The following is a 72,089-nucleotide window of genomic DNA, read 5'->3' on the forward strand; positions in this document are numbered from 1 at the left end:
AGTCTACATCAAAACCATCTACGTTTTTATCCACATCTATCTTCTTAATCTTTCCATGTGATTGGTTGACTCCGGTTATGATGTACATAAACTATCTGAGTAGAGCTCTGTCACTTATATGAATTTAGTATGCTTGAGTGCAAACTCGTGTACAACAATTGGAATTTCAAATCAGGGTACTTCCTCTTGTAGTCAATGAGAGTATGCCAACCAAGGAGATTCTTAGTGCCTTCCAAGGTTCTGCGTAGATAGCTAGGGTTTGGAGTAAAGGTTTTGTGGGTACACCTCTGGTAAACCCTCCGGAGACAACACTTCGCCGGTAGGGCCACCTAGCAGTTTAACGGCTTACTGCACGTGCTAAGTGTAGTCATTTTATTTTTCTATATTAGATTTTCTCGAGGACTAGCAAATAATAAGTTTGAGGGTATTTGATAGACACATTTTTGTGTCTAAATTGATCTCAATACTATATATTGTTGGCACTCGATTTCGTATTTATTTACAATTTTTTTTGTGTTTGTAGGTATTTTTGGGGAATAAACATTTTTGGAAGAATTGGCTTAAAAGTGTTAAAGGCATCCTCATTTCAGATAAGAGCACCAATCTTGTTAAAGACACCCAGAAAATGGATAGAGGCACCCTCTCCTTCTTCATTTTGAAACAAATTCACGGAATTTATGGGAATATTTTAAAGATTCGAGGCAAAGATATCTTCTTGCCTATTATACATAAAGTTTCCATATCTTGAAGGTAAAAGAGATAATATATTTATGAGTTGGTTTTTATTGAAAAGGAGAAAGAAAATCTGGGGTTTTATTTAAAAAATAAAAAAAGATAATATCCCTAGGATTTTATTCTAGCAAATAAAGAAGATTTGTGATAACGGAGAAAGAAATTATTCATGAGATATCTTTCATTAAAGAGAAGATCTGATGGAGTTATGGAAGAAGATTTTGAAAAGATGTTTGAGTAATAGGTTATTGTGTATAAATAGGGTGCTGGTAGGACCAAACATATGGATGGAGAGAGGGGAGTTTTGGGAGAGCAAAATCATTGTTTTATTCTTCTCATTACATTTCATCATCTTGTAAACACTTTTTGAGCCATGAATAAATATTTTAAGTGTGTTTTCGACGTGATGAGCTAAACCCCAACACTGGACGACGGAGGAAGACGAATTTCATACATGGGTAAAATTATTTAATTCTTTTTAAGACTTTTGCATTATTTTTAATTGAAATATTATTTGAATTAATTGGTTGTCATTTAATTTGATGAGGTATGCTTAGCTTAAATGTTTTGATACATCATGCTTAAGATTTACAACTAATCTTTTGAGAATCTACCTTGGCAAAACCAGAGTCCATGTTAATTTTATTCATTGAGCTTTAATTGTTGAGAATAAATAAATTGAACCCTATCTTATGAATTCGACGAAATCCTAGTCCCAGTAACACTCTTCATCCTATGACAATATTTTGTGTATATTTTTTCTTTTCTTTTAGTTTATTAATTCTTAAAATCAATTCATCAAGTCCGAGTGAACGAAAACTCTATTTACCACTATATAAAATTTGATCATGAGCCAAATCATCAGAAACAACATTCATGGTACAATCAGTTTGAGCAAGTGTATGGTCCAGATATTGATGCAGATGGCAATGGAGAGTTGTTTCCTGATGCTGATGGGAATACATTACTCATGGTTGATGTTGACACAATGTTTGTGGGAATGCAGTTTATGGACAAAGATGACTTCAAGAAGCACCTAAGGGGTTATGCCATTAAGAAGTGATTCCAATACAAACTTAAGCCCAGTGACAATCCAAGGATAAAGGGAGTTATATGCAGGTTTTACAATTCTCAAGACTGCAAGTTCTTTATCTGGGCAAGTGTTACCAGTGGTGAACCAACTTTTACTGTGAGGAGATTCAACTAAAAGCATACATGTTTAAACTCAACTGAAGACCAGGAATATAACATCTAATGCATAATTTGTTGCTGAGTATTTGTATGACAAGATAAAGAAAGGAGATGCAGTACCACTGCCACATGCACTCAAAGATCAATTCTTTGCTACTCACAATACCAATGTTCCATATCATGTTGCTTGGAGAGCAAGAAAAATGACTTTAGAAAGACTCAATGGAAGTTATGATGAATTTTATAGGCTGGTTCCAGCCTTTTGTGATATGGTAGAAGAAACTAATCCTAGTTCTGTTACAAATTACACTTTTGGAAGGTGAGTTTCCATCTACTGCTTTAGACGGGCAGAATGGGATAACGACTCTAGCCATAAAGGTGGTCAGAAATGAATGTGGGGAAAATATGCACTTATTCATGAAAGAACTGAATCCACTAATTGAAGATCATCATGCTGGGAAGCTAACCTTTATCTCAGACAGACAAAAATATCTCCAAGAGTCATTGGATGAGGTTTTCCCAGAACATTTCAAAAGATACTGCCTTCGGTAAGTCTTGTAATATCCTATTATTTAAAGGAAATCTTGGTATTCTTTAAACATTTATTCTTTAAGATGTTCACGAACTAGTTTTTGAAAGGCTCTGTTTTACAACCATTCATATGTTCAAGAACTTGAAGACACACTTCAAGGGATCAAAGCTGCACTACCTTGTATACAATGCTGCAAAATGCTACAAGAAGAGACACTGAAAGGTATCTCTCTTCTGAATTCACTGTTTAGTCATGTTAATTATGGATTTGCATTTAATTAGTCTTGTTAATGGTATGTGTAGGAAAATATGGATCATCTGATCAAGTTGTCCCCAGCTGCTGCAACTTACATGATGAAGGGAAAACCAGAACAATGGCCTAGGGGTTTCTTTGACCCATCTGCATGTTGTGAGCACTTAAACAACAATTTCTCATGGTCATTCAATAACATGGTTAGACATATGAGAGACAAGCCTATTTTTCCTTTGGAATGATGTACGGCCAGCTAGTTTTGGGTACTATGTTCAAAAGAATAAATGTGAGTGCAAATTGGGAAAATGGTCAGTTGGTGCCAATTGCTGAGGACTTGATTGATGAGATGCAGAAATGTTGTGGAGCATTAATGGTTAATGGAGATATTATTGATAAGTTATATGAAGTGACTTCAAAGACCAATGTTGTATTTCAAGTTGATGTGGTTGAGAAGACTTGTTCCCGTGTTCAATGGCAACTTAGAGGCTTTGTATGTCAACATGCAGTGTATGTGCTCATGAACATGAGAATCAATCAGGAAGAGTGAGCTTTCTCAACTATTTTCACTTATTATTTCACTAAATACAACATTAATGTATCTGTTTCAGTGGTTGTGCAGTTATTGTTAGTTTTATTTGTGTTGTGCAGTTATTATTAGTTGTTGTAATGGTAATTTTAATGCATCTATGAGATATTTATGCAGTTATTGCAGCAAGTACTATCATGCATGTAGAAGCTTACAATGCTATTTATGCACCTGAGATGGGGTTACTTCTTGGTAGAGAAGAGTGGCCTAAGGTGAGATGTTTTTTTAACTTTTCCTATTTTGTCCTTTTTCTCTTTGTCCTTTAATGTCTTTTTATTGTTGGGAATCATTTGCTTTTTTTGGAAAGTTATATTACAAAATTATGGTTTTACTTTTTCCTTTTGTTACTTATATACTTATCTTCATCTTCTCATTTCATTTTGTAGCCATTGATAGAAATCAACCTACCCATAGATATGAGGAAACCAGTGAGGCCTTGCAAGAAAAGTGAAAAGGCGATGGTACCCAAATATACCTCAAGCTAAAACTTGTCCTACCTATAAGTCCTTTCTCCGAAAGTGATTGTCTATGGACTGAGTCGAGACATTACAACTAATCGGTTCACACTTCGTGTGATCGTCTATGGATACGAGATCGAGACAATACAACAACGAAGTATGTTTACTTGATACAAAGGTTCGGACTTAACCAAACACAATAAGATTGCTTATCGAGTAAATAGGAATTAACGTTTGTGTAATTTACTTTAATTATAATAAAACAATTATAATGCGGAAATATAAAGTAAATGACACATCAATATTTTGTTAACGAGGAAACCGCAAATGCAGAAAAACCCCGGGACCTTGTCCAGAATTGAATACTCTCAGGATTAAGCCGCTACACAAAATTACACCAACTTCGTATAGGAGAGACCAAGCAACTAAACCTATAGTTCACCTAGTTCCGTCTGTATTCCCACGCCTCCAACTTATAAATAAGTCACGTACTTGGAACAATTCATTTGGTTCGTATTCCAAACAGTAAAGGAACGACAAATCTGTTTGGTATCAACTCTATTCAACCAAGTGATATGAGTCGGACAAAGGCTCTTATGTTTATCTTAACATAAACTCCTTCTCCAGGTTCTTAGATCTATCTTATGTTCAATTACCAAAGGTAATCGTTAAGATTTTGCAATCAATACTTTTAATCACAAAGAATTGTATTGATGCCTATCTACACAACTAATCAGTCCAATCTACCACAAGGATAAACCGATTATAGTTGGATCCTCTTATACCGAAACAAGTATTGTGCACACCAAAGATTATAAACCCAAGTCAGAAATCTTCAATCTCTTCTTTGTCTTCAAATCTTCTTAGATATTCAATAAACACCTGCACACAACAACTTGAATCTCTTGTGTTAGAGCATAGCTCGGTCGACCTCGCATGCGTTGCCATATCAAGCATGTTTGTCAATGTTAGTGATCAAAACTATGAGTCTTCATTTCTAGTCTATTGTAGATAAGTCTTGGACTAGGATAGAAAAGTGTAGTTGAGCTCAAGGACTTCACGGCGATTCATCATACAACGACGAAGATCTACTCAAGGAACCGTGGAACTTCATCAAAAAAAGGTATGTGGAGACTTGAACTTATCTATCACTCAAAAGTCTATCTATTTTATTTCCTACTTCTTATGAGACAAAAAGTCGTATGCTATATAGACTGGATCATACACATTTGACATTTCGAGCTGAGTATTCACTACTTATATTTTTCTCGAAATCGTGTGTTGGTAAAGCGTTTCGCTTTGATCAAATTTATCTTCACCTAGTGACGAAAGTCATGAAAAGTTTCAATTACTTTGAGAATTGCTCTGACGTGAAACGGTCTGTGAATAACGGATATATAACGTCCTCTGAGAATGTCTCAATGATTGGAATGAGAGTTTAGATTACATAACCATGTATTCCTTAATCCAAAGTTTTCGGACTTTGTTGATTGAGAGAAACCGGAGGAATTGTCTTTGCCAAGTCCGCGAAATGACGGAAGTTCTCTCGCCAAAAATTTCTGCTGGGGTTTTCCAAAAACTCGTTTGCGTGTTTAGTCCGCAAACTGGCGGAAATCTCTTTGCCGAGATTTTCTGTTGAGTTTGGAAAACTCTGCCGGTTTCCTTAAGTCCGCGAACTTGTTTGTGAGCTTAAGTGGTTATGATCTAAAGATGTGCTCTGAACATGAAACTTAAATTACTAAGGAATGCTTTGTGTAAACCGTGGCTATAAAGTTCATGAGCCGATTCATCGAATCGAATCATCTTTGTTTCAATTGTGTCTTGTGTAGTTACATAATATCTCATAGCAATTGAACAACTCTCTAACTAGTTTATTTGATTCAATTGAACTAGTAATGGTGAAGAAGAACTAGGTTAATACGAAATGCTCATACGGTTAACCTTTTGGGTTACTATGTTGAACCAACATACACGTACACGTTTGGGCATGGTTTTCACAAACCTAGTAAACGTCTACCCAAGTGTGTGTGACAAGCTAAGTTTTCGATCTAATGGTTGAGAAACATTAGCTTGAATCTAAATCAGGTTTTCATCTAACGGTGAATATGGATTGCTTTATAACTAAGGCAAAACCCTGATTTGAAGGCTATATAAAGGATACATCTAGCATTGGGAAAACTAATCCCCACACGTCTGTGTGATACTAGTGTGCTCGCTAGAGTCGATTCTCCTTTAACCTTTGGTATTCTTCTCTAAAACCAGGTTAACGACTTAAAGACTTCATTGGGATTGTGAAGCCATACCGATACTACTTTTATCGTAGTTGTGTGATCTGTTCTTGCATCTTCTATCGTACGAGTACAATCTTTGATTGGCTTGAGATCGTGAGAGTTCTCCGATAGGCAAGATAAATAAGTCACAAACATATTCGTCTCACTGTTTGTGATTCCTCGACAAACCGCTTGTGTAGTCAAGAAGGATTGTTGAGAGGTGATTGATTATCTAGGTTGTTCTTCGGGAATATAAGACCGGATTATCAATTGGTTCCTGTTCACCTTGATTTCATATCTTAAGACGGAACAAAAACCTAGGGTTTTTCTGTGGGAGACATATTTATCCTTTGATAGACTTTTCTGTGTGAGACAGATTTGTTTATTATCAAGTCTGCGATTTTGGGTTGCAGCAACTCTTAATTGTGGGTGAGATCAGCTAAGGGAATCAAGTGCGCAGTGTCCTGCTGGGATCAGAGGCGTGGGAGTGCAACTGTACCTTGAATTAGTGGGAGACTGATTGGGGTTCAACTACAGTCCAGTCCGAAGTTAGCTTGTAGTAGGCTAGTATCTGTAGCGGCTTAATACAGTGTGTATTCAATCTGGACTAGGTCCCGAGGTTTTTATACATTTGCGGTTTCCTCGTTAACAAAATTTCAGGTGTCTGTGTTATTTCAGTTTCCGCATTATATTGTTTATCTTTAAAATTGAAATAATACAGGTTGTGCGTATAGATCATCAATTGGTATAATCTAACCTTCGGTTGTTTGATTGTCATTGATTGATCCTTGGACATTGGTCTTTGGTGCCGTCCAAGTTATTCCTTGTGTTTGATTAGGACTCGCTGATTTCTATTAGCTTGAGTAAATCAAAACAAGAGAGAGATATTAACTCCTTGAGATACTTTTACCTAGATTGAGTCTGACTGTCTAGTTGATTCTTTAGAAAGTATTTCGGAGTTAGTCCGTACAGATTGCTAAGCGAAATATTAGGTGGTGTTTTTAGACCCCCGCTTTTTCATCTTGTGATCAATCACGCACAGAACGGAGTCTGTTAACAATGGATTATCACAAGATCGTCTTTAGCACTATCAACAGTCTAAATATCCATGTCGAAACTTCGATCTAGTTTGAGTGAATCTTATATCAGAAGAGAAGATTCTCAAGCATAAACAAACTAGGTGCAATCAAAGTTCAACCACCGTTAGTCAATCAAATCAATCGAAAACACAAGATAAACCACAATTATCTAGTTTTCCACCAACAGTACTCGTAGAGCTTCTCAATCCCAAACAAGACTTTAAACTGAGCGGCCGTAAGAGATTTCGCCTAATTAGGTTACTCTCCTCTCCAAATAGGCGGCTACACCAGTAACAACACAACCGAGGAAGTTTGCTGTCACGAAGGATTAGTTTGCTAGAAATGCAAACTTCAAGTATTTATAGACAAGGAAGTTTGGACACCAAGGAATTTCCAAAACCGAAAATATTCTCAAAAATATTCCATACATTCCAAATTCGGTTTTCATAATTCCTGGAAATGCTCTGTCCAAAATAATGACCGAAATTCTCCTTGTGAAATCTTTAACTAGTAAATGCACATTACTAATTCTTATTTTCCATATATAAAATTAACAACCTTAATTAAAAGATTTTTAACTTATTTAATTTCGATCCTGCGATTTTCTTCCTGTAGCTATTAAGGAATAACTTTGAACAATAAAAGATAAACAATACTGCTCGTGTTCAATGTGTGTTGACATCCTTACTTTGTAAGTCCTCATTCATACTTACACCCTTGAAACCGATTTTCCACACTTCCAAACAAGTTTAGAATTGGTTCATCTGACTTTCAAGAACTATGCGATTGATTAAGAAACACTCAATCACAAATTATGGGTTTAATGAATCTACCAAAAAAAGTTTCGGTTCTACCTCCATGTGATTATTGTGCATAGTCACACTAGCTTTCCAAAATTCGGTTGACTAGGTACTAGGATCGGTTCCCCACATACATATGGTATCTAACTTATATGTGTTGCACATGTCCATAGGATCGGTTCCCCTTTTCCTAAAAACGTGTTGCACATGTTCATAGGATCAGTTACCCTTTCAGCTATAAACCTTGCTTCACCTCATACAAGGATCAATTCCCCTTTGTGATGTACTGCACCTCTTCATAGGATCGGTTCCCGTTTACCCAGATTCGGTCCAGTCAATCACAAACTCGATCATACCTCACAGGTGATTACTTAAGATCGGTTTCACTAATAAAACTCATACCAATACATAAGTCAGGCCTTTGTGAATAGTTCTACCAAGAACACAAACAAGTCGTGAGTGGTTATACTAAATCACACATATTGGATGTTTACAAGATACGCAATGAATAACAATCCCAATAACGCCTGGCGATTTCCTTTTCGATTCATAAACAAGTTTATGAACTTAGTTCCTTAAAACACATGTAAAAACATTGTTTCCTAGGATGAAATCCTCACCTCATACCCATACATAATCACAATAGCATTTAAACGATTATGTCGATGTCTTATCTACAAAGTTTAATGGTTAAGCAATAAACTTCATATTGTATTCCTTAATCCTATGTTTATCTAGAGTGTTCATGCTTCGCAGTTTTGTTTTCAATATGCATGACTTGAAAGATACGTTAGGGAATGAAACAGTTCAAGTCAAATATCACTAACCTCAAGTGGAAGGATGATGTTGTCGTTGTAGCTTCTTACTTCTTCACTTCTTCAAGTCTTCGCAATACTTGTAATGTCCCATATCCTAATACTTTCAAGCTAACCTATACGAAGTTGACTCTAGTACATAATCAAGCGACTCTTAAATAGTTTTGATTCACTAAAATATGACAACCAAACTTGACATACCAACGCTTGGTGGGTTCAACCGAGCTATGCTATAATAAAAAGGAAGAGAGGACATGATGAACTTCACAATGAGAAGGTGGTTAGAACTTGTAAGACATGCAAGATTCCCTTTCACAACAGGAGGACATGTGCTAGTGCACCAGTTGGATTTAATCCAAAAAAAAAAAGATAGAGAACTATGGTGGAAGGAGGAAGTCACAAGACTACTTACCCAGATCCTGCAGAGTTGAGTACCAGTAGAAGGGAAAGTAGGAGTGGAAGAGCAAAAGGATCTGGCATCATCTTCTTAGCTTATCACTGCATCATATTCTCAGCCTACCACTGGATCATCTTCTCAGCCTACATCTGCATCATATGGATCTAGGGATGGTAGGGTTTCAAGAGGTGGAAGAGGTTCTATGGGAGGTAGGTCTGGTGGTAGATCTGTGCAACATACATTGAGCCCGACCATCAATGGTGCTGTTGGGTTGTCTCAAACTCTTTCTTAGACATTCACAGTCCCTAAACCAAAGACAAAGAAGGCGACCTTCTCTGCTACTTAATGAAAACTAGTTGCTGGTAGTTAAATGATGTTGTGTTGGGTTTAGTTCAATTTCAGTCCCTTGTTGTTTTTTGCTTGTTTGAATGGATGTTTATGGTTCTTGTTAGAATGAATTTCACCGCATGTATTTACAATTAACTTAAACAGACTTATATTAGTTATTAATGGGTATTAATATATATGTAATTAACTTAATGTTCTTTCTTTATTGAGTGTTCATTGTCACTGATTACATTTTACATAGTTAGATTGCCTATTTGCTTGCATAGTTCTGCCATATTCAGGGTTGCAGTTTTGGTTTCATGGAAAACAACATCAGAAAGCCATTGAAACTCAAACAGTTGGTACATTTGAGGTAAGCTATTGCACCATTATGTTCATTATTGCATATATATATATAATGTTACTGTGCCCTTGAATTTCTTCTTCTTGCAGGGTTGATTTGCCCATGTACCATTTTTTTTGCATGGCTTTTTTCACCACAAGCAAAGCAGGAAAGTGGAGATGGAAGCTGAATTTGCATTGCTTTCCAGGTGTTGTAGCATCTGCAAACCACTCAAAGTATGAGCATATGGAACAGCTGAAGAACTTCTCACCAGCATGATCATCAGTTTGTGCTTTCAACAACTTCCTCAAACCACTGCAAGGTACCATTTTGCATATGGAATAGATCCATGGACAGTCAATTGCCTCATGCATACCTTTCTCACACATACCACAATAGTTGTTGTTGCTGTTGATCTTGTTCTTGCTACTTGATGTCTCCCAGAACTGTTACTGCACCATTCTTCCATCTTGCCACCACTCATTCTAAACATATTATATGAGGATTGAGAATGTATGACTGCGTGGTTCTTTCTGCAGGTGTGTGTGTTTTTATAGTGAAAATCAGATCAAGCCGTTGGGGAACAGTCACATTTCCAACCACATATAATTTGTCACGTGTCACACTTCCAGGTGAAGTGCCACGTCTTCAAGCTGTCAGGTGGCGTATCAGTGCCATGGATGCATAGAGGTGCCACATAGACATCAGTTAACCATGGTTCAACTACCATGATTACAACAGAAGAAGGGGTAAATTAGCCACAAAATTTTCCGTTTTTTTTTTCCTGTGTGTTGGATGGAGAAAGACCATTTTGTCATCACTAAATTAAAGTATGATCATTTTGTAAGCCAAATTAACAAAGGGTGACCATTTTGTAAAACACCTTTTTTTTTAATTTCCGGTTTTGCTTGAAACTTTTTTATTCCTGGCTAAATTGGGGTATACCAAGATTATTTGGGGTATCCAAATTTTGTTCACAACCATAATAGTGGATTAAGGGGTGTCTATTGTGTATCAAGTTACTTAATTACCCTTCTCCTAATAATAAATAAAACTACTTTTCTTCTATCTCCAATTACTTTCGACATCCCCAATTGAATAAAAAATCGTCGATTAGAATTTTTTATTGTTGATTAATTCTTTAAAACTCTAATACTCTGTTTTATTTTTTGAATGACATATTAGATCGGAAAAATTGAAATTGTTGGATTGCAGCTACACGGTCGTCATGGCATCTTCGTCGAGCATGACGACTTTTCATATTTATTTTTAGTCGTCAAGGTTCTAAGATGAACAACGTGACGACTTATCAAAGAGTTTTTTTTTTTGTGAGAGTACCATTTACAGGGTCGTCATGACCTTCATCTCAAAACCTTGACGACTATTGATGTAGTATCAATAATCGGCGGGTTTTGAAAATCTAAACCTTGACGATTAATAACTCCCAGAAAACAAGTTTTCCTGTATCTAATTTTGTTGTTGGTCGTCATGGTTTTGTAAAAATAACATGCCATGACGACTAGTAAATGCGAAAAACTAATGTTTGGCCGGCATGCTTTGTTTCTTGTCGAGCGTGCCGATTAAGTTTGGTCGGTATGCTTTGTTTCAGTCGAGCATGCCGACTTTTCGTACTTTGATTTCTGAAAGTGTTGATTTCTTTTATAATTTGGAGAATGAAACCACTAAACAGCTATGCAATCCCCTTATTAGAAGTGTTTGGCCAGTCTGGTGTCATTTATGTTATTAAAGTTCGCAATTTTCTTTTTATTAGATTAGGTTTAGCTATCCAAAAAGGGGTTGGAGCGCAACTTGTTGCAAGGCTACCAACAAGTTTCTTGTAAAATTTTAGTTCTTCTTTTTATTAATGAAAGCTCTCTTTTATTATATATATATTAAAAAAGAAAAAAAAGAAAAAGAAAACTCAAAAATCTTCGAACAACATCTATAATTTCAATCTAACCAAAAAAAAGATTTCATAGCTTTTGATTCAACTAATTAATCTAGTCAAGTAAACATGTTGATTAGTGCTAATTAATCAAGGGCAATTTAGCAATTTTCAAACATATATGACTAAGGGGTTTTGTGTTTTACTTCAAAATGACCATATTTTGTCTCACTAGATGTACCCCAATTAACCTGTTATATCCCAATCTGGCCAAGTTATTATAAGGGCACACGTATATTACAAAAATGAAAATCGAAGTTATACTTATGCATCTGGGGTACAATATCAAAAAAAAAATTAATAAAATATCTGTGGTACAATATCAAAAAAAAATTAATAAAATATTCAAAGCAATATTGTTAGTGTATATGAATAACTGATAACAACCCTAAAAAATCGGATGCAGCCCCAAGTCGCATTTCCCTTTGTCTTTGCCCAATCGAGCGGGTTTAGGGTGTATGTTTTCCATTTTCGTTTGGAAAAGATAATAGTGTTCCTGACATAACATGGTTGAGAACTATGGAAATGTCTTTGCGTTGCTCCTTTGGGAAGTAGAGAATCCCACGTATGCCTGAAATAACCTTCATCCCAAGTGCAGTTCTCTTGAATCTATGTTTTCTCTAAATATTCGCTTCAAATCGTTGCAGCCTTTTTTGAAGTGATTAACAAATCTCTAATAGTTCCATCACATTTCCATGGGAAATGAGAAGTCTGGAAAGACCGGAGCTTCCCTTTGTTTTTGACATTGAGACGGTGCTGGAGCTACTGTTATTGTTGCTTGCATTTTGTTGATTTCGAGATGGTTGATAGAAATATTTTTGTGTCTGATATGATCTTATTTCTTTATTTTGTTAGTACTCATTTTGTACTTATTATGGTGTTTTTATGTGTATATAGGTGTTTTTGGAGAAATAAACACATGAGGAAAAATTGGATCTAAAAGTGACATTTGAACTCCGGAGAAAATTACTAAAGACACCCCAAAAAAGTGTTAAAGGCACCCCCAGAATTGTGTTAAAGGCACTCGAAATAATTAAAAAGGGCACCCTGGAAATTTACTATTTACACACCCATGAATGTGCTAAAGGGACCACAGAGGAGGATAAAGGGCACCCTTCTTCGTCTGTTCAAATCAAAAATTGGCGGGAAAATATTTCAGGAGATTGCAGATTTATGGATTAAGATTTGGAGGTGTTTTAGCGAGATTAAATCGTTGGAATTCATTGGGCAGGCTTGGTTGGGCTTAACGTGCGTGGTAGGGTTATTGGAATCGATCAAGTTTGGATGGATAATCGACACTAGAGAAAACAGAGAACACGAGAAAAACCCGAGATTTCTTTACTATTTTCGGTGTATGGCACGAGTCTATAACGTTTCCAGAACGTGTTTTGATCTGTTTGGAGAGTGTTGGATGCAAGAAGATGCGTGAAGGAGTTAATTTTGGAAATTATTTCGCGTGCCTGCATGGGATGATTTTTGAGAATATTCGGAGTTATGAGGGAGTTATTGTGCATGTGATGTTATATAAGGTGCTAGGGAATTGAAGAGAAGATTACAGAGAGTTGGGTGAGAGTGAAAGACGAAGAATCGAGAGTTGTAGAATTTTTTTTGATGATGTTGTGAAGAACACCAAGAACAAAGTGCTTCCAAAGACAGTCGTAAAAAAGTTGTCATATATTCTATAACGATTTCTCAACGACAGACAGATAATGACAGCGATATATATCGTTTATCGTTCTTTGTAACAGTACAGTTTGCAACGAATATAAGCGTCGCAAATTTCTAATTTTCATCATTTTTTCTCATTTTCATCATTTTTAAACATTTTGAGCAATGAATCAATATTTTGAGAGATATTACAAAATGATGAGCTAATTCTCGCGTAACCAAGGCAATGGAGGAAGTAATTTACACATGAATGATGGGTAACTATTTTATTTCTCGTATTGGGCGTATTGCTACACCTCCTATGCCGTAGACCGCCAAACCAATACTTTAGTAAATATACTTCTGAAAATACGAGGATACCCAAATACACCACAATCTTTTTGTTTAATCACAACCTATTCAATCTCTACCGTGTATAAACCTCTTGGAGCAACAATCACTCGAGGAATATTTCAACACGGTGTCCACTTGAAATAGGGTTAGTACGAACTGGTCTAACAATGTGAGAATATCAAAGTCAAGTGGAGAAAACCAATACAATTTTTGTGATCGTCGATAAATATGAAATCGAGACAATACTACAACAAAGTATTCACTTGATAATAGGTACGATGTAACCGGAACCTTATATGATCAATATCAAGTGCCTAGTTAACATACAACTGCATTTACTTAAATTATATAAACAAATATAATTCCGGAAATAAAGTAAATGACACAACAAGAATTTGTTAACGAGGAAACCGCAAATGCATAAAACCCTCGGGACCTAGTCCAGTTTTGAATACTCTCAGAATTAAGCCGCTATACAAAATCTAAACCAACTTCGTATAGTTGAGACCAAGCAAACTACCCCTAGCTACTTAGTTCCCTCAGTATCCCTGCGCTTTCGACTTCTAGAGTCACGCACGTGAATAACAAGTCCTTTGGATCGTATTCCAAACAACAAAAGAAAAATCTATTTGGTAACCACTCTAATCAATCTTTGTTACAAGATATATATGAGTCGTTGACAAAGGCTCTTCCGTTTAATCTAACAAACTCCTTTGTATGGTTAGATCAATCCAACTTTAACTACCGAAATAGTCAAGTATAGATTCACACTCAACAAAATAAATCTCAAAGAGATATATTGGGAATGCCAATCTCACGCAACTAATGAATCGAATAAATTTGATTCTAGTTGGATCCCAGACGATCAAGGTTTGTGCACACAATTCACAAGATACGAAAATCAATAAGAAATCTTTTTCGTCTTCAAATATTCTTTAATCTTCAAACTGCACAACACCACTTGAATATCTTGTGATCAATCACGCACAGAATGGAGTCTGTTAACAACGGATTATCACCAGATGTCTTTAGATCTAACAAAAGTTCTAAATATTACGTCGATACTTCGATCTAGTTTGAGTGAGTCTTATATCAGAAGAGAAGATTCTCAAGAATAAACAAACTAGGTGAAATCAAAGTTTCAACAACCGTTAGTCAATCAAATCAATCGAAAACTAATAACACTGCAATTATCTAGTTTCCCACCAATGGTACTCGTAGAGCTTCTTGATCCCACAAAAGTCTTTAAATGAGCGGTCGTAAGAGATTTCACCTAATTAGGATACTTTCCTCTCTGAATAGACGGTTCCACCAGAAAAAACAAATAATGAAGTTTGCCTGGCTCTTAGGATAGTTTGCTAGAAATGCGAACTTAAGTATTTATAGACCAAGGATGTTTGGACACCAAGGAATTTCCAAAAACCGAAAATTTTCTCAAGATATGCAATGAATGGCAAAATTCGGTTTTCATAATTCCAATAAATGCAAACTGAGTTTTTTTTGCTTTGATTTTGTGTTGTAGGTTTGTTTTCTTTTCTTTTCTTTTTTCTTCTTGTTGTTGTTTGGTTCTGGTTGGGGTCTCTTAACCCCCTATTTTCTCATAAAAAAAAACAGCAGCAAGACTATATCACTAGTGGATTCTATTGTTGTTGGTTCTTTTCAGTTCCCTAGTTACTTGACCAGAAACGGTTCGCATATAAGATTGAAGCCAAGTTAGTGCGTTTTCATATCGGCAAAATTCTGAGATATGGATGGATCATTCATTGATCCTAACTCTCCACGCTTGTTCAGGATTGTTAATTGGTTTGAATAAATTACTCTTTCCAAATAATACCATCTAAACCTTACAAAAAGAGAAGAAAAATTGTTGAATTGACTGGTGTGAATCTTTGTTGTAGTTATGGAGTTGTTATTTTGATTAGTCTTACAAATCGTTCGAGTTTCTTTTTTATCCATATGCTCCAGTTAATTACTCACAAATCACAAAAACTTGTCATTCTTGTTGAAATTGAAACTAATCTCAGCAACTAGGCTGCCCTTGTAAAAGTGTTGATCTTTTTTATCCGTATGTTCTAGTTACTCACAAAAACTTACTATTTTTGTTGAAATTGAAACTAATCTCGGCAACTAGGATTCCCTTGTAAAAGTGTTGTTTGAGTGAATGATTTTCCCTATATAAAAAAAAACTAGAAATGTCATGTTGTTTTTGGCAAAAGTCCATTTACAAAAAAATTGAGGATCACAAACCAACAGAAACCAATTACTCCGTGAAAACATAAAGATATGACTTATGAGGCTGGTTCCTATGGGGGTGGGGGTGGGGTGGGGTGGCTAACCCACCCATATGCCATGCCAGCTAGCCTGACAAACTGCCCGTGCCACTATGGGAAAAGAATTAAGTGATCGAGTCTTTATCGGGCGATCAAGATTACACCTCTAGCTGTCGAGACTCGGTAGCTAGCGATTTACTCGATCGCCCGGTCGAGTTTGCACCGGCAACGATCTAGACTCAACCTCATGTGGTTGGTGCTCTACTATGTATAAATATCACCATTCTCTTCAGTTTTCATTCAAACAAATTTCTTATTCCCTTCTCTAGAGAACAAAACAGAGCGATTTTTTTCTTAATTTCTTTAAAAATGAGTTCTAAAACAAATAGACAAAGAAAAAAAACAAAAAAGACAAAGGAACATCTACCGCAGATAGTAATGTCGTCTGTGTCCAGGATAAAGAAAAAAGTTTGCAAATGTTAGGAAACTAGTTGGACTTGGTGTATTACTTACGCATATATCTAACCATCCCGAGCCAGTTAATTTACGTAAATTAAGAGGTGGGTGGTCTGAGATTATTAAAGTGTTTAGGCTCCTCCCAGAAGATGTTTAATAGTCCTTGCGAAAATATTTTTGGCGGCGTTTATATTTCATGAAAGGCAAAAACCATATGACTCAATTTGTGCGAGTTATAATAGAACGTTGGTGGAACACTACAAATACGTTCTTTTTCAAGGATTTCGAGTGTCGCAATAATTTAATTTTTAGAGATTCATATTTTTAGTTTGATTCAAATTTTAGTTTTGTATACATACTTTAATTTTATGAGTTATTTTTAGGGTTTACACCGTTAGATTTGTATATATTGATGGGAATAAAGTATGAGGGTGATTTAGTATAATTTAACCAATTAAAGTGGACATCAGAAGGAAGATGGAAACAACCACTTCCCTTGTACTCAAATGATACTGAAGGAAAGCCAGAATCCAAACAACTACACTCATATGGATTAAAAGTGTCTGGGTTGAAGGAGTTTTTGAAGCGTTATTCTTCTAAGAACATAGTCAGAGTTGAAGATTATCCCGAGCTTGAACGTATTTTTGTGTTATGGGTGTTATGCCAAGTTATGTTCCCCAATACTAGCTCAGTGGCATTAATTGGTTTTCTCGACTTTTTAGAAGATTTAACTAAAACGCCAAATTATGATTGGGGGTCTACAATTTTAGCTGAGCTATATTTAATGTAGGATCAGAATCTCGCAACAGTTATGTCTCAGCGAAGTTAACAATGGTATTGCACAAAAGCGTCGCAGAACAATTTTAGAAACGACATCATCAAGGATCGTGAGAAAGGTGTGATAGTCTCGTGAAAATTAGAAAGCTTGCGAAGTCAACATTTGTAAGGTTGCGAGAATGTCGCAAACCATATCCGAAAATAAAGGACATATTAGCTGTCATCCACTATGTATTTCCCTTATAAATAGTCATTCGAGTTGTAAAGGAAAGGGAGATCTTTTTTGAGTGAGAGATAAGTAAATAGGAGAGAGAAAGTTGAGAGCAGAGATCATTCTTGATTTCTTTATTTCCCTTGTAGGAATATTCAGAAATTAATCAATAAAATTAAGAGTGTAAACCTAAAAATAGGCTGATCAACGATAAAATCATACGAGGGGTGTATTGTAGGATTTCCTGTAACTACATAATGGCGCTAGAAACAGGGACGATTGAAGATTGAAGACTATTCTAGAAAAAATCGAAGATTAACATTGAGATTTGTGAAAATTTAAAGTAGTTGATTAAGAATTTTTCATAATTTCTTGAAACACTGTTAGCATTAAAGAAATGGCTAGAAGAAGAAATACATCCGAACAACCAACTACTATTTGAAGAAGCAAAAGAATTGCTGGAAGAGAAAGAAGTTAAATGGGAGAATCTACTAGAAGGAGAAATAATAGAGAAAATATGATTCAATCACCAATTCAACAAACACTAATTCAAGAGAGGAATATAGATTATGACAGAGTGAGCGTACACACTTGGCGATCAAATTCAGCAGAAGAAATAGAAGAAGAGCAACAAAATAGAAATTACAGACAGGAAGAGAGAAATCAAGAAGCAGATGAAGGAATAATTCATGGAGATGAAGAAATTAGAGCGTTAGAAACATTGAGACGAAGAATACATGAGGAAAGAAGAGCTGAGGCGGAAGAGCGTGCAAATTTAACAAGACAAAATCACGAATTAAGGATGGAGAATATCAGATTGCAGAATAGAAGATCGAGAAGTATTACAAAATCATATTCCAGATCAACTAGAAGAGAAATGAGGAAAAATTCACCTACAATCAATGTTGGAAACAATATTTAGGAATAAATGTCAAATCCTAATGAAGAATATCGCGAAAATAGAGAAAGAATTGATGATCGTTACATTCCACAAAATGAAAATTTTGATGATAGGCAAATTATAGGAAATCAAGAGAACGGGCAAATTCAGAGACAAAGTAACCAAGATGGCCAAGGAAATCAAGAGGAGGGAAGAAGAATTTTACATGTGAGAGAAAATCAGAGAAATCAACAGACAATTGAAGAACAAATTGAAAGACATAATGCTGAACAAGCACGTTTAATCTACGGAAGAGCGTGCAAATTTAACAAGACAAAACAAGCACGTTTAATCTACGAACGTGAAAAGTTGAGAGCGGAAATGGAAGAGCAAGAGCTTCAGGAGACAATTCGCCAGAACAATCATGACAACCGAGAAAGAAGGCGTATACAAAACTGGAATAATGATAATCTTAATGAGGAGTATGATAGAGTGAAGAGAATGGCTGAAAGACCGCGAATTGAGTTGATAAGAAATGAACAAAATTATGGAGGGGAAAATGAACGACATCATCACTTGCGAATTCAAGATAGGGATGAGGAAGAGAATCGCAGAAGAAGACGAGATGAGTATAATGAAGAAGAGATACAAAATTTCGCAAGAGAAGATAAACGTGAACGCAAAAGAAGAGAAGCAAAACTAAAGAGACCAATGGGTCAAGATTCATGAGTAAATCAACAAATCTTGAAAGAATTAGAAGAAATGAGAGGAATGCTAAATAACAGAGGAGAAGTAGGTAGAAGACAATTGGATGAAGTAATAGAAGAAGCTGCGAAAACTCCATTTACCAGAGAAGTACAATTAGGAGGAATACCACCGAAATGCAATTTGCCCGCATTAACCAGCAATTTCGATGGAACAACTTGTGCAATTCAACACATTAAAGCTTATGTGAGGTGCATGTTACAATGGGAAAATCATGATGCGGTATTGTGCAAATATTTCGCATCCAGCTTAACAGGAGAGGCGTTAAAATGGTTTGAAGGTATACCAAAGAACACAATAACCTCCTTCAATCATTTGAAGACCACATTCTTGGGAGCATATATAAGTAATAACTCCTCATGACCTGGTATAAAAGATGTGTTTGGATAAAAACAAAGGATTGGTGAAAGTTTGAAACACTTGACTAAAAGATGGATAACCATGTCTAGCGAAATGGCTGGCCGTGTAGATGAGAGATATCTCATATTATCATTTATCAATGCTATGTTTGCAACAAACCTGTTGTATGTCCAAATTTTCAGAGTCAAGAATACAATTACAATGACTGAATTGCGAGAACTTCAAGAAGAATACATTGCTTTGGAGGAAAGACAAAATGAAATGGAATCATATCCATTTGCGAATACCATCTCACAAGCAGCGAATGCAAGCTTATTACCCAAGCTAATAAATACAGTGGGGAATACTTCGCAAGTACAACAAGAAAAGGTGACAGGTAACAATCAGCAGAAGTTGGTAGCTATGGGAATTCGAGATCAAGAAGAGTATGAAAGAGAAAGAAATTTCTACAGTCGTGGAGGAAATAAAAAGATTCAAAGACTCGATCAACCGCAAGAAACTTATGGAGGTCAAAGACCAAACTTTAATAGAGGACAAGGAGGTCATAATGTAGTATGGAAATAAATCAAGATGCCACCTCTAAATGCAAGTGTGGAGAAGATATGGGAATCTATAATCTTGATGGAAAATATACCAACACCGTGGAACATGGTAACGGAACCACCTCCAAATCACAGAAGTCATGAATTTTGTTCTTATCATCATTTTCATGGGCATACCACAAACGATTGCAGAAATATAAAGGGGATTATTTTGAGAATGATTGATCAAGGAAATAAACGACTTTCTGGTAGGGCATCCACAACTCAACCATTACCACCACCACCAGAACATCACAAAGTGAATACATGAAAAAGAAAGAAACATTCTTCATAGAAGTGGTGCAAAAGCAAAAAATCTATTCTGTCACTCTATCGTACATTCATATAAGACAATTGAAGATTTCATGATAATGTTTTAAGTCGAGTGTTCGCAAGAGATAATAATGGAAAGAAATTATGAATATTGCGAAAATTTCGCAACTAGAGGAATGGCAGAAACAGATAATTTCTTTACCGCAGAAGAAGTTCCCGAAGGAGAAGAGATGCATGACAATCCATTGGTAATAAAATTAGAATTAATCCAAAACCAAAGAAGATGAGGATGATGAAGCTGAAGATTCATGGGCAATCAATAGAATCCTAGTCGATACTGGAAGCTCTGTGAACATCTTATTTTATCATACTTATAAAACCATGGGTGGAAGAGATGATGATCTTATACCATCAACATATAAGATATATGGTTTTAATGGTACTGCAACAAGCCTAAAGGGGAGGTTACTATGCAAATTCCATTGAAGGGAATATCTTCAGAAATCTCATTCTGTGTTGTTGATGTAGAATCACCCTACAATGCATTAATTGGTCGACCTTGGCTACATGGGATTCTGGTGTAGCTTCAACTTTCCATCAATGCATCAAATTCCCTCACCCCAATGGTGTAGGAATCATAAAGGGAGATTGGGTTGAAGGAAAGAAATGTTACGAAACTGAGATAGAATCTTGCGAAGGAAGAGCAAACAAGAAGGAAAACTGGCGACACAAAATCAAGGATGTACAAAGAAGTGAGAAGTTGATGGTGGATACAATCGAAAAGAAAGGAGAAGAGATGTTACAAAATCAATGCTAGCTCAGGTAAAAAGGATGAACATACCATTACCAAGGAAGCAGTAGCAGAAAATCATAAAGAAGCAGAGGAGGGCAAAAGTAATAAAAGCAAGAAATGTATGAATGATTAAGTTGTTGCGATAATCTCGCAATAAGTAAAATTCTCAAAAATACATTTGATTGAACAACAAAATTGAGATTGCGAAATTCAGATACAATATTATGAATTGCGAGACTCTCGCAGAGATAATGAATTTTACAGAAAATAATCAGAAAAGAATGACAAAAGAGAAAGAGGCGAACCTTTATGGCGTACACCCTAGTTCGCGAATAAAATTTCGCAAGAGGCAAATGTAAGACCTAAAGTACGTCATATTAGGGGGTACCTGTTACATGACTCAGGGAAAGGCTACACCGCCACCGGAACCTGAGTCATGGAGATTTGGGGTCAATAAAGCCCATCCGGGAGGGCACCTTGGATTCTCAACTTAAGCATATGACTTAGGTTGGGCGACTAAGGTAATAAGGACTCTCCCAAGGAGTGCAGATCTGATCAAGGCGCCGAGGTACACGGTTGAGTCAAGAGTGCAGGGCGTTTGAAGCGTCCTTGCCATTCTTGACAAGTCTTGGCTTATACTGCACTCGGCCCGAAGAAAACCCCACTTAGGGTGCAGTCTCGTAACCATAAGCCCTATAGGTAAAAGGGATAAGAGGCTGCGAAAACAATGGTTGTTGTTAAGACTGGATGGGAGGAGCTAACCTTGTATGGTAGAAGTACGCCTCCTTGAAGGGGCAACCAGGGGGAAGATAAGGGCGGCACCCTCCATTAGGGAGCTGATAAGTGTCTTAAGACGCAAATGTCATGAGGCTTATTATTCGCAAGGATATTAAGGCTTGTCATATTTGTGCAACATCCTGAAGAGGCAATAATACAAAAGAAAAAGATAAGATGAGATCAATGGGTTTTCGCATGAAAGTGCGAAGACGTCCTGCGATTTCATCGCAAGACGGCAATGTCATGGGGCTTTATTTTCGCAAGAATATTTAGGCCTGTCATATTGTCGCAATTCCTGAAGAGGCCATAATACAGAAGAAAAAGTTAAGGCAAGATCAATGGGTTATTGCATGAAAGTGCAAGGACGTCCTGCGATTTTGTCGCAATGACAAGAGGTGGCATAATAAGACCTTTAATTAGGAAGGCAAAATAAGACCACACAGGAATGAGATTTTGAAAAGAAACAAAATCACTTCGCAAGCTTGCGAAATTATACAATAAGAAAAGTTTATGAAATCTCTCATTTGGATTCAAATAACAGAGGCAAGTATGGGAATGTATGAAATTAGAAAATGTTATTTGTCTCCATATGAGAGATTTACTCAAAAATTCAAGAATTAATGATTATATTGATTAACTGTATTGCAAAGAAGAATTGTTTTAATTTACGCAGGCAAAATGAAAGAAACACAAATATACAGAAAGAAGAAATAATATACAAGTGTACAAAGAATCAAAGAAGAAATAAAGACTATTTCTTGGTTAATCCTTCATTATCTTCATCAGACTTATTTCCTTCTTCATCTGCGTCAGAATCTCATCACCATCAGAACTTCCATCACTATCAGATTCTTCATCGTCAGCTTCACTATCAGAGATAATCAAATGGGAGTATTCTGTGGGATTTCTTCTAAAAGACAAGGGTAATCAGAATGTGGGATATTATGATCATCACAAACCATCTGGATGGTTTGATTGCGAAAATGTAGCATCATTCTTAAAATTTCAATGGTGATTTTGATTTGATTCTTCAATCTAGAATACTTGTCGTTGCGAGAAGAAAGATTCTTTGCGAGTTCCTCCTTTTCAGCTTCAAGTTCTTCAATCTTTTCACGATATTATTTTCAGAATCTGCGAACAAAAGACAACCAATTATTAACTTGATGAAAATCTATAAGAAGCAAAAGATTAGTAAAGAAGAGCAATTAGCAACCTTCTCTGTCAGAAATCATGTCTCTAATCAAGGTGTATGTTCAACTTGGAGACTAACATTTACGCCTAAATCTTTTCTAGCATCATCTAAAATTTTCGCAGCCCAGACAAATTCTCCTCACTACTTATGAGAAGACGAGAACGAATTTGATTTTCCCTTTCGCAGAGTTCAATATTCTTGCGGTTAGCTTCATCTCGCTCAAGTTGAACTTCAAGGAGAGCCTCTTGGAATTTCGCCAGCCTTGGCACCTTGATCAGAGATACGATCTTATCATCTATGAGACCGCTAATTTGGTTCTCAACTCATTGGTTTTCTCTTTGGAATCAATAAGGAGACGTTAAATCTGTTGCTAAGCCTAAACTGGATCTATGATCAATTTCTAAGAGGCGAAATTGTGATCTAAGTTCATTTAGAGAAAGAGATGAAATTCTATCATTAGAAAAGCTATTTAAGGAATTGTTAAGACGTTCAAGAAGGGTATCATTATCCAAGGCATTAGGAAATGAACGAAGAAGGGTAGCTTCATCAGAAAGACCATAAATGTCTGCAAAAAGGATCATTTAAATAAGATAAAACAACAGGATGAATAAAGAGAAAAGAGAAAAGTAATACCGTAAAGCTGATTATTAGCTTGTTGAAGACTAGAAATTTTGTTCTTATAAGAGGAAGAATCAATTTCTAATTGTCTATTTTCTCGCGAAGACCTTTAACTTCAACTTCCAATTCTTCATTCTTTTGCGAAATTGAAGATTCTTCTTTTCAAGATTTCGCGTCTTCTCTCTAGATCTGAGGCAACCGCAAAAGAAGCTTTTCCATCCTGCGAAAAGAAATAAAAAATATTAATATAGAAAGAGATTTGAGTTATAACAATGAAGAAGTAAAAAGATAAAGTATACCAAACTATTGAGAGAATGCAAGAAGTCGGGAGTCACTGATCTAGAAACTCCGCGAAGAGAGCTATCACCATCTAGTAAAGGGACATCACAAAGGGTAGCGAGAGATTGCAGGTATTTGCGAATGGCTATCTCCCATTCCTTGTAGAGAATCAGAAAAGAGGCCAGAAAGCTTAGCCATAGAAGATTCGGTGGAGAATTTCAGTTCAGCAGATCATCATTATCCTCATCACCTTGTCACTTTCAGAATTTCGTTAGGAAGAACATTTGAAGGAGAAGAGAACGACTTTTCTTTTCTTTGGAGGAGGACCAGTTGATTTTTCTCTGCGAAGAGCACCTTTACCTTTATCACCAATCTTCGCAGCATCAGCAGATTCTTCTACTTCAGCAATAATCTTCGCACACAGATAGAAGTAAGAAATGGAGCATGGAATACAGTACTATTTAAAGTCATAAGAGAAAATTTCTTACCTCATCTGTATAGCGAAGAGCTAACAGAGTACTAGATTTCCCAGTCCTGTTATAACTATCTTTTAGTTTTTGGATCTGCGGAATATCGCAAGAGTTAGCGAACATAATAGTAAAAATCAATAAAGAAGTATAAAATGAGTTAAAGGGAGAAGTATACCTCTTCTCCTTTTCGGGCCAGGAGAAAACCCAAGGTTGATATGCAGCGAGATTCGCAGGAAGAACGTTTGATCCAGCAATGTAAGGACCCTTTAGCATTAAAGGAAACACGCACCATTTGTCATCTTTGGATTGGCGAGGAGTTGTTTTTTACCAGAATGCCAGTCAATATCTTGCATAAGAATTTTGGTTCATCAATGTTATCTTTTCTTCTTAATCGAATACCCCAGCGAGTATTCTCTTTCTTCATGGAGATAAGTTCGTAGTTTTCAAAGAAATTCGCCACTGTATACTTCTCAGCAACTATTTAGGTTGCGAATTTTGGATCCCTAAGTTCTGGAGTAAAGAGATCCTCTACCAGCACGATTAGCGAACTCTAGCATTAGACGGATGCAATCCCCACTTAGTTGGAAAATGGCTCGCGAAAATCCCGGATGAGCGAGAATTTCATAAAATAAAGGAATGTCTGGGTTATAAAGAGGAAGAGGGAGACCTGCGAGAATTTGACCTAGCGAAATTATGATTGATTGATCATCACAATTTTGATTGGAGAAAAGCTTGACAGAAAGAATTGATTTGGCATTCACATCAGGAATGGGGGAGAGTGTAAGACCTTTATTAATAAGATCTTTTTGGACATCTTGAAGATTCTTCTCATATCTATGACCACTTGGAGCCATGATTGAATAAAGGGTATGGGAATGTATGTAAAGTAAAAGAACTGAAGGAAGAAAAAATTACAGCAGCAGAATTTGCAGAAGAATGACAGAGTTGCAGAGATGTGAGAATAAAAATAGAAGAGAAAGTAAAAAGAAAAGTGGAAAGAGAGAGGGAGAAGAGTATATAAAGAAAATTTACTTCTCGAAGAAATAAATACCATTAAGGCGAAGAGATGTGAGCGGTTGAAAAGTAGCGGTTACAAAAGACGTGTCGAGAAATAAATGGAAGAAAGAATACGTGTGATAAATGCAGAATATGAGAAAATAAGCGGTTGCGGCATTTCTCACATCATTCTCTACTTTGCAGAGAAGATATGAGAAGAGGCAAGATGTAGGATCAGAATCTCGCAACAGTTATGTCTCAGCGAAGTTAACAATGGTATTGCACAAAAGCGTCGCAGAACAATTTTAGAAACGACATCAGCAAGGATCATGAGAAAGTTGTGATAATCTCGCGAAGTCAACATTTGTAAGGTTGCGAGAATGTCGCAAACCATATCCGAAAATAAAGGACAGATTAGCTGTCATCCACTATGTATTTCCCTTATAAATAGTCATTCGAGTTGTAAAGGAAAGGGAGATCTTTTTTGAGTGAGAGATAAGTAAATAGGAGAGAGAAAGTTGAGAGCAGAGATCATTCTTGATTTCTTTATTTTCCTTGTAAGAATATTCAGAAATTAATCAATAAAATTAAGAGTGTAAACCTAAAAATAGGCTGATCAACGATAAAATCATACGAGGGGTGTATTGTAGGATTTCCTGCAACTACACTTAAGTCTCGGTGAATGCTCATGTAGGGATAAAGATAGCTTGAATGGATTTTGGGTCATATTTTATTATTTGATTCATTATCGAGTTAATTGTTAAACTGGTGGTCAATGTACTAAGAGAACAATGTTGGTCAATGTTATTTTTCAGTATTGGTGGTATTCTTACTTCAGGGTCTGCGAACCTGATCTTCACAAAACCCGAATAATTTTTCCAGCCGTGTACAAGTACAAAGTTGATAATTGGGTTGGTCAAATAAATAATGCTCAAAATGTAACTGTTGTTTAGAGGATGCAACAAATGTGCAGAACTAGTATCAACATTAAGTTAATGTTGTATACTTCTATTGACGAGTACCATGAACAAATAGCACAAAGCATGCTACAGTTAAGCCTCAAGCGAGTTGTGTTTTATGGTCCTATTACTAGTCATGGTATTTGGTACTAGGAGAAAGACATATGTTTCAGCTACAAGGCAGAACGGTAAAAGCAATCAACCCGTTTCCAACTTCAATAATTTCACATAATGATTGGATCACGTTGATAAATAATAGACAAGCTCCGGAAGAAGCTGAAGATTTGATCCAAACCCCAGATGGTGACTTTGATTACTATAATTGGTACCAAAAGGTATGCAAGCTAAATATTTTTGTTCGTCCACAAAATTTAGGTAATGTTAATTTTCCAGCAATTTGTCAATTTTCCACCTACAGATTTTCCATCCCAACCTCCGCTACCAACAGACGAAGCATATACATATCCTAGCAGTGAAATGGGTTCTTCAAATATGCCTCAAATATCTTGGGAAGTCCAGACTTTATCACCCGTTGAAGATATTGTTACTGTTCCACTTAGTACTGAATGTATGCAACAGAGGTATCCATCTTAAGGTGTGATGGCATCACCAGAAGAGTAACAGGACCAATTGAACACTTTAACGTTTTTTATCGATGAATTCCCGAATTTTCAATTGAGAGAGGTGCAGATGCAGAAGGAGAATTTGACTTATGAAATGCCCGAGACTCCGGTAGGAACAAGTTATCAAATGGTTCAGGTCGTGATGACATTTTCCCGTGTAGTAGTCGTATAAGAAGTCGTGGAAGTCGTCGAGGTCGTACAAGTCGTCAATCTACTCTGAATTTAGTGCAGGAGGAGGAGACATGGGGATGACGGATATTTGATTCTCGTCTCCTGCTGGTTTCATGCCCCAAGGTCTTGTACTTGTTCTTGGTGGTGGCGTAAATATGAATACATTTAGGCAATATGCAATTTATACCCCAACAACCAATTTAGCATTTCACCCATTTCAAGTACCTGCTATTCCAATTCAGCCATCTCCCGTACCATATCAAGGTTATGAATCGCTTGATGCTACTCAACCACCATCTCAGACTCAAGCTGGTGAGTTTTCGGAGGATCAAACAGGCATAGGGAAGTATATGTTTGGAGATCGTTAGTTTGATAGATGTTAATTCCTTTTAATATACTCGCACTTTTATTAAATCGTGGTTTAATATGATTGCATTTTTGTTTGATAAATAAATATCTTCTTTTAAAGTTTTCTACTTAAGTTAACAATTAAAATTAAAACATATAAATTAGATCAAATTTGGGAAACACTTTTAAGATTTCATAACAACTTCCATATTGTAACTTCTTTCTATTGTCACGGAGCCACTCTGCACGACACCTTTGTTCAATTTCCAGCAGGGTTTCACCGCTCCTCATGTTTCGAGCCGCTTTCCTTATCATAGCAATATTATTTTTAACATTCTTAGAAATTATGGAGAACCAAGCACTCAACAACATCACATCACGACTGTTGATGTTCACTGTTTCTTCTTCAAATTTCAGAAATAAGCGTCTCCAAGAGACATGGATTGGAGTGCGCCAGCAACAATGAGATGATTAGTAAACAAAACATAATGCATTCATCTTCTGCAGTACTAAAATTGCACTGATGTGCTCTATAATGATTTTGCACCTTAACTCTTGGTCTTCTTATTTCATTTTGCACATTGACTCGGTTTACCGCTCTTAGCTTTTCGACAGCATGTTGCTCTTCTATGAACTGAGCCATGTTCATATTTTGAGAAATTGGAAAACCTAGGAAAATAGGAAGAAGGTGTAAGTTGAAATGAAACTTGATGAATTTATGGTTGTGAGATTAAATCTAGTAGACGGTCTAGTTTTTACGGAGCGACCGAATCTCGACCGCTCGGTAGAAAGTAGACCTGGCCTGATTAAGTTTCGACCGCTCAGTAGAAACTAGACCAATTTTCCACTTAGTCGGGCTTATTTGTCACTTTACCGTGCCCATAACTGGTGCAAAAGTGGCAAACATGGGACTTTGCCATGCCCTAGGAACCAGCCTGACTGCGATTAGTAAGAAGAGTATGAATTTGTTTTAGCACACAGTATTTAAAGGTGGTTTTAGAATTGTTGTCCCTAGGTTAGTCAATGAATCAATCACATGCCTCAAGTTCAGGAACACAAACTTATTAAGAGATTCCATTAAGAAAAATGTACTGCTACTTAATATTCAATTAATGCCTTCAAATTACAGCATTTTACATTGATTAATAGATTCTTCTATCTCTGATCATGCAAATAAAAAAAATAACTTGCAGACCAGAGTGTGACAGAAAATTAAACATTATACTAATTAACCTGAAATCTAACTCACTGAACCCTGCAAATGCTTTAAAAAATTACATCTGCAGTAGTTAAATTAGAGAAAGATACTACTAAACTGAACTTAAAACCCTTAAAGAAATGAAAGAAAGATGAAGCTTCACATAGGAAGGATGGCATCCACAGCATCCCAATCAATCTCATAAGAAGGATATTTCCTCAACATGAAATTTGCTGATGAAGACAAATCATCATTCCATGCTTGTTCTGCGAAATCAGGGACTTCAACACCAGATTCAGGTGAAGAACAATTACCATCACTACTACTTTCAGACACCATTAATGGTGGTGGTGATAGTGTTTCATTTTTCACCTTGTAAACATCTGTAAATAAAGAACCCATTTCACAATTTGATGATGAATCCATCTCAGTAACCACTGATTGACTTGAATCAACAGCAGCAGCTTCAGTGACCATGATCTTCTTAGTCTTCTTACTAGAAACTCTAGCAGGCTTGGAAATTTTCCCTTGTTTCTGAGAGGCAGAGTTATTAATAGCCAAACTCTGACAAATAGCTTCAAGCTTTGCATCAACAGTTGAAGTAGGTTTATTTTGTTGATCCCCAAATTTCCCAGCACCAGCACTAGATAATTGATGCTTGAGATGTGGGAAATTGAGTCTTGCAAAATCACCTCTAAGCTTGTAAGCAGCTTTATCATAAGCCATAGCAGCTTCCTCAGCAGTATCAAAAGTACCTAACCAAAGCCTTGTTCTGTTCCTGGGTAGTCTAATCTCTGCAACCCATTTTCCCCAATGTCTCTGTCTAACTCCCCTGTACAGCTTTGTGGGTTTTGCTGTTGTTGGCAAACCCATTGCCTTCATTGGAATTGATTTTGGACATATGTATGAATTCTGGGCTGTTGTCCTGAAATGTTGTTGTTGTTGTTGTGAAATCATATTCATGTATGAATTCTGTTGTTGTTGAAGATACATTTGGTTCTGAATTTGTTGAATCTGAGCCAAATTAAGATGATTAAAGGGAGAAGAAGAAGAAACACCAGCACCAGATAATTGATCAGAATAATTACCAGAATACCCTTGAGAAAACATTTGGGTATCTGTAGATGGTGAACAAAAATCAGGCTGTGATTGTGAAGAAGATAGAGTGAAAGGAGATGAAGAAAATGAAGAAGAAAGTGAAGAAGAAGAAAATGAAAATGAAGAAGAAGGAAGATCAGGATGTGTTAATGAAGCACTGGGAATAAAAGGTTCAAGTGCTTGCATTAATTCTCCTCTAAATGGATCTGTACCACTATATACACCTCCATTACTACTATTATCATCACTGCTACCATAAAAATTTGTAGCTTCTGCCATTACTAATCAAAAGAAAAAAAATTAAGGAAAAAATTCAAAATAAAAGACTCAAAAAATGGAAGGAAAAAAAAAACAGTTTCAATGGATAGAAAATAATGAATCCACTGACTGAGAAATTAAGACTTGAAAACACAGAAAATCAAAGACAGAAAGGGGGAGACAGAGAAGAGGGGATCTTAAGGGAGGGGGGGAGATTAAGAAAATCAATTGCTAATTCAAAAGAGTGAAGATTATCACAATCTAAGTGTGAGATTATCACAATCTAAGATTTTTCAATTTTTCAATTTTTGAGTTGAATCAGCAAATGTTTGGGGCTTTATATATGAGCTGAATCTTAATTACAAAAACTTGCTTTCCCGGTTTACTTTCATTTTCGCAAATAACATGTAAACGCGTGTCCCGTAACGGACAGGTGTCCATGGGCCCCAACGACAGATGTAGGTAAGGAGATACGTGGCGGCATCATATTCGTTGACAGTATTGTGGGCGATTCACACGGTTTGAATCCGGTTTGTATTTTTCTTAGAGCACGCTCGGGGAAATTGGGGGCCCATGTTGTTGTTAGAAGCCGTTGTTTCACAAGTAGGGCTGCACATGGGCGGGTATGGGCGGGTATAAGCTAAAACCAACCTCGCACCCACAGACTGCGGGTTTTTTTTTTCATAACCAACCCCGCACCCACAAACAGCGGGCGGGTTTTGTTACCCGCCCGCTACGGGTTGGGCGGGTATGGGTTTAAACGGGTTTAAACCCGCTTTATATTCAAGTATTTAGAGTAACTTCTATTCTCCTTGATTAAGTGAGAAAAAAAAAACAAAACCCCCAAAATATTCATATCTAGGAAGTTCACAGATGAATATTAAGTGTTGAATCTGTTGATTTTTCGATTGTTGTCGATTTCTGGTGAAGATTCGAAGTTGTTGTTGTCGATTTCTGGTAATTGTCGTTTGTAGGTGAAGAAGGAGAACTGAGGAGGAAGAAGAGGAGAGGCCGAACAGAGATAAGAGTGTAGAAAGTGAATGAGGGTTATCAGTTATCCTATCTACTAGTATTAGGGTTTCATAATGGACGATTAGGATTAGTTTTATCTAATGGTATATAATCTGCGGGTTTTTTGGGCGGGTATGGGCGGGTATTAGCTTAAACCAACCTCGCACCCACAGACAGCGGTTTTTTTTTTTTCATAACCAGCCCCGCACCCACAACGGGCGGGTATGAATTAAAAACCCACGGATTTAGCGGGTACGGGTGGGTTTGGGTATCGTGGGCGGGTCTTGTGCAGCCCTATTCACAAGAATCAAATTTCACACAACTTGACAGTTAAAAGTGGTTGAATAAGGAATTTAAATTGATTAACTAATTTTCGTGATATTATAATTTAACCGAGAAATGAAATATCTTAGATATTTTCATTAGTTTAGTGTGATGCGTCTAGATATATTTTAGATATCATATATGCTTAAGATATAGAAATAGTAATCGGTGTCACTGCAACAAAGTCATTATCTGATGATATCAGTGATCTAAGTTTAAAATGCGCCAACACCAAATTCTTTACCGATCACAATATTCTTGATACGGCTTTGTGAAGGATTTTAATCGGTAAATTCTTTGTATCGTATTTGTAAGTACGGAGTCTATGGACCAGTAAAGCACGTGCAATATTGGAGCTACAAGTTAGGTATTATCCGTGCATATACATATGTATTAGTCAAACTGAGAAGCCAACATTACAAGTTTCCACACAATTTTTTTACTTCATCCAAGAGCCAATTTCCCATAGTTCAATCCTAATTAGGACTATTCTAACACCAAATTTCATTCTGCAATAAGTAATCCCATTCTTCAAAATGTAGTTTCCCTTTAGAGTAAAGTTCACACCAGACATGCACATTGATAAAACGACTGCTTCTTGTAGCAATAAACACTCTTGCCAGCGTTCTTGTTTCCTAGGCACTCTAGAGTTTTGAACATATCTATAGGGTCACATGAACAACTTCCAATGTGCAAATGCTAAGCAGATGATCTTCAGGAAATAACAAATGGTATATTCAACTATTTGGATCATCCATAATCTAGCAACTTCTTCAAGTTGAAGGATTATTGTTGAATAATTCTCCCAACTTTCTTTTTCCCCTGTCAAGCTCATTTGAAGATTTTTGATCTACACTATGAATTTCAGAATTCAGATTCTTAAATTTCTTAAATCTGGATTTCTTACCTTGCTTGCGCACCGGAAGCAGAAATCAGAAACAAAATGTTTTTAACTTCATAAAAAATTAACTTTTCTGTCTCTCGAAATCATTCTGAGATAGCGTATCCAAACTAACTTTTCATATTTTTTGCTTCCAAAAGATGGTTGTCCCGTAAAACAGAGTGAGCAAGAAGTTACTCTTTGATGTTAGCATTGGTCACTGGACAGTGCATAATGGAAGTTGGGAACAGAAAAATCTAGGTTACCTAACTAAACCCGGAGACTAAGTGGGGATCAAGATAGTCAATTTCGGATTTCGGATTGTCTCTGTCGACACCGAGATACTGGTACAACTTTGTCTCGGAGAAATTCCGTTTTAAAATCTCGGTAAAATCTCGGTTTCATATTTTATATCCTCGTATCGATAATCACTTAAAAGAAATATAGTATTAGTAAATCTGGTTGCTCACCTTCCTCATCATCAACACCAAATAATAATTTTAGCTCAAGAAATTCAAACACCGCAACAAGCAATAATACTAGTGAGTGAATTAATCTTTTTAATTTTTGTACGTGATATTAGTCCACTCAATTTAAAAAGAAAAAAAAAATCCGACCAAGACAAATCAATTCCGACCGAAAAACGCGTTTCCGGCCGAAATTTTCGCAAAGATTTCGTCCGACCGAAATTAACAAAATCGTGTCTTCTTGGACCGAAATCCGGAATTTCGCCGAAATTTCGGCCGAAATGACCGAAATCGACTACATAGGTGGGGATCTCGTTTTAGTAAGACCCACACTTCGTCAATGACGCGTATTTGATGACCTTTATGACGTGGAATGTAAGACAAAAACAAACAACTCTGCGTCAGAAACATGTCAGCGCCACATCAACCTTATCGATTCTCTCTTTACATCAATCAATAGTGCTGCTTGGAAGATCAACGACCCACATAACTGATAAGTTACACACAAAAATCCGTATAACCTTTGAACTGACATAAGTTGTGAACATAACTGATCTCTAACTTAGTATAAGACCTCGTTAATGGTATGAGCTGGGCTAGAAAACCGAAAAACAGAAGGGGGCGTGACAACTACTGACAAAATGTACCAATTTCGCGAACAATTAACATTTAGCTGTGAGCAACTGCTGCCTGGTAAGCTATCATGAGAATTTGCGGTCTTTCAAGTTGGTTTACCAAATGGTCCACACCTCAACATGAACCGGAATTCATCGACTCGAAAATTGAGTAAAGGAGCAATGACAATGTTGTGCTGCTTGGACATACTAACTAAACTTTCCTATTTCCATTTTCTTTCTTATCACTTTCTGACCATGATATATGAACGAATCTAATATACCAGAAACTGTGAACATACCTGAAGATGAAACAATGGGAGAAAAGAGAAAAAAGATTTCACTCGGATCAAAAAGCAACAGGTAAATAGAAGAAAGTTCAAAGACAAGAACTGAAACAAGAAATACAAATCAGAAACTCAGATTACCTCCAACTATTGCACAAATATTTGTTAGAAAATGTAAGAATGACACATGTTGCTCCGTGAAAGTAACCTGCAATGCCCAACTGTGCACATCAAAAGATATGCATATAGAAAAAAAATGAAAATCACTAGCAACATAGATATTCAACCTGCTATATAGTTTCCAACAAGCATGCATTGTGGGCTCAAAGCCCTTTTCTGCTAAAGAATCTCAACAGTATAATCATGTTTTCTCGATAAGAAGAATAATAGACTGCTTTTCTCAACCTTGAACCACTGCAAACTAGGTTTGAGGTAGCATTCTTGTCCAAAGTGAGACACTTTACATGCCCCTGATTAACAGCTTAATAATGCATCTACAGATCCACCACGGAAAAAATAGACAAGTATGACATCATTTGGTCAGTCTGATGGACTGATTGCTCATGAGTATCACAACATCAGGACTTTTTTGAGAAGCACTATGCAGTGTGGGATCAAACCTTTGAAGTAAAGAATTTCTTATTATCATCCTATTTTCTCTATAAACAGATAAATACACTTTTTAGAATTCTGGAAGACCAATAGGTTCTGGAACGAGTGTCCTATATTTTTTATTTATTATTGTGATTTGTTTCTTTCTTTCAAAATAATCTATGTAGTTGCCCATGTATTGCTTACCTTGATTGGAGATAAGTCGTAAAAGAAGAATACACCCGGTACTGAATGAGGTTGACCAACTATTGCGTGTCTGAAATGCTCTGTTACAGAAAACTGCAGAATTCCATGTTTGACAGAATAAGCTATTGATGAAATAATAAAACCAAGAACAGAACAATTTGATACAAAACTTAAACAAGATCCCACACCTGATTTGATTGGATAGTGTGATTGTTTATGTCTGTGTAAACCGTAGGAACAACCTGCAAAGTAGACAGTATAAACAAGTAAAAACCAGGCCAGGCCAGCGGTGTATACCTATATCTCTTCCCCTACAGACAGTATCACTAATTTAGGGATTTGATGATAGTAAAGGGCCAAGACTTTATGTTAAACACCCACCACCTGAAGCGCGTCAGGATCAGCAATTTCATTAACCACATACATACCAATCAAATTTACTGAAAGAACATTCAGATTCCTTTCTAAACAAACTCAAGGCACAACATAAATAAAAGCAATGGTTGGGACCTGTCCTAGAGAGATTAGATAGAAGACTCACTACATGGAAGCAAAGGCTGTTATCTGAAGGGGGTAAACTGACCCCTAGTGAAGTCAGTTCTCTCGGGCTTACCAATCTAATATCTTTCCTTGTTACAAGCACCAAAAAGCACATCACAAGAGCTGGAGATGAAGATGAGAAACTTTTTATGAAACAAGGCTCATGGTTCTAATGGGATGCATTGTCACAATTGCTCAAACCCTTTAATCATGGAGGATTGGATATAAAGAACTTATACTTGTTGACTCTTGCTCTCTCATCAAAGCGGCTGTGACGTTTTACAAAAGAGAGAAAGATAATCTGTTGGCGCAAGTTATAATTTCTAAGGTCTACCTTAACCACACTCGAATTCTAGCTCAGCAATTGATATGACTCACGGTTCTAACTGCTGGATAGGGGTCTCCAAGTTATCTGGAATGTGCTATAAAAGTTGTGATTTACTAATTGGAAATGGTGGTGGCTTCTCGTTTTGGTATGATGCCTGGTGTGGTGATCTTAGCCTGGCTATTTTCTTCCCTTCACTTGCTAAACTAACAGTAAATAGAGATGGTTCGGTCCAAAAACATATTGTTTTTGACGTTCAGCTCAACTGCAACATCTATTTTGGAAGAATACCGAGTGCAAGTGAAACTCACGATAACTTGGACCGAACCATCTTCTCAAACCTGCAAACTTTGGGAGACCGGCCCACAAAAGGCTTCACAGTTAAAGATTGTTATCTATGGCTGTTAAGAGATAAAGCCGTAATTGAACCCACTCCACCCTTTCCAAGAAATTTTATCTTGTACTCTCATATTCCTACAAAAACCTGATTTTTTGTTTGCCAATATTGCTAAGAGAGGTATTATAACATCAGGTCTTTGAGAGTTATGAAATAACTGATGCTGAGTCTGTCAACCATTTATTTTTGTAGTGTTGTTATGTCAATGAACTAATGAAGTGTAGAATGAGCTAATTCCTAGGATCACCGGTTGTGACAGTCGTGCCTGATACTCTAGCTCAATTGGTGAATGTCTGGCCTAAGGTTCGGCTCAAAGGTATAGGTGCTGTTAATTGAAAGTATTATTACATACTAATCTCTGGCAATTGAGAAAAGAAAGGAACAACAGAGTCTTGGTTGGTATCAAACAGCGCATCAGTTGGTTTATAACATTAAAGCTCTGGTGCTTTCTTGGTTAAAGGTCTATCATCCTGAAATTTCAGATCCTTTTAGTGATTGACTGTTCAACTCGGATAGCCTTTTTTTTTGGCAACCACCCTAGTTTCTAGTTTTCATTTGAAGACTCTGTGATCGAAGTCCCACAACTTCTGCTCATTTTGATCACTTGACAGAGCACCTTGTACAATTTTGTTCTTTTTCAATATATCTCCTACTTCAGAAAAAATAAAAAAATAATTGAAAACAATGAAGGCGATCTATGAGAAAGCAAACCTTGACAAAATATTGAAACATCCCAGTAGGAGTCTTTTGCGTCCACTGTACCCTGAAGTATCAACAGAAAGTGTATTTTGACATGAAACAATTAAGAAGATGAAATGATATAATGGAATGGAGGTTTAAAGGAATTTACCGATCAAGCGGATTCACAACACCAGGGAAAGATTCTCCAAAAGATAATTTATTGATTTTGTGACTTATCTGGAATCGTCAAAAAGAAAATGGCGCTGTTACTACAATAACAGAATGCCAACTTTTTCATTTTATTTTTCAGGTACACTACTAATAACACGAAACCAATATCTTACATTAAAGGAATCCTTCTGAAAAGCCGTCACATCGTGTACATGAACATTTGACTGCTGGAAACTCTTACCAGGCGCAAAATGAAAATTTCCAGCCACCTTATTCACCTCTAAGAATCCATAAATATTGCATCCTTCGCCTTCTTCATCTTTAATCTTTTGGAGGAAACCTTCTCTTTTGCACTACAATGCCACATGGCGATGTTAGACAGTTGAACCGTCAAACTCATTCTCAGAGAGTGTGTTTCTATGAACAGTCATACACAAATCCAGATCAGATGATTAAAAGTAAGGTCGTGGAATGTCAGGAACTTTTTCCATTGTGATATAAGACTAGGAACACTCTACAGAGGGTAGACAGATGATCCCTCAACTCATCCTTAGAGAGTGTGTTTCTACAAACAATCATGCAAAATGACATCACATACAAACCAGATGATTAAATGTAAGGCCGTGGAACGTCAGGAACTTTTTCAATTGTAACATAGATCTGGGAAGTTACGTACGAATGCTACCTATACGCTATAGATGGTAGACAGTTCAGTTCTCAACTCATCCTCAAAGATTGTGTTTCTTCGAACACTCATGCAAATCGTGATCCCATATATATATCAAGATGATCTAAAGTAAGGTCGTGGAATATCAGGAACTTTTTCAATTGGGATATAAAAGTAGGAACTTATGTACGAATACCACTTATACACTCTACAGATGGTAGACAGTTGAGCCCTCCTGAACCCATCCTCAGAGAGTGTGTTTCTATGAATAATGATGCAAATTGCAATCCCATACATAAATCCAGATGATATAAGTGATACGGAATGTCACGAACTTATTCGATTGTCATACAAAACTAGGAACTTAAGTTTAGTGCCTTCTAGTTTGCCTTTTCACTAGAAGGCACTAAACTAAGGTACCACATCACTATACTTATTCAATTGTTATAAACATGATACTAGTTTTCCTTTTTACTCAGAGATTACACCTCGTTGTTATCATACTTTACCTTTTCATAATCTTCAAACTAAGGTACCACATCATGCATAATATGAAGAACAATATAGGTGTTTCAGTTTTACCACTTTATAACATGTATGTCGCCATTCTGCATATATAGTTGCCACCCACTAAAGTTACTACTTAATAATAGCTAAACATCATAGATCTACTGCAGACTGATACAGCATAATCATTCTCTCCTGAAAAACTATAAAGAAACAGATTTCCACTACAAGATATATACAGATCAAAAATACAAACCTGGTCAATCTCATCTGGATTTGACATCCCCCAACCTTTCTTCCTATATGCTTCACGAACTTCTTCACACGAGTTACAACAATCTGCGTCCGTCTACAAACAGAGGAAAAGAATGTTTTGGAATATGCATTAATTCAATACATGGAACTCGTAAAACTACACTTGCTTATGTAATTAAGCTAGAAACTTTAAAAAGTGAGAACTACGCACTGTTTCTGCGCCATAACATGAACCACAATATGTCTCATTGTGTTCAAGCCTGCCACCATGTTTCTGCAACGGCTTTTCCATCTGTAGAATGGAAAAGTAAAGTAAACTAAAGAAGTTAATCGCAATTGTAATCTGCCAACATTTATCTAGTAAGTAGATGAGAGCAGCAATAAAACAGTAGAAGCATACTGTACCATCATGGTAGGGCGCGCATAAATAAATGGACAATGACTGAGATGCTATTAAGATACACAACATTTCTATGAAAATCACTGCAAGCAAACCACTACTAGTAGTATAAGTGCAAACCAGTGTTGGCTCTTGACACATTAGGTCTAATTTGAAGAAGTTGCAACTTGTAATATCTAGAGCACAACTTCCAAGTATACAGTGGATTGAGTAATTCAAAGTCATATAAAAAATAAACATCAACCTACTAACATAACCAAAGAAATACCATATTGCATCACTAACCTTATGTACACCAACGCCATCCTTCTTCGTCTCAATTATATTTCCATTGGCATCTATCCTATTCTTGATTACATCATGTTTCTGCAAACAAAATGAAAATAAACATCAACCTACTATCTCCAAACCCAATTCCTGACTACACACGCTAATAAAGACAAAGTTGAAATAATTCAGAACATACCACATCAAGATGTTGTTCCCCGCTAATATCCATCGCATCAAGACTGAGAATCGAACACGGAAGGGCTGGAAAAGTGACATCAAACTGCACTTATAAAGAATTTATACATCAACTGCCAACAGAAACAGTAAAAAAACAACAGAATTGAACATTTTTAGGGATTAAATTACATTGATACGAAGAGTTTCTCCTCTAGATGTGTCTACAACAAGTTCCGTATGAGTCATTGAATTGATATATAATCCTGCAAACTCAATTCTGATAAGATAATTGGAACTGAAACAGACGGAATTAGAGTAATTTGAGATCTGAATTGAGTAATTTTGAAAGACTTACTGAGTTCAGAAATGAAAAGCAATATCATTAAGATAGATGAAATAACTGTAATAACACCACCGGAAAGTGTTCTACTGTAGAAATCTTCATTGATCTTTGGATACGCATCTAAATTTCTCAATTTCGCGAAGATATTGTTCATGGCAGCCGAAGTACCGATCCCCAATAGATCCTGTCTCTCCTCAGTTTCAGATGTTAGGAGTCTTAGGACTTCCGGAAGTCCAAGAGATTCCTGGATCCGTCGCTTTTGAAGTGGGGTCCAACGAAAGTCTTGGGATCTGATATAGGGTGCAAAAGCTGTAGGGAGACTGTTTTTTCTGATGGGGGCACCGGGCACGTATCTACTACCTTCTACCGGAATCGACTAGAGGACTAAATATTTTTTTTGAATGAAAAATATATCCCTTGTAGAAAAATATCCTGGCGTTTTTAGGGGCCACTCAAAAGGATTTAGGGGCCAACAATAAAACAAAAAAGGTCGTCCAAAGGGAAAATGTAGCCAGCCCTTATCTCGCGTAATTCGTAATGGCGAAATTACCCTTATATATTCGGAGGATATGATAACATTGTTACCCTCCGAATGCAATCGGAAGCCAAAATCGTTCTCATTCTTCCGATTATACGAGGTGCAGTATTGCTTGGTTCGTGTTTTAGATTCAGCATTAATCGGGAGTTAAATATATTACAAAACCTACCGATTATAAGTTGCCGCAAATTCAAATTTTAAAAGCTACCATAATCGGTAGATATGCTAAATCCAATACCTACCGATTATTGGTTTCTCCACATTCAACTTTCGTCAAATTAGCCGTTGGAGTTTTTGGGAAAAACAAAAAGAGCCGTTGGACCCTAAACCTATATAAAGAAACTCATATCTATCACCCTAATTGCACCAAACTCTTTCCTCTCTTCAGTTTTAATTTTCATAACAAAAAACATGGATATTGCTTTTGCCGAAGAAGAAGATTGTGCTATTTATAGAGCGTGGGTTGTGGTAACTACTCATGATCTTTTTCACAAGCTCCACAAATCGGAATCCGAAGAGCAGATATGGAACCGTATCTTAATGGTATTTGAGGCCTTAGATGGTAATCGAATTCGAAGTTCATCCAATGACATTAAGATGAGAAAGAATGCGCTACATAAGGAGATTGACAAACTTGAAGATGAGGAACGGTTTGTTAGGAACGCTTTTCCTTGGTGGACGTATGAAAAACGAGTAAGTATCTCTGTAACTCCAATTCACATTAACAAAAGTTAGTACTAACTTGTTACTCATTCGTAATTTCAGAGAAATCTTGCGGATCGCCGGTATGTGGACCTCTACGGGAAACGATTTGAACATGAAGGATGCTACAAAATCAAGAGGGACAATTTCTATGGTCACTGGAAGTTATGATCTGTTTTAATATTTTTATGGTCAATTAGGAGTATGGATTTAGGTGCTTTTTGGTGGGCCCGGAGATGTGTATAAAATTGAGCGTAATGAAACGCGGGCCTACAGTAATACCGCAAGTGCACGGTCGTCAGTTGTAGCTCGTGCAAGTACGGGTCGATCCACAGAGATTGGGTGTGTTTCGGAAGTGTTTTAGCTAATTGGGTTCCTAGATTTGCTTTGGGTTTAGAAGCCTTTTGGCTTAAATGGGGTTTTGAGTGCTAATGGGTTTGAATGCCCTTTGAATGAATTGGGCTTAGTGGGTTTGTTAAAGATAAAATGAACTGAGCTTGGGCTCAGTTATCTTTGAAGTGCAAATGGGCTTTGGTTCTAGAAACTGGTCTGAGCTTTGGGCTCAACAGTTCAACTATGACTTGGGCTTAACAGTTCACTAGGCTCTGGCCTTACAGTGAACTGAGTCTTGTGCTCAGTTGTTCACTTATGAATTGGGCTGGGCCTTAACAATGAATTTGACTTGGGCCTTAATGAACTGGGCTTTGGTTTTGGTCTTACAGTTGGGCTCAAATTGTGCTCTGGGCTTTTGGAAGTGAGCTTTGGGCTTGAGTGCACAGCAGAGCAGATGCAAGCAGTAGCAGCTGGGCTAACAACAGTGCTGCAACAAGGGAAAACAACAGCTGCAACAAAGAATGGCAGCAGGAGAGGAAGCAGCAGTGCACAGGGCCAAGAAAAGAAGGCAGTACTGCAACAGCAGCACAAGGCAAGGAGTGGCAGCAGCAGTGCAAGAAAGGCAGCAGCAGCAGAGGAAGCTACAGCAGCAACAGAAGAAGTGGCAGCAGCAAGGGAAAGCACAGCAGCACAAGTGCTGCAGCAGCAATTGCAACAGTAGAAGAAATGCAACAGAAGTGGCAGGAGGGGAAGCAAGTAGTAAAGAAAATGCAAAACAGAAAATGCAGATGAAACAAACAAGTGAAAGAAAACAAGACTAACAGTTGAAGATGGATTTATGGATGACAGGGAAGGTTGATTATGGATGGGAACTAGGGGTTGAATTCACTCTAACTTTTACTATGTATTCTCCTATAGAAAGTTAAACACAACTATGGTATTATTTCCAAAGCACTAATTGTCTTTCTACAGCACAACTAGTCAAGGGATTATGAATTCAGCTTGAGTTGCAGCTTATCAGCAGCTCATGAACCTAACTACAAAGTATACTTGGCATACATTGTGAAAGTGAGGTGATGATGAGCTAAGTTCAAGTTTTTCCTAAACCTGCTTAACCTTCTAAAGCAATGTGATCAGTGTACTACACAATAAGACATTAGAGATTCATCAAGTCCCTAGCATGATAGTTTAGAACATGACAAACAGCATAACAGTGAGTAACAGTGAGTAACAAGGCAAACTAACATTGAGCATAACAGTGATTAACAGTGAGTAAACTAACATAACATTGCAAACTAACATAACAACAAATGCAATTAAGAGTGAAAATGCAACTAACAGGGGCAATGAAAGTTAACAGGAGCATCAAAAACTAACAGTGCAATTTAACATTGGAATTAACCTAACCCAAATTGGGTGGAAACTTGGCTAGTCCAAGAACAGTTTTTACATCTCCTACACATCCCCTTTTATAGTTTTACAAATCCCTAAAATTTCTACAAACCCTAATGTTGATAACCCTAAATTGATTTTTGGGGAAAATCAAATTTGACATACCAATTGGATAATTTCGACCCAACCCATGCTTTGTACTGGCTTTACGCTGCTCGAAATCCCCTATTCTTCGTCTTCTTTGCACTGCAACCCTATCTTGGAGCGAAACCCTAAGCCTGCCTCTCTTAATCTTAGCACCTATGTGAGAAGAAGCTATGAGGGAGAGAGATAGACTAGGGGGTTCGATAGGTGTCTTGGTCGGCTGGTTGTGGAGGGGGTGATGGAAGAGATGGTGGTGGCAGGACATGGTGTCTCTGCAAATGTCGGGGGAAGAAGAGAAATTTGGGGGAAATGAGTTTTGGGGAAGAAGAAGGTGGGTGTTTGTTTGGGTCGATGGGTTTGATGGCTAAGGTGTTGATCGGGATCATCTGAAGTTGATGAGCAGCGAGGAGATCCGTCGGATGTGAAGATGGTAGGTGGATCTAACGGTGGTATGAGAGATGAATCACTTCGACCGTTGGATTGTGAAATACAACAAAGTTAACGGCGAAGATCGAGGTTAGGTGCTGTAGTGTTAAGCGGAAGTATCGAGATTTGATGAGCAGGCAAAGAAGCGACCGTAGGATCTAAATGTGATCTAATCTGAAGGCTTAGAATTTAGGTACTATGGTGTTTGATATGAACTTCGGATTTTGATGCACAATGATGAGGTGACCGTTGGATGACAAGATGGATCCAATCTGACGGCTCTCATGGAAATGGATATGGATAAAGGAAATGGATTTGGGTAAGGGTTTTGGGCCTTGGGTATGCCAAGCCCATATCTTCTTTAAGAACAATTCTTCCTTCTTGAGCCCATTCCTAGCTTTTTGGTCTTGTGCGCAACATTCTTCGCGGCTTCCTTGCGTAATTCCTCCCGGCTTTTCACTACTTTTCTGCTCTTTTTGCTCCGCACTTCATCCAGATTTTATTTGTTACCTAAAAATGCAAAATTAAGTAAGAAAAATATTTATTCTCGAAAACAATGAAAATACAGAATATGGGATAAAATGTAGAATTAATGCGCAAAAGATGAGTTAAATGCCAACAAAAAGGGATAAATATATACAATATTTGGCACTCATCACTTTTGACGAAATTGTAAGGTTAAGGCCGTTTGAACTTTATGTAATGGATGTAATCGGAGTATTATTAATAAAAAAACTAGCCGATTATACGAAATCGGTAGATTATTTTGTTAAACAACCTACCGATTGTAATATTCGGTTATGTTATGAGTCAATTTTCTTTCCGATTATGGTGTTCTTTGGTTCCAGGAAACAGTTTTTTTTGTACTTGTGATATTCGGAGGATAATTTTTTTATAAAGTTCCGAATGTACGATGGCCCAAAAATCAGAATTTGGAAAAACTTATACTTTTCAAATTTTGTCTTTGAAATAATCGGACGTTAAATTAGTTACCAAAACTTCCGAATATGGGATGTCTAACCTTCAATATTGGCCCTTGGAACCACCTGGATCCATGGCGTGGTTTGTTTTGAACTTGTGATATTCGGAGGATAGGTTTTTTATAAAGTTCCGAATGTACGATGGCCCAAAAATCAGAATTTGGAAAAACTTATACTTTTCAAATTTTGTCTTTGAAATAATCGGACGTTAAATTAGTTACCAAAACTTCCGAATATGGGATGTCTAACCTTCAATATTGGCCCTTGGAACCACCTGGAGCCATGGCATGGTTTGTTTTGAACTTGTGATATTCGGAGGATAGGTTTTTTATAAAGTTCCGAATGTACCATGGCCCAAAAATCAGAATTTGGAAAAACTTATACTTTTCAAATTTTGTCTTTGAAATACTCGGACGTTAAATTAGTTACCAAAACTTCCGAATATGGGATGTCTAACCTTCAATATTGGCCCTCGGAACCACCTGGAGCCATGGCGTGGTTTGTTTTGAACTTGTGATATTCGGAGGATAGGTTTTTTATAAAGTTCCGAATGTACGATGGCCCAAAAATCAGAATTTGGAAAAAATTATACTTTTCAAATTTTGTCTTTGAAATAATTGGACGTTAAATTAGTTACCAAAACTTCCGAATATGGGATGTCTAACCTTCAATATTGGCCCTTGGAACCACCTGGAGCCATGGCGTGGTTTGTTTTGAACTTGTGATATTCGGAGGATAGGTTTTTTATAAAGTTCTGAATGTACGATGGCCCAAAAATCAGAATTTGGAAAAACTTATACTTTTCAAATTTTGTCTTTGAAATAATCGGACGTTAAATTAGTTACCAAAACTTCCGAATATACCACACAAATCATTGTCATTTGAACTTGTCTAACTTAGTTACCCAAACAAATTTCCTAATGTACAACAAAAATCATTGTCATTTATCTGCTATTCTTTACTTTACGACCGTGACTACCTCCCAGTCCTGCACGACCACGGGTTTGAGCACCTTCAGTTTGAGCACCTTCAGTTGGAGCAGCTTCAGTTGGAGCAGCTTCAGCGCTCGATGAAGCTCGAGTTCTTTTACCCGTCTTTGATACTGCCACCTTGGGATGATGCCTCTTCGTGACTTTCTCCCCAAACTGGGCAGCATAATCTTCGTTATCCATATTATCAACTAGATCTCTAGCCTCTTTGATCTTCTCAGCTGGCATGGGATCTCCGCTCTTCAAGCATGCAGTTAACATTTTGGAAACACGCTTGAACCTATTCACCTGTTTTTTATACGTAATGACATAACATCAAACGGTAATTACCTAAGATTTATAGGAATAATATAAAATGAACAAAAATATAAGAACACGCACCAGTCTATCATAACCAGCTGGTTTGTCTTTGATGATACAATTATAACTTGAACCCGCCGCAGTAGTGTTGGATTTGATTTCACGGATAACCAAAGGATGTGATACCTTGTTATACCAACTCATATAGTCTGGAGAAATTTCATCACCTCGGTTGGTTCGTCTACCAGTGTCGATAATGAAGTCATTCCTCTTATCCCAGTTATCAAGAACAGTAGGTGGGCCTGTGTGAACAATTGTAAGATTATCACCACTAGAAGAGCACAACTCCAACTCCAATTTGTAGTAATCCCCCATTCTCTCCAGAGGTTGTTGTTGTATATACCCGTGTTGTCGCATCACCCTAGAGGGGTTATACATCACATATCATGTGGGGTGCCACAATGGTCCAAAATAAATGGACAAGTCCGACCGAAAATTTATATGCCCACTGGCTCGATCTTCCTTGTATGGATCAAAGCATACGTCCGAGGCCTTCAATTGGTCCAAAATCTCCCTCATGCGAATCAACTGCTACTCTTTTGTCCTAGAACGGTTGTCTTCAAATATATACTTTGTTCCTCTAGGAGTACCTTTGCACCACCCCGGGTTCTCTCCGGCCAACTTCAGGATAGGGAAGTGGTCATAGATCCATGCCTATATACATAAGAAATCAAGTTTTAGTAAATAGATTGTGTATATTCGGTAGTAATTTCCAAACATAATTTCCGATTATATATAATCGGAAACAAAACTGAGTACCTATCTACCGAATACCCAACATTCGGAAATAGATATGGATCATTTCCTACCGAATATGCGTCATTTGGAGTTCAGTAACCTATAGTTTTTCTGGCCTGTATATTCAGTAGTAATATCAAAAAAATATTTCCGATTATATATAATCGGAGATAAAACTAAGTACCTAGCCACCGAATAACAAACATTCGGAAAATAAGATGGATCAATTCCTACCGAATATGCGTCATTTGGAGTTCAGTAACCTCTAGTTTTTCTGGCCTGTATATTCGGTGGTAATATCAAAAACATATTTACGATTATATATAATCGTAAATAAAACTAAGTACCTAGCCACCGAATAACAAACATTCGGAAAATAAGATGGATCAATTCCTACCGAATATGCGTCCTTTGGAGTTATGAATATGCGTCCTTTGGAGTTATGAATATGCATCATATGTATTGTCTACCGAATAACTATAGAGTGAGTTATAGAGTTAAAGAAAAAACCTGCAATAGAGACACGTTCCCGGCAACTTGGCAGGTTCCTAGCCTCGACGCCTTTCTCAACTCTTCCATCAAGAATGCTAGGCATGCCGTGCCCCAAGAATAGTCACCGACTTCATGGAGAGGATCCAAAAGTTGTATAAGGTTGGCGTCGATCCGGTTGCCAGAAGTATTGGGGAATATGACACATCCCAATACACAGAGGAGATATGCAGTGGAAGCGTGGTTCACTTGCTCATCAGTTAACGTTCCATTCTTTTCCTTCTCCAAGGTGCCTCGGAACATATTCATCAAAGCTGTAATGTTGATCTGTCTTGTTCTATAACTGGCATGCCTCCTAAACTCTGTTGTTGTTGTCTCTTCATCCCAACCTAAGCACTTGTTAGTTAGAGAATAAAGTTGTGCCCAACTTAACTGCTTTGTGTAGTTAAACTTCACAGCTGTGCCTTGGTCGGGAAGGTTAAGAATCTGCACAACATCATCCGGGGTGATCGTCATCTCCCAAAACGGCATATGGAAAGTATCGGTCTCATGATACATTCTCTCCACGAACGCCGATATGGCCACACGATCATGTTCCAACAATGAATTCTCGGCGGCATTAGCTAACCCCGAGTTGGCAACAATTGTCTTGAACCTTTCACATTCACCGGATAAAGTCCACGCAAGCATTTTTGTTGGTGCGGCGGTATGTTTGAGTAGACGGACCGCATCTTGATGATCCTATTAAAGTACATAAAAAAATCCTTAATACAATTATTACGATATAACACATAGACAATACATTAATAAAAAATAGTAATTTTATTACCTCGGTTTCATATATTTCTCTGTCCCATGAGTCTTTGTATCCAAATAGCAATTTTCCTCCATCCGCTGGTAGTCCAAGGATTGTGCCTGCTGGAATACCCTTCTTCTTCAAGTGCTGAGGGACAAGATGTGATGCTTTCTTAGCAATATCCTTCCTTACAACATCTTTTCCTTTTTTGGCTTTTTGGGTACCACTTGGTTGTCCTTCTTCTTCTACTCTTGCCACTGGATCAACTGGTTCAACACTTGGTCCTGCACTTTGTTGAGCGGCTTGTTCAACACTTGGTCGCACCCCTTGTTCACTGCCTTGTTGTTCAACAGTTGGTTGCACTCCTTGTTGACTGCTTTGTTCTTGTTCGCTTTGTTGAGCACCTGAATTATCTTTGGCACTCCTTTCCCTCCTAGCACTAGATGTCACTTTCTTCCTCCCTTCTCGACTTTGTCTAAACAACAAAGAAAGGAACAATATTCACAAGCTATACAATCGGAAGACAAAGTATGAAAATATAACCCGAATGTACACATTCGGACGTAAGAAGACACATATTGTTCCCGAATACAAAACAATCGAAAGCTAACTAAACATATTTGCAACCGAATATACATCAATTGGAGTTCAGAAGCTGTAAATTTTTCATCCTACACAATCGGAAGAAAAAGTGCACCTCTATAACCCGAATGTACAAATTCGGAAGTAAGAAGACACATATTTTTTCCGAATGAAAAACAATCGGAATATAACTAAACACGTTTATAACCGAATATTCATCAACTGGAGTTCAGAAACTCTAAAATTTTATCCTACACAATCGGAGGTATAAAACATTATATTGTCTTCCGAATAAATACTGACCCCAAAATGGGATTTTTCCTATATCAGAAATTTTGAGATTTTTTCGATATATATATATATATATTCGGTAGTGAGTGTTCTTCCGAATACTTTGTGTCTACTTAAATATATTAGGTAGCCAAAAAATTCATTAAACTACCGATTATTAGCAGTTTGTATCCAGGAAGATATGGCCACCAATAATCGGCAGATAATCATCAAATCTTTCTCCCGAATAATGTCGATGTTCTTGAAAAATGAAGAACACGACTACATTCGGAAGTAAATGAGCATGCATATCGTCCGAATCTGGATAAATAACCGAAAACCCTAGAAATTTTTTTTCTCGATTCGACGAATTAAAGCGAAATAAACCCCAAAAATGATAGATTCTTACCTAATTGGGGCCATTTGAAGTTGACGAAGTGTTTGAGTCTCGGAATCGCCACCACCGACTACATTGCCGGGTACTTGTTCTTCGCGTTCTTCTTCATTTGCAGCAAGAATTTCTTTATTTCTTGCTAAAATTCCAATGTTTGGATCGATACCCCGAGCAACATTTTTGGTTCTAGGTCTGTGGGTTTCATTTCTCTTATCCATTGTTTTATAATCGAATCGACGATGTTTTGATTTTACGATTCGCGGCGATGTTTCGGTTGAACGAGGAAATTTTTTTTTTCTTCCACAATCGGAAGATAATATGAAACTGGAAGAAGAAGAGTTGAAATGAGTAGAATTATTTTTGATTTGGTTTTTATACAGTTTTACCAGAAGGGAATTTATGTAACTTCAATATCATATAGGGTACCCCTTAACTAGAGTCTTTGGCTGGGTATAAATTGATGGCCCATAAATCCTTTGGGATGGCCCCTAAAAACGCCAGGAAAAATATCCAGAAAGAACTAAATAATTTGGAAAAAAATTTTTTTATCATCATTAAGAGAGAGAAAGAAAACATTTTACAAATTGAGTGGTTTTTTTTTTTAAGAAAACTTAGGCAGGCATAAGATAATAGATTGATAACAATGCTAGTGGTGTCATTGTTTTGAAAAACATCAGACCCACTGCTAAGGTTCTTACAAGTAATAGCCAAGTTTAGAGCTTGGAGATTTTGGGTTCTATGAAGAAGTTTAAGACCCATTAAAACAAAAGATACAGGTTTTACATTTAAGACTGTTGCTTCATTCAATGTTTGTTTTTCCTTATGATAGTTCCTGCTGAATCTTCCCTTTATAGCTTTGAGATAGAGAGCATTGAAATGTTCCAGAATTTCATTGGTTTCATCTTGTATTTCAATGTTCATATGCTGCTTTTTCTCTGCCCACTCAAACGCTAAGTCTTCTCCTCCTGTGGCTCCTCCTGCTCCCCATCGACCTGTGTGTCCTCTGCTATCAACATAGTTTCCTACGAAATCAGTGATAGTTAGTGCTGAGAAGAACTGATAAGTGTTAGGATCCTGAATAGTGCATATTTTGATTGAGAAACCAAAAGTCTGCTTTTGAGGAGGGATCCCAACATAATTTCATGTTGTTGTTATATGGGAATCAGTATCATAAGTATGCCCCTGAGTATTCAGAGCATGGTAGGGCAAAGTGTGGATTCTGTTATGATCACATAGATGTTGTTGTATACTGAGAGTTGTATTCTTAGCATTTGGAGTAATTTTTTGGAATACTAGATCACATCTAGCCTTCCATATGAACCAGCAAGTGGTTGCATAAGTGCAGGTATTGTCACTGCAACTAGCATTTTGAAACCAACTATTGAACCAATCTATGAAAAGAGTTTGGTGATCAAAAAGACCATGATTTCCACCTAACATGTGCTTCCAAACCTCAGTGGAAGCAGGGCAGTTGAGGAACATATGTGTCATTGTCTCCTCCCCACTATTGCATATTTTGCATATGGGATCAATATAGTGGAGAATACTAGCAGTTTTAGCATTAGTTGGGAGGATTTCATGAGCGCATTTCCAGAGAAAGATTTTAATGGTTGGTGCCACATCCAAGTTGCATATAGTTCCCCAGTTTCTTGTTGTATGATCATTTATATACAGGTTCTCTATTTTGGCTTTGTACAAAGCTTTAACAGAGAATTTTCCTGTGATGTTGAGTTTCCAGTGAATGTTGTCTTCTTCTCTGAAGTGGATAACAAGATCACTAATGACTTGAGAAGTACCAGGACTGAAAATTTGCTGAATGAGTTGGAAATTCCATTCCTTTTGATCTGTCATTAAATGAGCAAGCAGATGTATATCAGTAGGGCAGTTTGCAGGCTTTGTGAGCTTGTCAGTTGAGTCAGGTATCCAAAGGTCCTCCCAGATTTTGAATTTGTTACCATTTCCTATTCTCCAGATACAGTGGTGTTGTATCTTCTGAATTCCTTCAAGAACCCCTTTCCAAATCCATGAGTCTCCATCTTTGGCTTTGGTATTCATGTTTAGAACATTTCTCCCCAATAAGTATTTGGCATCCATAAATTTGTACCAGAGAGAGTCCTTATCCTGTTCCAGTCTCCATCATATTTTTGTTATCATGACACTATTGAAGAGTTTCATATTCATGAACCCTAATCCACCAAGATCCTTTGGTTTGCATATAGCTGTCCAAGATTTTGGGTAAAACCCAGTGGGGTGTTCCAGATTTTTTCCCCAAAAGAAATCTCTTTGTAAGTTGTTCATATCTTGACAAGTTTGCCTAGGTATTCTGAAGCAGTTCATTTGATAAATGCTGGATGTAGAGGTGACAGATTTTATTATAACTTCTCTTCCAGCTGGATTTAGAGGGGAATTCTTCCAACTTGACAGATTTCTCTTCATCTTATCCACTCCTGGTTTGAAAGATTGGATTTTGCTTCTGTGAGTAAACAGAGGAGAGCCTAAATATTTGTCATTTAGGGGGAGAGCTTGAACTCCTAGCAGATTGCAGATATGAGGCATTAGAGCTGGGTCAGTGTCCTTGCTGAAGAAGATACCAGATTTGCTGAAGTTGATGAGTTGACCAGAAGTATCTCCAAAGATGTTGAGGATGTCCTTGAGGTTTTGGGCTTCAGTAGGATTTTATTTGCAGAATACTATACAGTCATTAGCAAAAAGAAGATGGTTTATAGATGGAGCATTCTTGCAGATTTTTACTCCAGAGATGATGCCCAAGTCTTCAGCATGAGATAAAGTTCTGGACAAAGCTTCCATACAGAAAAGAAATAAGTATGGGGATAGAGGATCCCCTTGTCTGAGACCTCTATAGGGATTAAAGAATTTGTCAGGGGAGCCATTTATCAAGACAGCTGAAGAGGTAGTGGAGATGCACTGCATAATTTTGTTACACCATTCAGAGTCAAAGCCAATTTTAGTCATAATGGTATGAAGAAATTTCCAATACACTCTATCAAAAGCTTTAGCCATATCAATCTTGATCCCCATGGTTCCTTTATTGCCTTTGAGACCTCTTCTGGTTCTCATGTAGTGAATAATTTCATGGGATATAGCTATATTATCAGCAATTTGTCTTCCAGGTATAAAGGCAGACTCGTAGGGAGATATGATTTTGTTGAGAAGAGGTTTCATTCTTTGAGATAGAAGTTTGGATATTATTTTGTAGGTGGTGTTGCAGAGACTAATGGGTCTGAAGTGGCTGGGGCAAGTTGGGTTTTCAATTTTTGGTATCAGGGATATAAAAGTAGAATTCATTTCTTTGAGAAGATGCCCAGACTTGAAGAAATGTTGTACCATTTTAATTAAGTCTTCTCCTACAATATCTCAGTTGGATTGGAAGAAGTTTGGTGGAAAACCATCTGGACCTGGAGCTTTATCTTTGGCCATGCTAAAAAGAATAGCTTTGACCTCATGATTTTCAGAAATTCTGTTGAGAATGTTGTTATCAACATTGGTGACAATTGTAAGGATGAGGTTAATGATTTCAGGGTTCATGTCAGGAGATTCAGCAGTAGCCATTTTAGAAAAATGGTTGGTGAAACATTGTTTTATTTCTTGGTAATCCTCAATCCAATTTACAGTATTTTCTTGTATAGAATCTATCTTGTTTCTTCTTAATCTGCATTTTGTAGTTCTATGAAAATAACTTGTATTCTTATCCCCCAATTTGATGAATTGATCTCTGTTTTTTGTCTTTCAGAATTTTTCTTCAATGTCTTGCCATTCTCTGAGAACTTGATTTGCAGTTTTTAAAGCTTCAGCTCTGTTGTGCTTGAAGTAGTTTCTTGTATCCAATGTAGATGTTGCTTAATTTCTTCAATATTTGACTTTATGTTGCCATACACTTCTTTGTTCCAAACTTTAAGTTTCAGCTTAATGTCTTTGAGCTTTCTAGCAATGAGGAAAGTACTAGAACCAGCCAGATTTCTTTGCCAGCATTCCAGAACAATATCCTTACATTCCTTATGGTCCAACCAGGGACCAAAGAGCTTGAAAGGAATTTTACCAGTACACCAATGAGGATTAGTGTTAAGAAGAATGGGGTGGTGATCAGATCCAATTGCTAGAAGATTAGTGATAGTGGAGTTTGGATATAAGAGAAGCCAGGATTCAGTGGCAAGACCTCTATCCAATCTCTGCTTGAGAGCAGGACCACTTCTCTTATTGGACCAAGTGAAAGGGAGCCTGTACTGCCTAAGTCAATTAGATCCAAGTCCACAATTTTGTTACTAAATAGCTTCTACACTGTCCAATGGTTGAGTACTGTATTTTTCATTATCATGCAAGATGAAATTGAAATCCCCAATGACCAACCAAGGGAGGGAGTGATTGGTAGCAGTTGTTTCCAAGGCTTTCCAAGAGTGAAGTTTACTTGGAGTATCATAAGGGCTGCCATAAAAACCAGTAAAAAGCCAAGAGGGGCCACTGGTAGGCTTGATGTAGCATTGATATGGTGAATGGAATAGTCCATAATTTCAACATCAAGATTTCTCTTCCATATCATTACTAGTCCTCCAGCAGTACCACTAGCCCCTCCAGGATTGACATGCCAATAATTCTGAATATTAAGCTGTTGCATGGAATTTAAAAGTTTTCCATGTTTCTGCTTTGTTTCAGAGATGAAACAGATGTCAGGGTTGAATTTGGTCAACATATCATTTAGGTATTTCTTGGTATGTCTTTTCCCTAGCCCTTGACAGTTCCAGGCTATGGAGATAAAAAATTGCCAAAAGTAGGATACAGAGGATATTTTGAGGTTGGTCTCCTAGCTATAGGATCATAAAAGAATATAATGCAACAATATAAGTGCACATGGTAATGGTGCAAGTGATTTAGACTAAGATAAAGAATAAGAGATGTACCTCAGAGGTTGATGTTGATGAGCCAGAAGCACCATTAGTCAATTGGGGAATGCTTGAGTCCAGAGGTTCAGCATAGTTGTCAGAATAGTCCTTGAATCTTTTGATGTTATCAGCTTCACTAGTTTCCATGGGTACTGCAATATGTGTGGATTGTTTCCTCTTTGGCATGGTTTTTTGCTTGTCAGAATCTTTAAGAGAAGGGGGATCAGTTGGTGAGTTTGCTTCAGCGAAGACATGAAGTGTCTTTCTAGCCTTTCAGGCCTTCTTTTTGAATTGTTCAGATTCAGCATCCATCCTTTCTTCAATTTGAGAAATGGTTTGTAAGATTTGGGTGGGGATAGCTGGGAAGATACCAATAATGTCTTGAGCTTGATTGACATTGGTGTTTGTTGGGTTGGGGTGTTTGGTTCTAGATGCTTCCTTGATCTTTAACTTATCTTGATGGTTCTTGTAGTTGGTGGAGATTTTCTTAGATAGCTCAAGTTTCCTATTCCTTATTTGGTTAGCAATTACATCTGGGTATGGGGAGTTGGGATCATCTCTGGTAGAAGCTCCAAAAGTGAGTTGTTGAGAGGATGAGGGAGCAATTTTTGCTATTGTCTTTTCAAGTTCCTTCTGTCTTTCATTTCTCATTTTCATTTCAAAGACTTGGGCTGCATCAGCATCAGTGTAACCTCTGTGAATGACATTTCTACCTTCTTGGACAGATTTTTGATAAACAGTTTGGGGTAGTGGTAGAGGTTGAGGAGTTGGAAAGTTTTTGTAGTTAGAATAGTTGGATTTTGAGGGTGTAGGTGGGATGGGGCAAGGTGGGGATGGGTGATCTAGAATTCTACAAACTTTACATAATTTGATACCATTGAGAGCATAGGCAAATTCAAGCCAGTGAGAGATGGTTGGGGTTTCAAAGGCTTCAATACCAAACTTTAATGGCTTAGTAACATCAATGTTGAGCTTGACTTCTAAGTTTTTCTCAAAACTGTCCCTTCCATAAGGTTTCTTGGCTGATTGATATTCTCCAACAGGTTGCAGAATGTTATTGATATCTGGTATGATATGAGTTGGGATTCTTTTGATGAGAAGCCAAATCATAACCTTAGAGAATTGTTCTTCATGAATTAAGTCTGGACCTCCCAAGGGTACACCAACTAGTACCATAAGTTTATCAAATACTCTTCTAGTTCCTCCATTCCTGAGAGTGGAATAGTCTTCTTCATGGGTGAGTCTGAGAATAAAGTAGTTCCTTCTAATGTTCCATATATCCAATTCAACTCTACCATTGAAATCCCAGTTATTGTTGATGAAATTGCTGACTCTTGATGTTTCAAAACATATGTTGCTGCAGAGTTTTCCAATAAAACATAATTTCCAGTCTAAGACTTGCGTGGTTCTGATGTTTTTCAGGGTTTAAGAAAACCTTGGGATATAAGTCTGCTTCAGGCATTTTGAGGGTTTTGTTCATCTGAGCAATAAGATTTTCAATGGATGGGTTGGGAGATTTTGATGAAGAAGCCATTTTTGGGTGGAAGAGGGGGTGGTAGACAGAAAGCAACTAGTAAGTGTATTGACCAATGTGTATTGTGGTGGGATAAGACCAGTAATGATGTTGAGGGGAATCAAACCAAACTTTAATTTGAAATAGATTCTTGACCGTGTCAGTAATGCAAGATTTTTGTAAGTAGTTGTGGGTTGTCCTCAAGCTAGGCCAATATGGCTTTGGTAGGTGCTAATCAAAGGATGAGAGCATCTCAATGTTTTTATACTTGTGATAGTTGTTGTTGATGTAGATGACTAATGGGATATGGCTCAAGCACCTGCACACATAAAATTTTATATTGTTATCTAAAGTGTTGAGAGTTTTACCTTGTACTTCCTATTGGGGGTGGTAGATGTTATGTGCATAATCTTTAGAGAAGCTGAAAGTGATGTGTCTAACTTTAATTTGAAGTTTTGGCACGGGTTGATTCTGGTTTTTGTCATCTAGGAATGTGTTGATTTTGAAGTGGTCCTTGTACTTGCAGTTGTGGCGGATAGAGAAAGAGTTGTTGACTCTTGCCAGCAGTTTTAGAGATACAGTTAGCCATGACCTGATCATCGCAATCTGAACCAGAAAGACCTTACCCTGGGCTGTTGATATGGTTTCAGCTCCCCGGTAGGCCCTTTGTATTTTATGGGATCCTATAAGGAGAAAGATTGAAATCCACCAGACCTTAGTTGGCCTTTTGGGGTCTGACTGTGTTTGCATCTGGGTGGTAGAAGTTATCTGAGTGAGATTGAGAAAATGAGTCAGCCCTGACAGACTGGGAGGTGTATCCGAGTCGGTTTGGGTGGGTATGCTCCGTATTCGTTCATTCGTGGGTTGACCCGATGCAGCGTGGAGAAGGATCTTCTTGCCAAGTGTTAATTGCCGCTTCTCATGAGCCAATGGTGTCTCATTGCTTGTACTAGGCCAAGTAATGATGCCAGTAGACTTGAATATAGACATCAAGTTGCAATACCAATCTTTAATGATGTGAGTCTGGTTGCCCCCAGAAGATTTTGACGGTTGAGATTTTGCAACTTTTACTCTTCTTTGACCGAATACGACCGCTAAGAGAGTAAAACTTTTCAGTTTCTCAGTCATTCTCCTTGGAGAAGAAACAGTTGTTACTGAAAATTCCCCCTGTCTAAAGAGATTTCCGTAAGAGAGTTTTCTTTGAGAGTTCAAGTTATGGAAAAAGGTCAGAATTCCCAAGAGCGTGTACAAGGTGAACCACAGAAGAAAGCCCGAGTCGGAGAATCCGTGGAACAGGTTAGTTTTCCTGTATTTCAAATTGGTGTTGAGTATGGTTTGATATTTAAAATATGTGATCAATTTGGGGATGCTTGGAGATTTGACAATTGAAATTTGTAGGTTGCTATTGCAATTGTATGTGAAGGTTTTTCTGGGTATAATGAGAATCAATTGCACTCTCTTTCTGGTGCAATGCATGAAAGAGCAGGTTTTGGGGTTGAAAGAGCAAGCACATGAGGTGGAAGAGGGTGTGTTGAGGGAATGGTTGTGCATGCATCCACCAGAGTTGGGAGACCACCACATAGGCTTGATCAAAACCGGATTGAGAATGGGGAGCTTGTGGGTGTAAAGGATGGGTGGGTTCTGTTTGTTTTTCATCCCACACAGGGCCGACGAGTGGTAAGGGAGGGGATTGTACTGGTGGATGATGAGAGAATCGTATGTGGTGGAACTCAGCAGGGATTCTTTGCTGCCCCACTCCATGACAAAACCAAGGAGCAAATTCGAGTTAATGCTACTCGTCCTCCTACTCCTGGAAAGATAGTTTTTCCAAATTTGTTTATGCTTGCACCCACTCTTAGGCAGATGGCTCAGGATGTGGTCGAAATCTACCAGAACGGAATTGGCGAAGTTAAATATCCACTTGAAGTTCCTAGAGACGAGCCTTTGATCCCTTGTGTTGATTCTAGGGTTGTGGGACAGATATACAGATCTGCAAAAGCCAGTGCAATGCGAGGAGAAGAACCTCAACTCCCTGAAATGCCAGCTGAAGATACATTGCCACCAGGAGCTGATGCAATGGTTGTAGCACAGGTGTATATAAATGTAATAGCTCGAGCTATAAGGGATGCTGCTAATGCAACTGGAGGAGGAATCTAGCCATGTAGTTTCCAAAGTGCTGCACATAGTGTAATTAGTAGTAACAAATAGACAGTAATTTTCATTTTTTGTTTGAGACCAAGCTTCAAAAGTGAGAACCAAAGAAAGAATGGGTCTTTGAATATTTGTAATTGTGGTTATTTCAAAATGCATGTTTATACTTTTAATGCTTGAGATCAAAGTGCAGTGCAAATAATCTATATGAGTAGAATTGTAACAGTCTGAGTAGTTTCCCCATAATGACAATGCCTGGTAGATAACAAGGTTCAGATTATAGTCATGGCTAGAAGGAATAGCAGGACTAGCAAACCTAGAGGAAAGTAAGTACAAGTAAATGAGCGAAATGGAAATCATATGACTAGGGTAGAAGAGATACATGCTTATAGGCCTAAAGGAAATTAGGTTTAAATTTTTACCTTCAGGCAAAGCATCTAAATTAGAGACAAGAAACATACTAGAATTCAAGCTAGCAGGTTTCCAGCAGATGTTCAAAGCAACAAAGAAAGTTGGGTACCTTATCAGTTGAAATTGAGAGAAATAGTTTAGAATCGAGTCTGCACTTTTGCTTAAGATGCTTAGTTTGAGGTTTTTATTTGGTATTTTGTGGTAGCTTAGAATGTAGAAGAAATTCAAATCAACAACATTACAGGGAGAAAGTTTAGGATGAGAACAAAACTCAGATAGAAAGATAATTTCAGAGGAGGGGAATTGTTTAATTGAATGGAAGATTGTGGTGATGTTTCCATTCGCAGAACATGTTAATCCAGGTAAGATGTTATGGATTTGAGTATTACTTCCTGAGAATGTGATTTGTGTTACATGGGTGAATTTTGTGATTTGAGTGAGATGAGAGAGTCTTGAAATTTGTGTGTTTTGAGTGATTCTTGTGATTTGATTAATGTAATTGCAGGTGCAGTCGTGATTCCTGTGAGTAGTATTCATGATTGGGTATTGAAATTGAAAGTAGAAATCATAAATCAGATAAAGGATGAGTTAACCGGTGAGAATCAGATTGTCGGCGGCCAAAAGTAGTCGTTGCAAGAGATGTTGGGAGAGAAAGACAGAGAAGAAACGGCCAGAACTAGCCGATAAAAGGAAGAGGTGATAAATCAGGTGGAAATGAGAGAGGAGAGAGGGGAGAGCTCATTCTCAGTATTTTGTTGCATTATCACAAATGGAGTGGTTGAATCATGGTTAATTCATGCGCTGAAGTCCAAAATAAAATGAAGAAAATATTTAGTTATTGTTGAGCCAAGAGGTTTCAAGAATCAATCTAGAGGTCTTCAGCAATGATAAATCAAGATATTACGATGGAAAAAAGAATTTCAAATGTGAAGAGATATCCAAGTCGAGCTGAATTTAGAAGAGGCTAATCAAACTCAAACCAAATTTTGTTGTAAGGATTAATCTTCCGATCACATCTAGAAGTGGATGTTTCTAAGAGTGAGGTTTAAATGACTAGAATGAGGAATTTAATGACTTGATGATAGAACAAACAAGCTAAATTGAAGTTGAGTATAATAGAAGTCCAACAATTTTATTAGACGTGGAAACTGAAAAATGCCTCGTTCAACCATGCAAACATTGTTTGATTAGTAGATGTTCAATAATAATATGGTTGGTTATAGGTATATGTCATAAAATCCATAGAAATATGCAACCCCAAGGTAAAATGAATGTTTTCATTCTAGGATCCGGCTACTCCTGTTAAGTGCATAATTTATTATATTTTGATATCAATTTCATACTAGTATTTGTTAGATTTCTTGTATATTACCTTGTATTACTCTTGTTTTATATTTTATGCCTAATATTAGGTGAATCATAAAAAAACGGGAAACAATCCTAAAAGTGTCAATAGAGTAAAGTACTACAACTACCTAAAGACCCAAGACTAAGTCGTTGCTCAAAATCATTTTTGCTTCTCGAAGTTACTATAAAACTTGTTCAAATACAAGTGTTTCTACCTCTATTATATATAGAATTAATAGAAGATTCCAACGAGTAAAGAATCACTCAAATCATTGAGAGACAAAGAAGTTATGAGAAAAATAGTCGAATTCATTGAAACTCAAAAGATCGGTCTGGACTTGGTATCGTGCACGCTTGGACCGCAGCCCAACTTGTTGTTTGGACAAGATTCTCCCTAGATGCTGACTAAATTAATAGATTTATTCTGAGGATCTGAATCTCTTGAATATGTCTATCTCGATCTTCAAAGTTCTTGAGCGTCCTTATTACATAAGAAAATGACCATAGAATAAACAAAAATTTATCAAAAAAGAGAAATACTTGTTAATCCCAAGTACAATTAAATAAAAAACAAATAACGATCTTGAAATGACGAGGGTACCCAAATACACCACGCTTTTTTGTTTCAACCTATAAGTCTGTTACCAAGTGTGATCGTCTATGGAAAAAGTCGAGACAATACAACAACAAGGTATTCACTTGACAATAGTTATGGTACAAGACCGATTGACTATAGGATCAATGTCAAGTGATTATGATTTAACGTACAAGTGTTATTTACTTTATTATAATAAAACAACTATAATGCGTATGTAAAGTAAATGACACAATAAGATTTTGTTAACGAGGAAACCGCAAGTGAAGAAAAACCCTGGGACCTAGTCCAGTTTTGGATACTCTCAGAATTAGGCCGTTATACAAAGAACAAATCCAACTTCGTATAGTTGGGAACAAGTAATCTACCCCTAGTTACTTAGTTCCCTCAGTATCCATGCGTCTATGACTATTTAGTCACGCACGTGAATCCTAAGACAGAAAATACTATATTGAGTTGCTTTACCGATGTAAAGTCTTAAGCACTCAACTCCTTTTGATGGTATTCCAAAAAGTAAAGGAACAAAGTTGTTTGGTAACCACTTTATTCAATCTTTGAGATAAAGATATGTTGAGTACGACAAAGGCTCTTACGTTAAAACTAGTAAACTTCTTTGTCTGGTTTAGATCAATCAAGATCATTATTACCGAAGTAATTATATCTGGATTCACAATCAATCTAAATAAATCTCAAAGAGAAATATAAAGAGATGTTGATCTATACAACTATATAATCACAAATCTATCAAAGATAAACAAGATCTAGTTGGATCCCAGCCGATCAAGATGTGTGCACAAATCACGAGATACGCAAACTAATTAGAAAATCTTCAATTGCCTTCTTATGTACCTGCACACCACGAGCTTGAATCCAATTACGATCGATCACACATATAACAAAATATGTTAACAATGAATGATCACAAGTTTTCTTTAGATCTAATAACAGTTCTGAAAATCCCCTCAATGCTTTGACTAGTTTGAGTGACCCTTATGTCATAAGAGGTGCAATCAAAGTTTCAACAACTGTTAGTCAATCAAATCAATAATCGAAAGCTAAAATAACAATGCAATTATCTAGTTTTCCACCAACGGTACTCGTAGAGCTTCTTGATCCCACAAAAGTCTTGAAACGAGCGATCGTTAGAGATTTCGCTTAATTAGGGTACTTTCCTCTCCGGATAGATGGTTCCACCAGAAACAACACGAGTGAAGTTTGCCTGGCTCTTAGGATAGTTTGCAAGAAATGCAAACTCAACTATTTATAGACCAAGGTTGTTTGGACAAAAAGAAAATTCCATAACCACAAATATTCTCAAGATAGTACCTAATTTTGGTTTTTCATGTTTCCAACTAATATCCAACCTTTGATTTTGAAATCTCTCATTAGAAAATATCTAATATTAGTTCAACACTTAACTACTATAACTATGTTTTGATTTGCTGGGAAATCAAAAACATATAATTGAAAATCTTAACTAAAATATTCTCAACATTTCGAAACGGGATGACCTTGAGTATCAAGGAATATCTTTGAACAATAAAAGATAAGAATTATACACATGTTCAAATTATGTCGACATCCAGAACTTTCCTATTTAGCAAACCCTAATTCCAAACTCAAACAAAACCGTAAAGTAATATGTGAATATAGAGGATCGGTTTTTCTCTTGAGACCGGTTCTACCATTACTCCTAACATATGTTAATATCGGTTTTACCAAGTCACCAATATAGGTAGGGATCGGTTCTACCATGACTCCCAACAGTAGCTAGAATTGGTTCTACCAAGACTCCCAACATAGGTAAGGATTGGTTCTACCAAGACTCCCAACATAAGCTTGGATCAGTTCTACCAAGTATCCCAATATAGGTAAGGAGTGGTTTTACCAAGACTCTCAATATAAGTTAAGATCGGTTCAACCGTATATCCCAAACTAGGTAAAGATCGGTTCTATCATAGCTCTCAACATAAGTCAAGGTCGGTTTTACCAAAGTTATTACCTCTGATCGAATTGGTCATCCAATAGATATCCAATGAAACCCGGACCAAGACGCCTATTGATTTCCTTTCGATTACGAAACAAGTTTCATATATGTACTTCATTTAAACATATATAATCAAACATAGTTTCTTAGGATGAAATCACACCTATATAATATACAATCAAGTAACGAGTTACATAGATTATGTCGACGTTGCATTCACGAAGTTCAAAAAATAAATGTTATACTTCGTAATCAAATACTTCCTTGGCACTTTGATCATAATAAAATGATCAAGACTAATACTAGATCTTAATAAATATAACCTCTCATGTTATGTTTACAATCTTGAACGACTTGAAAGCAACAATAGAAATGGAAACAGGTCAACTTAGTATCACTACCTCAAGTGGAAGGATGATTTATTCATTGTAGTCAATACATCTTCACATTTTTTAGGTCTTCAGAGTAATACTTGTATGTCTCAACATTCCTAGACTTTCTAGTCTAACCTAAACGAAGTTGACTCTAGTACATTTAATTAAGCGACTCTGATTGAGTTTTGATACAAAAATATGACAACAAAACTTGACATGCCAACGCTTGGTGGGTTCAACCGAGCAATGCTCTAATAGATCTAGTTTCACACATGTGATACGCCTAGCGCTTCTTGATCCCAAACAAGACTTTAAACAAGTTAATCGCATTTCACCTGAAACCAACCTAAGGCTACTAACACTCGACAATGACTTCCACAAAACTTGATGTGTTCTTGGATGAGTTTGTAAGATTACAAGACTCCACTATTTATAGTGTTAAGACTAAGGCTTGTCATATTAATGCATATTTCTGAAAATGGATTTATCTTGATATTCTTGGATTTTATTATCATAAATAACTCATTTATTATTAATACAAGTATATTTTTATTCATACTTGAGATACCCCACTAAGATTACTACTATATTTGGCTAGTCACACATCTTGTAAACTTGTACTTTGCATAACTAAAATATTTCTGGGCGATCTACTTGGAATGGAAAGCACATAAATACAATTTCTTGGAATAACAAATTGAACAATTTCAAATATTAGCTTCTTCCTAAGTTAGCGGGTTAATTGAAAACCATAAGTTTAATATGTAATCACTAACTTCCCAAGCATATATATACTTGACAAAATCAAGATGTGGCCAAGATGTTGACATGGTGTAAATATTTTCTTCGTGGAAGTAGGATCATATTCTAATACTTTTTACATTATCCAATAATGAGAATGTAAGTCATGTAGAACACCTAACATTAAGTACCAAATGAATGAATCTGAACAATAATGTAACGATCAGAGTGGTATACTCATGTTCATGTTTCATGACATTTCAAATTTCAGATTCAACTCACAGAAACATCGAAATCTGCTAAATATAATACTTATGGATAATTTCTCTTTTACTTCAACGAAAGTGGTGGTTTCCAATTTGAAAGTGATGCTGACCAGTGTTACGTATGACAAATCAATTTGTTTTCCTTCCATTCCCAAATGAGTATCATATACATTTGGGACAAAGCTAACAGTACTTGTCATCAACGATCTAATATTCGTATTAAAAATGAGAATCCCTTCCAGAAACCTTAGATTCCACGAGGCTCGTAAGTTTCCAATCGGTTATTCTTCAAAGAGGTGTATTAGTAATTGTGTCGGATAACTATTCCGCTCATACCTACTCATATTCTCGAGGAGAAATATGGTTACATAATTCATGTTCCATATTATACAATTCAAAGAGAAGACATAAGGTTCATATTTAAGAGCAAGGATTGAACATATTTGTGTTATTTATTCATATAAAAATAAAAAGATAATGGTTTGGGGTGAACTTGGAAGAAGATATCACACTTGTGATTCCCGAGGTACCTTTCGACATCCTTGCAGATTTAGTGGAACAATCAACTGTCTCCGTATTGTAAGTATAGTAGAGATAATAGATAGAAGAAGAGGTCTACTCCATACGGACAGTTTGTAGGTACATAGATTGGAGGTTTGATTGATAGACTATTGTATTTTAACATGCTCATGTTTATGTAACATTAATTCTTTTCCTATGATGGTTTCCTAATTTAACCAAAAAGGGAGACATATGAAGAAAAAAAGAACAATAAGTTTTTTTTATGTTTTATTGTCTTTTTAGTATAAAGTTTATACCTGAACTTTTGCTTGTTTATGTACTCTTGTTTTGTTAGATTGTGCAAATAGGGTTCACTGAAAAGGATCGTGCTAAAAAAAAATATGACATGAAGCCATGGGAGTACTCAAATCATTTGTCCATATATGTCATGCTTTTTGATAGGAATACATGTCGACACTTCTTTGATGATGGAAATTTGTTGAGGTGCCTGATCCCAAGTGATGGTGTAAATCCTGTATACATGAGGATTACCAAATATTTTTCGAAGTTTTGATTGAGTCCCTTGGGAAACATGAGTTTTGGACTTTCTTTAAATGTGAAAAGTCCACGAACCGAAAGCGATATGAGATGAGTCGCCAAATATTTTTGGAAGGTTTGATCGAGTCCCTTGGAAAATTAACATAAGTTTCGGAATTTCTTTAAATATGAAAATTCCACGAACCGAAAGCGACATGAGATGAGTCACATGTTTTGCATTATTGTTAGGTACATTTTTTAGTTTATTTTTATCCTATGGTTTTTTCTTCAGTTATTATCATATGGAATGGATGAAAATTTCAAATCTACTTGTATACTCCCTCCGATTCTGGAAAAGAGATACTTTCACTTTTCCAAAAACAGAGGGAGTATATAATATAGATGTGTTTTTAGCGTGCTTCTACTTTTTAGGTGACAAAAGTGTGCCATAAAGGGATTGAATTCACATAATATTGTGTTCTTAAATGGTGATATCAACAAAGAATTTCCCAAGCTCATAGCATGTCAGATTTAACGTTATAGTGATGGTTATTTCAGATTACGATGATGGCACGGGTTTTAAGTCTCTGGCGGACTTCATCTCACACCGTAAGTTACTTGAAATGGGAAAGCATGATTTAAGTCCAAGTTTGCAATCGTTTCTTAAGTGTATGAAAGAAGAAACCAGGTAAAGCCTACAATCTTTATTGTCAGATAAAGTTCTACTTTCTGGTTAACACCACTGGCTGTGAAAAAAATAGTCAAAACCTAGTTTAATATACTATTTATTGTTCAACTTTAATGAATTCATAATGTTCTAACTAAATTTGTATGGTGAAGATATCAGTTAACTTCTGGATGTTTTAATAATGCATATTATACATATATAAGGGTAAAATAGCTATATGGTTTAAAATTTTATAATTCAAAAGTTGACAATAACTTAAATGGAAGTCTTACTACTTACTTTAATGGGACTAAGTAATAATTACTTTTAATGCACAAAACATTCATGTCAAAAATAATATTTTTTTCGTATCAAATGTTTCTTACTAGTTCTTTTCTTTTTTTAATTTTTTTTATGTGTTTTTGTGTTAGCAACAATACTTGGGTTAAGTGGGAAATGAGTGGTGAGAGATGGGAGTGTTTAATTTGGAATCCTATCACTTCTTAATTATAAACATAAAGGAAATACCGTGATTTTACTATTCCGATAGACGAGTTGTTACCTGACTGGTATTCTTCCAGTGGATGGTGTTAGAGCACTGCTCGGTTGAACCCATGCACACACAATATTCTACATGTTCTTCACTTACATAAGTTTCAAACTTAGAGCCGCCACTTACCAAGCAGAAATGCTTACTAGAAGTGTTACTCTCAACTCCACCCAACATACATATGTTTGTAACTCCATGTGCTAAACAATATATGATCTACAGGAGGATTTTCAAAATATGGTTCTTCAATATTCAAGTGCTTGATCTTACCACCAACAAAATAGAGCAAACCATTTTATAAATAAAGTTACGACGATATCAAGCATTTCAGAATATTTTTACCGGATATCTTGTTAAGGGTATCAATCAGATCATTCTTAGTTTGTACATATATTTCGAGACTTACCGGATATCCTCTGGATCATTCTTGTTAAGGGTATCAATGAGATCATTCTTAGTTTGTAAGTATATTTGAAAAATCACCAATAAAAGAACACAACAAAATAAGATCTAAGTATACAAGGGTGTTTGGGTGCACATCCAGAAATTGTTTTTTGACTTCTGGAAGCAAAAATGTCAGAAGTTAGTTTGGGTACACAATTTCAGAATGACTTCTAAATGCAAAAAAGTTAACTTTCTGTGAAGCAAACTAAAAAAGCGGGGGTATAACAACCACACCCAATAATTCGTTCGGAAATATGTATGGATTAAACTCCAATTTAATTTCGAGAGCACCAACTTAAAAGTGAGACTCAATCAATAATTATATCAAAGAGTTTTTATCTCTTTCTCAATACAATCATCAAATCAAACAGATAGAAATTTGCGAGCCTGATTGATATGAGAAATAACTTGGACGGTACCAAAGACCAATGCCCAAGTGTCAATCAAGTTCTATCCAACAACAAGGTCGGATTTATCAACTGATTGAACTTCGCACAACCTGTGATATTTCAATTATATAAAAAAATATAATGCGGAAAAGAAATAACATAGACACCAGAAATTTTGTTAACGAGGAAACCGAAAATGCTGAAAAATCCCGGGACCTAGTCCAGATTTGAACACCATACTGTATTAAGACGCTACTACTACAAGTTAACTTCAGAATGGAATGTATAGTTGAGCCCTAACCAAGTCTCACACCGATTAAGGTACAGTCGCGTTCCTTACGCCTCTAGAACCACGTCGGATTCTGCGAACTTGATTCCCTTAGATAATCTCACCCACAACTAAGAGTTGCTACGACCCAAATTCGAAGTCTTCTAAACAAATTTGTCTCCCACAGATATGTCTATCCTTTATTCTGTTTCTTCCGTTATTTGATACAAAGATCAAGGTGAACAGGAACCAACTAATAATCCGGTCTTGAACTCCCGAAAAGCATCCTAGAAATATTAGTCACCTCTCAATAACCTAACTGATTAACAGAAGAAGTTATTGCGGAATCACAAGAGTCTGAGACGAAGAGCTGTTGTGATTACTTTTTATATCTTACCTATCAGAGATAAATCTCGAGTAAATCTTAGAGAAGATAAAACTCAATACGATAGAACAAGTAAGATCAGAATACACAACTATAGAGAAAATAGTTGAATCTGGCTTCACGAAATGAAGTCTTCAAGTTGTTAACCTAATAATGGTTTTGGAAAACCTACGTTAAAGGAGAATCGACTCTAGTTTGCAACTAGGATACATGAAAGTACAGGGATTAGGTTTTCCAGTTGCTAGAGTTCTCCCTTATATAGTATTTCGAATCAGGGTTGCTTACAACCAAAGCTAAGATAACTTAGTAACAAAGCATTCAATATTCACTTTAGATGAACTCCTGATTTAAGATTCAAGCTAAGTCTTCTTAGAAATTAAGAAATCAATCTCCACCTTAGATGGTCTTAGCTTATTACACACAAATGAAATATACTTATATTTAGATATGGGTTACCGTACCTAAACGTGTATATTGGGTTGACACAATAACAGTTAACCGAAGTTAGCCGTATGAACACTTTTGTCTTAGCCGTATCCATCTAATACTTCTAGATCAAAAATAAAGATCGATCAATCATGACAGATAATCAAATGAATATAATTGTGTTTCAAATAGAGTTTTTCAATTTTTCACTATCTCATAGAAATATATATAAACAAATTGAATCGAAATTTGTTTCATTCGTAATCATACAAGAATCAATTCATGAACATTAAGCCACATCCTTAAATCCTAAATGTTTTAGTTCATGAGTATGGGAATCATACATAACCGATTCTATAACTGCACCAGTGTGTTCGCAAACTAGGTACGCGAACAACAGCTCCGAACCTTGGCCTAGTCAAGCCGTTCGCAAACCCAGTTCGTGAACAACTATCCTGGACCAACCTCAGGTAAACCTATTCACATACTAGGTACGCAAACAAGAGTTCCGAACCTGAATCATTACAATACAGTTCGCATACTACCGCGTTGTATCCAGACATGGGTAGTTGTTTTAAACTCTCATTTCAATCATTGAAACATCCTTGGAATACGGTAATGGTAATCTCACATATACCATTAGCTTCAAGTACTTTTAAAGTGATTTGAATGATCAATACGAAACTTTTCGATCTAACATCAAATGACTGTCTCACACAAATCATATAAGATGTTCAAGGTAATTTTCACATGATCATCTTTTGATATTTAGTTTCCAACAGATAGATTGTTTCTAACTAAACTCGTCAAGAATACGATGAACATAGCTAAAGCAAATAGCTTCCAACATATATTTCAAGAAATAGATAAGCGAGATAAACTCGACTCGAAATATCAATTGTGTATAATGTAACAGTCTATATAGCTATACAACTTGGTGTCATTAGAAGATAGAATAGAATAGACTTCTGAGTGATAGATAAGTTTTAGTCTCCACATTCCTTTTGTTGATGAAGTTCCTCCAAGCTCCTCAGTAGATCTTCTTCTTCAATTGGTGAACACCGTGAAGTCTAAATCTCAACTACACATTCTATCATAATCCGAGACATAACTAAAAGTAGACTAGAAATCAACTATATAGTTTTGATCAACTAAACTTGACAAACAAGCTTTATATAGCAACGCTTGTGAGTTTGACCGAGCAGTGCTCTAACAATCTCCCCCTTTATCAATTTTAGTGACAAAACTATCAATACATATGGATTACAAAATAAATAAACTTTGTAGATTCTCATCAATCATGCTTGATTTCCTTGGCTCTTCAACTTTCCTTGAATTCTTCGTTACTCCAAGTACTCCAGTGATTCTGAACGTGTTCAACTCAGCAACATTGTTGTTGAAGATTCATAGCCATAATAATAAGAAAACATATATTCTCTATCATTTTTGTACAATGTCATAGTATTACTTTAGATAATCAAAGTCCAATTGTATCACAACTTTGAAATAATACTATGGTGATGTGTATCACTCCCCCTTAGTCAATACTTCCATCTTACAATGAAAACCACTCCCCCTTACATAATGATCCATATGTATGTAGTGTGAACTACCATATAATTCTCCCCCTTTTTGTCAATATGAATTGGCAAAGGTACGAAAACTACAGGATCATAATGAAATTTTCAAAAAGATAATTCATAACTAAAAGAGAACATATCAACTTGGTGTCGATGATTTCACATAGTCGAAACTTAGTGTATTCATCAAGGAGTTTATAAATATACAATATAACTCCTATAACATTCCACAGTCGCAGTCCCCACAAAGATATGGCAATTAAGCACAAGTTCAATTAAGAACTCTCCCCCATTTGATGTCATTCCCAAGAAAACAACATGTGCGACCTTACTTTTACAAGAAAAGAAAGATTTCTTTGGACATTAACAAACCACATGGATTTGTATCCAGTAAACTCGAATAAGTTAATCACAAGGAGACCATATTGATTAATTTAATCGGAAACACTCAACATAAGAAAACTTACGGAGCCATACAGTACTTTCACATAAAAGTAGATTAGGGAAATACTGCGGAATTTTTCAAAATTTCATTTTATCTTCCATCAATATTTGCATAAAGACATAATAGACTTAACTTTTCAGCATATATATATATATATATCTCATAACAAATTGCAATATATGAAATCAAAAAGATTAAATATTGCAAAATCATCTTCCAAATAACTTTAGAATTTAAATAAATAAATCTAAAAACATTGCAATATGAAAATCGTCGAAATAGCCATATGTAATCACAATAATTGCTATTCCAAACCCTAGTTATCCTTCTTAAACATAAGAATAAATTCTCATAAGAAGTTTCCTAGACATCATAGAGCCTTATCAGGGCGTCTACCGAGAATTCCTTTTCATTGTTGAAGAACCCATTGATTATAGGATCATTTAATTCTTCCAAATCTTCAGAAATGTCAGTTAACTCACTAAGCTCTGTTTTAAGTTCACACAAGGTGTTCTTTGTCAGAGACAACATTTGTTCATAGTGAGCTATGTTTTCTAAAGATAAAATGATTTGAGATTTTAAATCATTTTTTTAGAGCACTGATCGGTCTAACTCGCAAGCGTTGCTATCTCAAGCTTGTTTGTCAAGTTTAGTTGCCAAAACTATAAGTCTTGATTTCTAGTCTACTTATAGCTAAGTCTCGGATTAGGATAGTAAGTGTAGTTGAGCTTTAGACTTCACGACATTAATTGAATGATGACGAAGAACTACTCAAGGGAACTTGTTGAACTTCATCAACAAAAGTTATGTAGAGACTTGAACTCATATATCATTCAAAAGTCTATCTACTCTATCTCCTATTTGAGACAAAAGTCATATTGCTAAATAGACTTCAATTATACACATTTGATATTTCGATCCGAGTTTATCTCGCTTATCTATTTCCTGAAATATGTGTTGGTAAGCTTTCGCTTTAACCAAGTTCATCTTTTATTCTTGACGAAAGTTAAAAGATGATCATGTGAAAATCGTCTTGTAACATCATACATGATTTGTTTGAGACAGTCATTTGATGTGGACTCAGAATATTTCGTATTGATCAATCCATCACTTGAAAATTGCTTTGAAGCTAATAGTTTGTGTGAGACAGTTATTGTCGTCTTCCAAAAATGTTTCAATGATTGAAATGAGGGTTTAGAACATGTAACAATTATTGGATATAAACATAGTGTGTATTCACATTTATGTAAAGTCCAAAACCGGGAACCATGGTATGCGTACTCGTACGCGTACTGGTTGGTTGTTGGAAGTCCGGGAACTAAATATGTATACCCGTACACATACTGGAGGAAGTTCAAGTTTCATGAATTTCTGCTGGAGTTTGGAAGTATAGTATGGTATGCGTACCCGTACACGTACTGGTGTAACCAAACTCAGTACGGCTACTTAGGTATGCGTACCTGTTTGCATACTTAAGTAAGTTATGTTCTAAAATCGATTTTTTCATGAACTAATACATTTATACAATAATGAATGCAATCTTTTGCAAATCGTGGCTATAATGTTCATGAAATTATTCGAGTGAATCAAAATCGGTTTTGTTTCAATTATGTCTTGTATACTTCTATGAGATTATAAACAATCGAACAACTCTCTAACTAGTTTCATTTGAGTCATTTGAACTAGTTGTGATGAAGATGAATAAAGTTGATTTGAAAGTGCTCATATGGCTAACCATTGGTTAACTATTGTTGAACCAACTAAGTGTACACGTTTAGGTATGGTCACCTTTATCTAAATGATGGTACATTTCATTTGTGTATAACAAGCTAAGTTTGATCTAATGTTTGAAAGAGATTAGCTTGAATCTAACCTGGTTTTCATCTAACGGTGAATATTGAATGCTTTGTTACCAAGGTAACATTGATTGCAAACCCTGATTTGGAGACTATATAAAGAAGAACTCTAGAAACTGGGAAACCTAATCCCCACACCTCCTGTGTGATACTAGTTGCGACTAGAGTCGATTCTCCTTTAACCTTAGGTTTTCACGAAACCCTGTAGGTTAACGACTTGAAGACTTCATTGGGATTGTGAAGCCAGACCCAACTATTTTCTTTGTAGTTGTGTGTTCTGATCTTGCTGTTTTCTATTTTGATTGAGTACTATCTTATTTAAGATTTGCTCGAGATTTATTCTCCAATAGGCAAGATTGAAAAGTACTCATAAACATCTTCGTCTCATCGTTTGTGATTCCACAATATATTGTTTCATTAATCAATTAAGATTATTGTGAGGTGATTGATAATACTAGGTTGTTTTTCGGGAACATAAGTCTGGTTTATCAATTGGTTCCTGTTCACCTTGATTTATCAAAAGACGGAACAAAACTCGTAGGTATATCTATGGGAGACAGATTTATCTATTCAATAGACTTTTCCGTGTGATACAAATTTGTTTATCAAGTCTTCAACTTTGGTTCGTAACAACTCTTAGGTGTGGGTGAGATCAGCTAAGGGAATCAAGTGCGCAGAATCCGGCATGGTTCAAGAGGCGTAAGGAAGGCAATTGTACCTTGATTAGTGTGAGATTGGTTAGGGCTTGTTAGAGCATTGCTCGCTTGAACCCACTAGCGTTGGTATGTCAAGTTAGTTTTCAATTTTAGTTTCCAAAATGCATTCTTGATTTAGTAAACTAAATATAGTTTCGGACTAAATTAAGTCTAAGAAGTAGAATCGAAACTATCCTTGATGGATGAAGTTTGAAGACTACAAAAAGACATCAACAAGGACTTCATCAACAAAGGTATGTGGTAATTTATTTCATTTGTATTCTTGTTCAATTCTACCTTTCTAAATCTATCGAAACAAATGCTCACTCTATGGAACAATTCCTATGACGGTAAATGTACATTTATGTATATATACTCGAGGTTATTTGATCCACGACTTTTGTGACAATAACCTTTATTCCTGGAAAGGTTCTCATGTTATAGTGAATGAGCTTACGAATTCAACGAGCCAAGAATCACTCAATTCCGAGTTATAGCGATGAAGTTATGAGTGATTTATTAAAGTAACAATTATAAGTGTTGTTGTAATTGTTATAGTTCGTTAGTAACAATCCATGAACTGTTTGTAACGGTTCACGGACTTGAGCCCAATTACGTGACTAGAAGCCATTTTTGGTCATGTAATTGATGTTTCCTTATCTAGGAAAGATAGCTATTACTCCAAACATACTTGATTACCATATTAAAGTGTTTGTGATTCCTTCCTAAGTTAAAATA

General features: G+C 36.5%; 2 protein-coding genes across 2 annotated transcripts; both read right to left on the reverse strand.

Annotated features, from left to right (window-relative positions):
• Positions 1–28,602: 28,602 nt before the first annotated feature.
• Positions 28,603–30,398, reverse strand: LOC113325894 (ethylene-responsive transcription factor RAP2-4-like). The gene has a single exon (XM_026573761.1). The coding sequence runs from the start codon at positions 30,100–30,102 to the stop codon at positions 28,885–28,887; it is 1,218 nt and encodes a 405-aa protein (XP_026429546.1). The 5' UTR covers positions 30,103–30,398; the 3' UTR covers positions 28,603–28,884.
• A 2,734-nt stretch (positions 30,399–33,132) lies between these two features.
• On the reverse strand, positions 33,133–39,424 carry LOC113325892 (endoplasmic reticulum-Golgi intermediate compartment protein 3-like). Its single transcript, XM_026573760.1, has 13 exons — positions 39,208–39,424; positions 39,042–39,115; positions 38,872–38,955; positions 38,691–38,771; positions 38,217–38,297; positions 38,007–38,099; positions 36,750–36,929; positions 36,575–36,642; positions 36,436–36,487; positions 34,651–34,704; positions 34,463–34,555; positions 33,806–33,872; positions 33,133–33,679 (listed from the first exon to the last, which is right to left on the reverse strand). Exons 1-13 carry the CDS (start codon positions 39,347–39,349, stop codon positions 33,588–33,590), a joined length of 1,161 nt encoding a protein of 386 aa, XP_026429545.1. The 5' UTR covers positions 39,350–39,424; the 3' UTR covers positions 33,133–33,587.
• Between the last annotated feature and the right edge of the window lie 32,665 nt (positions 39,425–72,089).

Source organism: Papaver somniferum, unplaced genomic scaffold (genome assembly GCF_003573695.1).
Source record: "Papaver somniferum cultivar HN1 unplaced genomic scaffold, ASM357369v1 unplaced-scaffold_0, whole genome shotgun sequence".
Classification (NCBI taxonomy): Eukaryota; Viridiplantae; Streptophyta; class Magnoliopsida; order Ranunculales; family Papaveraceae; genus Papaver; species Papaver somniferum.

Bases quoted from the DNA above. Each gene is read 5' to 3' on its own strand.
- LOC113325894 (XM_026573761.1), bottom strand. From the start codon at position 30,102: ATGGCAGAAGCTACAAATTTTTATGGTAGCAGTGATGATAATAGTAGT.
- LOC113325892 (XM_026573760.1), bottom strand. From the start codon at position 39,349: ATGAACAATATCTTCGCGAAATTGAGAAATTTAGATGCGTATCCAAAG. The intron at 39,116-39,207 runs GTAAGTCTTTCA...TTGAGTTTGCAG, and splicing joins GCTTTTCATTTCTGAACTCA to GATTATATATCAATTCAATG. The intron at 38,956-39,041 runs GTAATTTAATCC...TTATAAGTGCAG, and splicing joins GAGAAACTCTTCGTATCAAT to TTTGATGTCACTTTTCCAGC.